A 72,089-nucleotide genomic window follows, 5' to 3' on the forward strand; every position below is an offset into this window, starting at 1 on the left:
AGGGAGTATGATCGCTATGATCCTTTTATAATTGCAGAAAATATTAGGCAAGTGTATGATGCTCCATATTCATTGCGGAGGGACAAGTCTGATTGGTTGGTTGTGATCAAAACTAAGCATGTTGGTAGGGTGAAAGTTGAGAATGTGCTAGATATTGCTTACCAAAATAATACCTTAAGTGTTAACCAAATGGTGGATGATCAGTTAGAAAATGACTTGGAGTATCCTCAACGCATATTAGAAGAAGTTGATATGGAGGAAATATCAACCATAGAAAATGAGGATGAAGAATCAGCTGATAAAAATGAAATAAGTGAAGAGGAAGAATTCACGGACGAGGAAGGATATTTCGAAGACGACTAACATGTTAGTTTTTTCAAGTGCTCTCAGCTTATATAGATTTATATTCTCAATTCTAATATTTTCTTTAATTTATGCAGATGACCAGTAGGGGTCGAGGTAGGTCTAGGAAGGATAAGTGGTGTATTGATCATGAGGATAATGCTACACCATCGCTTCCTTTCACTCCACACTTGCATCCCTCCACTGCAGATGGCCGACAGCAATCTTCTTGGCACACATCTTTTCCACCACATCCATATACTCATCAGACTATCTATAATTCGCCCTCTTTGTAGTATTCTTATCATTCTCCACCATATGGCTATACCTTGATTCCTCCACATAATCATGCATATTGTTACATCGCTACACCAGGTCAGCAGTCACAGGGCCATATGGTGATACGCCCATCATCTGCTCTATTTGCTTCACCACTAGCTGGATCGCATACATCTAAATTACAGCCATCCGGATTGAAACAGAGGTCTGGATCGCAATAGGGTTCTAGATCGCACCTATCTTCATCAGCGACTCTGTCTCCCTCTCCACAGAGTGCGTCTCCTAGCATTTCAGAACTTCGCCTTCGGGATTAGTAGCGTTGAGCCAGATGCCTCTCTTTCTACGCACACTTCAGATACACATGAGAATGATGATCCAGATGCAGTGCGGTATGATCGTTATCATAGGATGATCACTAGGCCTGAGGGAAATGGGTAAGATTTATTTATTACTTCTTTTTTCTGAATTATAATAGCAATTCTTATTTATTTAATATAATTGCTATATTGCAGGTTCATACCTAGTCATCAAACTATAAAAATAATCACTGAAGCCATTGGCTGGTTGTATGATGCACCACCCTATGTGACTTGGAGTGATTTTCCACCGGAGCCCGTACAATAAAATTTTAACCAATTTAAGGTTTTAATACAATTCTTATCTATTTAAGCGCTATATTAACAATATTTTCATCTAACACTTTATTTGCAGACTAAGTGTGCTTGGGAGGACCGACATAACAGTGCAATTCTTACAAATTTTGAGTTCAAATATCTTAAGAGACTAGCCGATGCCTTCTGTTCTGTTCGGAACAAAAAACAAGAATCCTTCATTGGGTTCTACCCATTTATGGGAGGATCTATTGAGGCAGTGGACCACTGAGGATTTTGAGAAGAAGAGTGAATAGGGTAAGAAGACCCCGAGCATCTTAGAAGGGTGGCTCCTTGCACTGTGTGGGTGCAAGGAGCGTGGGGACTGCGAGGAGACTACTGGTAATTCTTTAAAGCATTTAAATCTGTTTTTATCGAACTATATTTATTTCAATTTAGTTAACAAGTTCTATTATATTTTTAGGAAAAAAATATGGGAGGAAGCTGACTCACGATAAGTTCTTCATGGAGACTCATATTCGGAAGAAGAAGGTACCGACGAATCCAAGTAGATGGGTTGAGGAACGGGGAGACTACCTATGTAAGTTTCATAACTATTATAAATTAAAATTTAAGTTTATAATATTATAGAGTTAATAATTTTCTATCTTCTAAAGAAAGGGTCGTTATAAGACTACTCTGGAAGAGTACAGTCAGAGTCAGCCACTGAATGAGTAGGGCGACCCAGCTTCTATTTCAGACGAAGAAGCGCAGAAGCTTTGGTTGGATGTTATCGGTGGTCCTAAAAAGGGGATAGCATACGGCCTTCCAGAGAGATCATTTCGACGCTACAAGGCTGAATTGCAAGTATACTGACTTTCGTGCAGGGCGAGGTACTTAATAGGTCGACTCTCTCGGTTATGGAGAAGAAGATCACAAAGTTGTCATTGAAGAGGTAAAGGCTAGAGAAGAAAAGATAGATCAACAATTTAATACCCTTCAAGGTTAGGTGGCCAATCTTTTTGTTAGTGGAGCTTTCCCGATTCTCCGATCTCGTGAGTCTTCCCAGATGCTACTCCTTCTCATCCTGATCGTTCGAACCGTGCCGATGATGAAGCTTCTAGTAGTGGAGATGATGCAGTACAAAACACTCCTTGAATGGTGTTTGTAGTATATGTGAAGTCTTTAGCTTGTGAATAGTTTATTTGTTGGAAGTTTTGCAACTCTATAAATGTTGTTGATATAGTTTTGATATTGAATTGTTTTGTTATAGTTATTGTTGTTATTACTGTTATTGTTGTTATTGGTTGAATGGCAGCAATGCCATTATAGGTTGTTATTAGTTGTTGGCAGATGGTTCAGCTGTAAAACAGTAATATACTGCCAAATTTTTACCCAAAAAATCGACCGCATACCGATCGAAGTCGGTCGAAAATGTGAATATTAAATTTCCAAAAATTTAAATTTACCGACCGATTTCGGTAGGTATCTGCAATGAATAATCTCTAGGATTTAAAATTATCGATCGGAATTTGTGTTTATAAATTTATTATATTTTAATAATACCGACCGATTTCGTCGGAAAGATATAAAAAAATTATATCTAAATAAATAAATAATTAAAAATTATGTTCCAAAATACCGACCGATTTCGATCGGTATTTTTACTTTTTCAAGAACTTGTGTATGTTAATTTGGTCAACTTTTGGTTAAATTTACCAACCATCATCGGTCGCTACACGTTAGCGACCAACCTTTTTTCGACAAATTGAAGTCCGTCGAAAATCGGTCGATTTTCTTTTGTTTCCGACCGATTTCGGTCGGTATTCTTGGACGCTTTTGGCAGTTTTCTAGTAGTGTGAGGCATATCTTTTTCTTTTGTAAAAGATACCAAGAATACAAAATAATACTCTACTTCCTTCTGCTGAATTTTCTATCAAGAATAATTTTTTATTAGTTTTTGCTCCTAGTTTTACACTAGAAGAGCTTGTTGAATATTGGGGAATATATTTTATTATTGAAATATCTTTAAGGACAATGCCTTTTACACGCATCAAGCTTTGAAGTCCATAATTTTTTGTGACTTTTTCCAACAAATCCAAAGTAATCAGACATGTAATCGTTGAATCAGGGTTTGATTTCATGATTTTTTGTTTCCAGTTGTCAACAGCATTTCGTCAAAGAAATCAAATCTTACGACATTAGGAAAAATGCCATGATACCAGGCTGATGCCAATTTTGGGTACTGATCACAGAGCTAACGTTTTGGCTGCAGGTTCGGGCTATGTTCGAAATTGAAATTCTCTTAGGACACATTAATATTCATTTTACAGTCATTGTCATTTGCCACTAAGGAACTGTGAAATATTGATACTCATATCTAATTAAAAAAACTCGAATTTGCCTATGTTCTCACGCTTCTTGCAACTAATATCGATAAATGAGTTCGTACACCTAACCACTTTGGTCCACACCAATGCAAGTTAATGTACCATGTACATAGTTCCTACAAACCTAAACCCGCAATTATATTGCAAGAATTAACAAAAAATGGTAGAATTGACCTAATCATTTTCACTAAGGAACTGTAAAAATATTATTGCAAAACATGATCAGACAAACGGAGTTTTATTAGTCATTGGCATATCAAGATTGAGAGAAATTCCTCCAGAATTTATTAATTTCTGAACAACTTTGAAATTGTCTTTCTAAGACCAAAGACCAAATTTCAGAAACAGAAAAGCTGATCTTACCTTGAGAACTAGCTCAAATTTGAGCTTGTCAAATGTCATGGTCTGAAAATTCACCTAAGCAAACGTCACAATCAAATGGCTCCTTCAAACCCATAATTATATCCTTATAGAAAAAGCTAGACAGGGAAAGAATAAATGATTTAGAGCAGAATCATGTAGAAGAGAGAGCTATTGAAACTGCCTTTATAGGGCATGGGAACATACCAAATGTTTCTAAAAAGGGTTAACTCTCTAAATAGAGTAATAATATACTCAACGGTAAAGTAATAGGTTCCTGGTTCTCTCTCTTTCCTTTGTTTTATTAAAGAAACAGATTCCTAATTCTGATTCAATATTCCTCCTAGCTTTTTGCACACTTATAATATAAAATTTATGTTGGAGGGTAGAATTCCAGGTCTCAATCCCTTCCCTGATCCGACATGTTATAAACTATTTTAAAGCTGCAGTTAATACAACAATTTTTGTGTGGTACGTGTAGTGTCATTGGCGCAACAATAATAGTAATAGGTTAGTACTGTGGGCACAATCCAAAGAGGTAGACGAGAATGCAGTCAATCAAGATGATAGTGCAGCAAGCTCAGCCACTGTTGGACACCCCCACTTTTGCGCAGTTGTGAGAGTGCATTACAATCTTTGGACCATTTTTTATTGACTCCTAGCGCAGCGGTTATGCTAATCTTTTTTTATAGTTTCAGATGTACCCCAAAGGACTAACATCTGATATCTTTGCCAAGGTAATACAAGATGAAAGAAACCATTCAGCCTCCATTGCATGGAAGTTCATTTACAATGCCAAGGGCGAAATTTGAGAAAATTAATATATATTCTTCAACTTAGTAAAACCCAATTCTGGTGTAGGAACTATATGGGCTTGTGATCTGTAAGCAAAGCAATATAGATGGAGTACATTTTCCTTTTTAACGTATATATGTTCTCAATTTTAGAATGGAGAACATTTTGTTGAATACTCTTTTCTTTTCCGGTCAAATCAGCTGTGGGTATTAAACCCTTAAACATGATAAGTGAAATTTGTTACCCTAGATTTAATTTGTTGAATGGCTAACTCATAGCAAGAGTTTTTTATTGTGAACTTGGTAGTTCATTATATTTGGCTTCTAATAAATAGTGTCTCACGTTTTTCTTAACTTTTTAAACAAAGAACGAGACTTTGTATTAGAATTGAAATATCATTTTTAAGACCGAACTGAAAATACCAAACTGAAATCTTTCAAAACCGTTTCAAATAGAAACAACCCTAGCAGCAGCCACACGATGGCAGAAAACACAACAGTATTGTAGACCACTATATCCAACATTTGCTCCAAACTCTACACCCTTTGGATCCTCAACATAAACCAAAGTATTCTTTTCCTAGCTCTCAAGAATAATTTGGTTCACAAATAATGGCTAGAAGGTAAAACACGGTTCTCGCAACACTATTGATAATATAACCTTGAACTAGTCTTATCTGTGAATCAGACTAAAGCTAAAGTTAGGAACCAAGTGAATTTAAGGTACAATGCAACTGCATCAAATAAAAGCATGGCAGATGGACGCTCTAGAACCAAAATTTGGTGTCAGCCTCTTTATATTTATGTAATTGCACAAAAAAAGAGGGCAGAACTGCCAAGAAAGATGATTGGCAACAAAGAACATAAAAGGCCTTCCATTTCTCGGTCCAGAAACCCAACCTCCACTGGTTATATGTTTTGGTCCAGGATAAGACAATTTATCTGCAGTTGCTGGGTATTGCAGATTTCAAGCCTTCCTACAGTTAAAATATTTACAGAGAGGAAACTCATCTGCGTCCACCCAGACAAAATCGCTGACCAAAGTGCTCATAAACCCATCGAAGTTCTCCTTCCATTCATACACCAAAAGAAATGGTGGTTAGAGTAAACGTAATCGGACACATCACATAGCCTCGAGAGCACACTAGAAGCTGACACTTTGAGGAGCCCAACAGAGTCCATCCTCCAATAACTGCAACGAGCAAAGAAAAAAGACAGTCATACCAAAGACGAACAAATATACTTCACCATGCTTAAACCACCAACCAACATCAACACCAAAATATGGTACTAAGAGGTATGCATGTATTCTAAGCAGAGGAACAGCTCAATCAACACTTCAAAACATTTCTTTCCACTTATAAAATCAACCCTTCCTCTCTTATGTATGAGGCGTATAGTAACAGCATACTGAGTTTGGATATTCAGGAGGGACAAACACCAGTAGTGTAACTTGATAATACGACAAAGATCCCAAATGTTATCAAATTTTTGGGATTCTTCATTTTCTTGCAATCAATGCAAACTACAATGAAAAGAAAAAGTGCTGCTGAAAACCTACATATACTTTGCATGTATACGTGCCCGGCGGAAGGGACACGATTTTTAAAAAAGAGCAAGAATTACAAGGCAAAGGAATTTACAAAAACAAACAAGCAGCTCAACCACAGCTTGTGACGTGCAATTTAAGCACAGGCCTAGAAACTAATCACATTCAGCCTTTATACAACATGAGAAACAAAGGAGCTTACAGTCTAAATCATAAAGAAGACAATCATAAACACAAGAAATGAAACTCGCATCACCTTGAAAGTCGCCAAGGTCGCAGTTATTTTGTGTTTCTACTGCCATGATGATTGCTTGAACCTGAAGCTCTCGCTGTCCCATCCTCCCTCAGGTTCCTTCCTCTTCAGTAGACCCCCAGCCACAGGATACATCATCCCATGCTCGTCTGCATGTGCCTGTGAGCCAGCAACAGAAAGTTGCCTTGATGCCAATGGAACTGACTCTTCTTTCCCGTCCAAGTCCATAGCTCCAGGACCTGCATTCAGATCCAGACCTTGCCGGCTCCGTTTTCTGTTGTGGTCTACGGCTCCATTGCTGTTAACGTCAGGAACTGCAACCACATAAGGCCTTGGATATTGAGATGACACAGCACCTACATGTCCCAGTAACTGTGAATTCACAGGCGGAGTAAAAAGCCTTCCACCAGAGGACGAATCAATATAAGAGGCTGATCCAACTGCATATGTTGCAGAAGGAAGTGGGAAAGTGGTTCCAAAAGGGAACACAGGATACTGGAAAGGCGAAGGTGAAAATTGCACAGCAGGTGATGATGACAATACTGAACCCCTGAAAACATCTGGAGTGAAGGGGGGACCAGCAGCAGCTGGACCTAACATTCGCGGGGCACCAGATGGGGTTATTGGAAACGGCGGCTGCTCCCCACGATCAGACAAAATTGATGGAATTGTCATAGTTGAGTAACTATTCCCAGGAGCAAACCAAGACGATAAGTTTCCCATTTCTGGATTGTTCATTCTGAGGCTAGAAGCATTAAATTGGGAACGCAAGATTCCCTGATGACTCTGGTAGAATAGAGGCTGTTCCACACTTGAATCATCAACACCAGGCCCGTTATTTAAATCAAAGTCCCTCCTGACTTCTACAGTTGGTAAGCCGCCGGATGAAATCGATTTTGAGGGTAACACTACACCCTCTAATCTATGACTGCTACTCAAGGAGCATTGCCCTACATCATTAGGTTCATCAACTCTATTCAAATCAAGATCGAGTCCCCCAGAACTATGAACAGCAGGAGAATCTGGGTGTTTACTTTTTGATGCAACAAGATCAGTTATATGGTCCACCGCAGATACTATCGCTAGAACAGAATCCCGAGAATTTATGTCATCAAAGGTTCTTTCATCTGCTACATTCAGATCAATATCTAATGGAGGCCGACCATGCTTGCTAGTAGAAGCTTCAGAAAGAGAGATGGCCGTGGAACATGAATGCATGTCAAGTGCTTTTCTGGGTTCAGCTGGACGAAAAGCACTTGTGGCTGCTGATCCTTTCCATCCAAACTCCCCTTTGACTCTCAATAGATCTTCTGGTGGGACAAAAGGTCCTTTGGCAGCAGCAGCCACCGTAACAGAAGCAGGAAGACTACTGGAAACAGAAGAGACAGCAAATGGCAATGGGCTCATTATATGGACATTTGACAAACACCCAAGGCCTCTCGAGTTGATTGGCTCCCCATATTTCCCCTCATCAGAAATGAAACCTTCATTTAAGTCAAACTTCATCTTTGAAGCTGAATCTGGAGCGGCAGCAGCAGAGCTGGAAGAAGTTTCCCCCTTGGTGGATGCACAGTCCTTTGTTCTATCTGCCTCTACACCAGAGTATTTAAATTCTCTTGATTCCACAAGTTTCTCCACTTCCGCATTAGAAAATCCAGGTGCCTCTTTAGTAAATAATCCGCCGCCGGGATCATGTGCAGGAATATCGTTATTTTCGACACTAGGTTCATCCTTTATCAGATTTCTTCTAGCTAAATTAGATTCAAATATGGCTTTATCCTCAATAACAGAAGCATCAACCGCTTCTTGATCAGAATTTAGCTTTTCTACCTGCTTAGTATTTTTTGCATCTATTTTATCAGGCTGTCCACCTTGGCGTGCAACAGAATCTCGACTAAAACCAGTTGGTTGCAGCTCTTCCTTGTCACTTCCCTCTGTAGGTTCAGATTTTGCCACAATCGAAGCTGGTTTCAGCTCTGTACTAGCAACACCTAACACCCTACTCACCTCATTTTTGTGGTCGCCTTCAAATTTAGAAGTGGAAACTTCAACTGGTCGTTTTAAGTCTTCCATGCTTAAAAGGGCATTAGTGACTTGGTCTTCTACTATTGAACTACCATGTCCATCTAATTCAGCATCTAGAACACCGTCAAAAGTCTTAGTGGAAACCACTTTTTCCTCCTGGAATTGTTTGCTCTGTTCACCATCACTGGTCCTTTCTGATACACTGCAAGGAGAAGCAGCAGACTTTTCCATCTCACCCAACTTCCCATTAACATCTGATTTTAAATCTCCAGCTGTCTGCGAACCAATGCAGGAAGAGTTGAAGCACTCTCCCGTAGTTTTTTCTTCAGAAGGAGATGAAGTGGGTCTTCTATCTCCGGTAAACTCCGTCACTGCACTTCTGTAAGCATGTAGTTTGCCCTCAGACCACGAAGTACTAGCAGCAATTAACTGTTTCTCTTTACCACCATTACCATCACCGTCATTTTGCCCAATAAGGTCACCAGAAGAACTATCTACAGGAGATGACTTTGACTTAAGCTCATCACCTGTGCCAGTCTCTTCACCTGAAGGACTTTCTCCTTGTGGAGAAATAGAAGGTGAAACCCTCTCTGACTTGGACATTTCTTCAGTAGCCACACTGGCAAGCAGATTCATTCCAACAGCATCACTTAGTGACATGGACGTGTTTGCTTCAGAATATTTTACACAACTCTCAATCAATGCATTCATGGAGCTGAAAGAAGCTTCGTGCAGTTTCGCTGACTTCAGTTCCGTTCCTGATGATGAAGAAGCAGCTTTTGCAACTTCAGCTGATTTCCTGCCCTCACCAACAGTTTTACTTCGCTCTTCCTCCGGAATAGCAACAGGTGATCCATCACCTTCGTCAGATCCAGTGAGAACATCTTTCAAGACATTGCTCTGCCATGATTCTCCATTCACGTCAAAAGTAACATTTGATCGATATGCGTCAGTCTTCTCCTTAGAATTACGATCAGGCTGATCATTCTTTTCGGAAAACGCAGGAGAAGAAGCTCGGCTGCTCATGATGGTAGGGTCTTCATATGATCCTCCACTAGCACTCCGGGCAGGACTGCGACCCTTGTTAGAAATCTTAACTATCAATTTGTGACTACTCCCCTCAACAGCAGGCACATGAACTGTTTTTTCACCACTCAATGCAGACTGCAGCAACTTATCAGTGCTAGGGTTTCTGTGCAATGAAGAATTTCTGTTTGTAGAACTTTCTTTTTGACCTCCAGATACTGATGATCCATGACCACCATTTATTGATTTGCGGTGCCGAGAACCACCATTAGAGATCTTGATGCTGCTCATTGACACTGCAGTTGAACTCCTTGCGTCCTCTTTCCCTGAGAAGGATTGACTGTGATTGTGAGACTGGCTAGAACTGCTGCTTTTATCTTCCTTTGCTAGATGAACATCACAGTAACCAACAGCTGAAACTCTTGGCTGACCCACTTTTCCAGATGAAGGAGATGATGCTTGTTTTATGGAGCTTGGGGATAAGGACTCAGACTTTATGCTAGTTTCCATTGGTGTAGGCTTAATTGAGGTCGTTTTAGATGCAGAAAACTGTGTAACTAAGCTCTTTGTTGCATCACTAGAACCACCAGGATTTTTGTTGCCGCTATGAGAAGCCTCGGGCAACCGTGATCTTGAGGGCCATGTGACAGCTTGATTTGAACCAGACTTAGCATCAATGACGTTCATTTCAGCTTCTACACGTTTCTTCCATGTGTCAACTAAGCTCCGTGCCTTTCTCTGGATCTCAATGTTTTTATGTTGGCGCAAGTGATTAACAGATCTACCAATATTGCACATCTGTAGTGCTTGAAGATTCACAGGAAGCTTATCAAGTGCACGCAGCAAAACCAAGAGAAATTCCTCAACTGGTTTATCACCCTCCTTAATATTACTAAATTCAACAATCCTTCCTTTACGAACATCTTGAAGCCACCCATCTAACACAGGCAAACCCTTTAGCTGCACAAACCTGTCAAGGCAGTCAAACTTGTCAGTCGCAGCTACAACACTTGCAAGCATTGAACGACTAATCAAATCCATTTTCCTGTCCAATCTATCTGGTTGCATGAGCTGAACAAGTTTTGCAGCCCCTTCATTGTCCACAAGCCCTCCTTCTTCCGTTATTTTAGAAATTTCAGATTTCAAGATGCTTTCACTATCATCAGATTTAACTGAACGTTCACGCTTAATAGATTCAGAACCCTGTTCTCCCCGCTCCCTTTTCTTTCCCTTGACTTGTGGAGGAAAAGAAGTTACACTACTTTGTACATTATCAGAACCAGGTTTCAATTGTGATGATGATATAGGGCCATTCATTGGTTTAGGAGAACGACCACCAGGCTGCACTGTTGCATGCATCTCTGCTCGTGTCTTGTATAACAGCTGATCTACCTCTTCTTGTAGCTCCTATAGAGGAAAAATAATATTCAATAAGTGAAACATTATGCGTAAAGTACAAAGTTAAGGCCTGAAAGATTTGCAATTCTCTTGTTCTCACCATTTCAAACACCTGCCCCGCAAAGAGTCCCAAAATCCTTCTTTGACAAAAAAAAAAAGATCCAAGAACAAGACAGACTCTCTTTCCCTTTTTCTTTCAACATTTCAACCCCCATTTATCTATTTTATCAATAATACAATTTACCTTTTGGTAGTTTAGCAGAGGAATACTGAGCTGTGAAGGAATGATATGATAACTTACGTTAATAAAATCTTGATCAGTTAACCACCATAAACACTTGTTTTGAATGTCATAAACCCGCCTGCAGACAAATGAGGATGTTCCTGTTGGAAGTTCAGCCCCTTTAGGAAGGAATGCAACTTTACATGGATGGAGTAATGATGCAGCTGGAATCTCATCCCTATGGAAGGAATAAAAGATTTCGTTGGGTGTGGTGTCCAGCAGGATGCCTTTGCCAAGCTTCAGCTCAGCAGGACGATAGAGCCAATTAAGACCTAATTGCAAATTATTATCTTGACTCAATGTTAGTCTACGGATTATTCCAATGAAAGGTGGTGAATCATGTGGTGGTTTAAACAAAGCGCAATCTCCAACACTAATTTTGCGACCGTCCTGCATAGAAAGATAACATTCACTTCACCAAGAAAACCCGAGAAACAGTAGACATGCCACAATCAATTGACGGAAATATAAGCAAACTACAAAAAGCATAGAAACAAAAGCGAACTACACAGAGATGAGTAAATAAAAGAACTAGAAAGAAATAGGGAAAGATGTTGATAGGGCTGGAGGCATGGTAAAGCGGAAAACCCTTTATCCTCATCGTTCTGACTTTGTGCAAACATTTATGGTAACACACGCTTCCATGATTTTCTAGGTACGCTCTGATATTGACTACTTCATCAGGTATAACCAACACTATCAACACATATACGCAGAATTTGGAGAACACTGGTTTGAAATGCACTTGCAATTTAACTGCTTACGTTATTAAAGCATCTCTTCACCCAACAAGCAAATTAACAGAGCAGCCAACAGCCATACATAACCTCCAATCAAGCTTACAAGATGAATAAGTGCGGATGTGAACCTAGTGATACATTTGGGACTGAAATGTAATTGTTGTTACTGTGTTGTTTGTTGCTGAACCTAGTCAGAGGAGACTATTTAGCGTGGTTCCAAGGGCAGTCAATTAGTAACATGAGGGCATTTAATTAGTAAAACTGCTACCTGTATTGCTTCCTAAGGATTTATATGCTAAAATCTTAAATTTCACCAAGTATTATATTTAGTCAAAGCTCATTTTGATCCCATTTGTTCTGTAACCATGCCCATATACATGGAGTATGTGGAGGGCAATGTGACCATGCACATCTTTTCTTGATGAAGAACCATGCACATCTTTTCTCATGATCAACTAGAACAGAAAAAAGAAATCACATCAAAGTTGGTGCCAATGTCTTCAGGAACATATTGATAAATATTCGTAGAAGAGACACAAATGAGTTCCAGAAAAGAAAGTTAACATTTCTTAAATTTTTCCCCACAGTTGAAACCAACACCATCGGCCTCTCCTTGCCGGAAAGATCAAAAGAAACCGAAGTTGGAAGCACCCAACATCATCATTTGGAATAAAGTACTAAAACAAAATGTGTTCCCATAATTATTCCACTTACGAAGTACCCCATTGTGCACCTATCCGGGAAATATAACCAAAAAAAAGCTACTCGTGAATATGGAATGCAATTGAATGATCATATTTATTAGTATTTAACACTGCGACAAGCCTCTAAAGCTCAACTGATACTACCGCCAAAAAAAGGGGGAAAACTCCAACTGGAACAAAAATCACATACAACCCCACCCCCAGCCCCCAAAAAAAATCTGCTTTGCGCAGCTAAAAACAGTGTAGGAACAGGTACTGTGATGCAAAACACTTTATCAATACTACTGGACATTTTAAATCACCTATCACTATTACAGAACTCTCGTCAAAAGAGAGAAAATAAGGCAAAATCGAAAAGACCCACCAAGGTAATACCTTGCAAAAGGAATCAGCAGTAACAGTAGAAACAAGAGGAGAATCACCGGCGGCTACAGTCCTCCTTGTAATCGTCGCCGGCATGTGCTGACCACCACCACCACCACTCCTCCTTTTACAATCCCTCTGTATCCTCCCAATCCCATGCATAATAAAATTCCCCTTGCATTTTCCCCTATTCCTTCCCCCTCAACCATCAATTATACCATCCAATTCCTCTAACCCTAGTTAAAAATCCCCAATTTCCTCAACCCTAAAAAAACCGTCGATCGCTCACAAAATATACAAAAACCCTAGCTTCGTTAACTCAATTTCAACAGCAAAACATCAATTCACCGATCTGCAACCATCAATAGTAGATCCAATTAATTCAATTCATAAGCAACATAACAGTAGTTGCGTGTAGACATATACCGGATATATACAGCTAGAATACAATAAAAATACAAACCTTTTATAAATTTACAACAGAGGGTAGTGAAGTATTCAATTTAACAAACGAGAGAGAGAGAGAGAGATGTCGCGAGAGAGTAAAGGGAAAGTTGGGGTTGTAGAGATAGAGGAATTTCGGGAGAGCGGGCAGGGATGGGCAGAGAGGGCAGGGCATTGATAACGCTGCCCCACAGACGAGTTAAAAAGACTGAAATGTTTGTGACTGGTCTGCTACTGGTGAAGATGTGACTCGACTGACTAAAAACTCCAAAACTAAAATTAAACTGAAAAGGTCCACTCCCCTGTACTATAAAACTACCCTGCCACCTCCTCCTCTTTTTCCGAGTCCCCAGATTGGAGTTTTCTCTGCAGTGAGAAATTGTGAAAACTTATATAGTATATAGTTTGATTCCGAAATTATTCTAATCGACCCCTTAGAGTTATGAAGCACATGTTATATTTTCCGGCTCAATTATTATTAACGAAAAGTTGTTATAGTAATAACCACATAAAAAAAAAGAATTAATATTTCTTTTGTCCACTTCTTTACTCGCAATATTCTATTTGTAATGTAATAGTTTCACATTAAATAAAGTCTAGGAAATTAAGTACTTTCCAAATTCAATGCCTCTTTGAGGGTAAATTCTATATAATCATGTGTGCATGTGGAACAACGCTTCAAAAGTAGTTAAGTGACCATTTTTAGCATTAACGGATTGACTAATAGTATTAAGTTAGTATCTATTGACACATGATAAAAAGAACCATAGTAGTATAATAGATAGGAGTAATACTTAACGTTTACTGAATTAAAATTGTGTATTGTCTCTTTTGCTAAGTGGTGCTGGTTCGGAGAGATGAGTTGACAGATGTGGGGATGTGTTGACTTTTATTTTCCAAAGAAAGCAACTCTATTTCTTTCTTATTATTCGAATTCGATTGGCATCAGATTCATCCAATTGTCTCTTCTGCTTCTGTACGCAGAAGAGCAAAAAGGACAATTTACCATCATCATAGGGGGGCAGATATGTAATTTGGCGGCCAGGTTCATGATTAAAGGGTAAAACATTTGCCTATGTCGAAGTTGCCATTTATTTATGATAATAAAATAATAATAATACGATGGGGAAGAATAAGTTGGTAGTAGGAGAACATTCAACAAAATGTTGTCCTTACTTGTCCTTCCAATGACTTTCCAAATCTTGTTTAATTGTTGCTTTCTCTCCCTCTATTTATTTAAACAATCCTTACCGAAACTTGAAAAAAGAGTTTTTGAAATTGTGTTGAAAAATAATTTTTGAAAGTTGAAGTTGGGTTTGGGTATGCATTTTATTTGAAGAAAAATTGAAGTTTTGTGAATGGAAGAAAAAATTTCACCCAAAAAATGTCCTAAATCAGTTTTTGGGAACTTGAAAATTTTTAAAGTTTTTTTTCCCAAAACATGATCATATTTCATAAACAAAAAATATTTTCAATTTTATTTTGAAAATCTATAGTCAAACAGGGATTTATGAAGATGAAGTTACAATGGGGAGTAGGAAACTTAATAAATTAGGAAGAAATAAATAGCTTTATGGAATAAAAATTAACATTAACAGTTAGAATAGACGAGTTAATTAACATTAACCTCCCACCACTAATTCACCTTCTCTTGTTAGTTGCTGCAATTCACCCACAAAAGAAGAATCATGTTCATCCATGTCCATAGTGAAAGCATCAGAATTATGACTTCCACCACGCTTTTTTTTTTTTTTTTGATAACCGTGGTGTCCGGGACAGCTTGCGCGCACCTCGACTAATTCCACGGGATACCTGCCACCTCCCACCAGCAACAGGTACCAGGTAACTCTATCTACCAAGGCTTGGATAGACAGGAAGAAATCACCTAGTATTTGCCTCCGCTGGGATTTGAACTTGAGACCTCATGGTTCTCACCCACTTCATTGACCACTAGGCCACACCCTTGGGTGCGACTTCCACCACATAGAACTTATAGATGCATTTCTCCTTGCTTCTTTTTGTAACATGAATATTGTTATTAAGCATGGGGTTTGAATAGCTCAAATCCATTTGCAAATACATAACAGACTAAATAATTAAATATGCAGCTGTGGAAGTTGCAGCTATTTGTTCGACAAGATCACTGGCACTATAGATGTTGCAGCCTTCCTAAATAGAAATCAGTTGCAGCATTGGAGTCAATCCACCAGAGTGTTCCAAACTGATTCAGCTTATAAATACCCATATTAACAACTTCTCTGATTTCATTTAGCTTGTCACAGCTACAGCATCAACATAAACCTTTTAGGCAAAAAAATGAAACCACATGTCTTTAGTATATCATGTATCAGTTGAATTTCCGTTCAGATGTAGGCATAAAAGTACATGTCAAAAAAATGTAGGCATTAAAGATGCAAAAGAAGGGAAGAATAGTCCTAAAGAAACTACTCTGACAATCAATACACCAGCTTTACAAAATGCATTTAGAAGTACTGAGTATGCAACAACATAAAGAGATACCACTCCAGCGTTTCCACAAATAAGGGTAAAACTTTTCCAAGTGACCTCATCGTCCACTTCCCTTCTGTTAACATTTTATATGCAATGTAATTAAAAGATCAAGTTCGTTTCTGTTAAAAGGACATAGGAAGAAGTCTCTTACTCTTCCTGTTCAGTAGTCAGTTGTACCCTGGAAGAAGTCTGTTGCAGCACATATTACATTTCTAAAAAGAAGTCTCTTGCAGCATAAAGTGCATCTAACTTCAGTATACTTTTATTGTCAATTACTTTCTCATCTTCTGAATGTATGTTGGTCACTCCAGTACTTTCACAATATAAAGCTACACTATGATTATTCACATTTCTTGAATCGTCCAGATCTTCCAACTTCTCATTTTTCATGCTTCCAACTACCAGATTAACCCAGAAAGGAGAAATATAATGCATAGAAAGCTTTCAAATGAGTAGATGGTGATGCATTGAAAGTAGAACACACCCTTAAAACCACCAGGAAATGTGGAATGAAATTTCTGCAGCTTCCCTTTCATCCTCTGCAACTACCTCTTAGATCCCACCAGACCATGTGAATTGAAACTTCTGCAGCTTTCCTTTCATCCTATGCACGTACCTCTTTAGTCAAAAGTGCTGTTGATTTCTCACCTCCAAAATGGGTGTGAAATTTGAAAGCTAAGTAGCATTTAGGTCCTTCAGTAATAGCTATAATCAATAAGCAAATGGAAACGAAAAATTCAGAACCTGAAAGCAAACACTAGGGAAATAAATATTGAAATCCTGAAACCAAACAGAGTTATACATTCATGATGTTTCATCGATTTTCTTTTTGTATCTGACATAAAATCGATGCTTTTTAAGCTTTTAAACCTTTGTTTGTCACAATGAAGTTTCTAACAGAACAATCATATCGTGAGTTTTCTAAAGCTCACAACCATTTACACAATCTCTTATGATTGGAGCTTCTTCCTTTAAATAACAACAACAACAACATACCCAGTATTATCCCCACACCCCGGGGTCTGGGGAGGGGTAGTGTGTACGCAGACCTTATCTCTATCTTGCTGTTTCCAGTAGTCTTCCTTTAAATAACACCCTAAAGAAAACACACATAAAAAGAACACGGACGAACAGCAAATGGATTCATGATTCATACTAAGCAAAGATAAATCCAGGAAAACTGAATGGCAATCTGAATACGGAGATAGTAAAGTAAAGGATTTCATATTATTTCCTATGGAAGCATGAAAGAACGTGGTCATAGATTGTTAAGTATGACATTGAAAAAAGCTAACAGCAGTCAAATATCATGTCAGGCCATGATACCAGCATTACAAAAACCTGCCCATGTTCCTTAACAGGTTAAACTATGGGACCAAAACTGAAATCCTTTCTTGGAACTTGCGGTTAGCAGTTTGGATAAAACTAAATGACTCCCTCATTCAATGGCCACGAGCAACATATGCAAGAGAAATTGCAGCAAAAAGTGTTGTTGCAGAAGATAACATGGTCCAAAAATTCTTCTTCTTTTGTGCTTGTGCTACCGAAAGCTGTAGGAACTCAACCTGTCTCTTCATCTCATCTACTTTGTTCTCTTTACTCTTGATTGCATTCGTGATGGCCTCCAACTCTGCTTCATAAGGCTTGACATCTTCCTCATTCATTTGTTTTTCACCAAGCACATTGCCATTTGCTCCTTGATCATTCAAGCAGATTGAACCTGCAACAGTCCTCAAAGCATTCAAGATTTCCTCGGAACTACTGTTTGCCAATACAACCTTGCACTGCATATCACTGATTTCCTTCTGTGCTTCGCCAAGTGAAGTTTGCACATAAGCAATTTCCTTGTTCAACACTTGGCATCGAGTTTCCATCTCTTTCTTTTCTCCAACCACATTGAGGTAATCAGCCTTGGTTCGTTCAACCTCCTTAACGATTTCTTGAATGTGTTTCTCCATTTCTTCAATCTGTTTCTTCAAGTTCATGACATCCTGTTTCTCATCATCAAAACACTTTTGTATCTCATCCTTCTCAAGTGCAACTCGCTCGAATGCAGCCCTATACTTCCCAACTTCAGATTCCAAATTCTTCACTTTCTCTTCTTGACCATTGCAGGACATCTCTAATTCAGAAATAACATCCTTGAATTCAACTAATTGTTTCTGCAATTCAACAATTTCAGCATCCCTCCCAACTTTTGCCTCTTCCATCTCATTCTTCTCTGTTACAGTTTGCTCGATCTTCTTCTTCTCTTCATCTAACTGCTTCAATGCCTTGTCCAATTCCTTCTCAACAAAGCCCTTTTCTTCAATCAAACTCTCAACTCTGCTCTCTTTCTCATTGTTTCCCTTCACAAGTTCATTAATCTTCTTCTCCATCTCCTCTTCCTTCCTCGATCCTTCCACACACTTGTTCTCTAACTCAGCCAAATTTTCACGCAATTTTGCCTGCTCCTTTTGCAAACTCAGCACAGTCTCATTGAGACCAGTGACTATGTTCTGCAACTCCCTGCTCTTCTTCGCTTCGCCCTTTCTCTCCCCTTCAATCCCTTCTTTTTCCCTAACAATCACGTCAATCTGTCCTCTCAGCTCATCAATCTCCTTATTCGAATCAAACAACATTTTCTCAACTAATTCCTTCTCTGTCAGCATCGACTTAATCTTGCTTTCTCTGTCCTTGATTTCCTCCAAAAGGGCTTTGCATTCAACACTTAATTTCCCAGCTGCTAGTTCAATTCCCTTCTCTCTTTTCTCAGTTTCAACCAACTTCACACTCAACCCATTTGCTTCCTCTATTTGAGCATCAAGTTTCGTTTTCATTTCATCCTTTTCCTTACGAATCTCCTCCGAAACATTTCTCTCACGGGCAACCTCATATGCAATAGCATTCAGTTTCTTCTTAAGGCTTTCAATCTCATTCTCCTTTTCAATCCTCGCCTTCTCAATCTCACCCTTCTCCTTCATAAGATCACTCATTTCTAACTCTAAACTCTCAAGTTTCTTCATAACCGCATCATTCTGTTTGTGAAACCCCTCCCTCTCCTTCTCAGCCACCTCAGCATGGTAACCAACCTGCACAGCGACAAACACGGACACCAGATTCTTGTCAATCTCCAACTGAACAACATCTTCATTCAGCCGAGTCAACTGGGCCTTCAACTCGTCCTTCTCCGAGTAAGACCTTTTGAGTTCCGATTCCAGAGAGCTTTTAGCGTGCGCGAGTGAGTCCACCTGTTGCCGTTTCTCAATGGTCTCCTTGAGAAGCATGTTATTGAGGCTCTTTAGGCTTTCAAGTTTCTCAGAAGCCTCTTCCATGGCTGCGGAGTGATTGTGTTCTTTCACCTCCTGCTGCTGCTTTTCCTTTCCCTCTTCAGTCTGGTGGGTGTGGGGGGCTGCCTTCTTTTTGGCCATTGTGAGTGTATTTTTTTGGGTTTTGGCTAAAGAGTTTTTGTGGTGGGTTTTGGTTTTTGGAAAATGAGATAAGAAGATTGATTGAGAGGTGAAGAGTTTTTCTAGGGTTTTGTTTCCTACGGCTCAGAGAAAATGCGTACAAATTTCAAAAAGTCGTGAATTTGCTAGGGTTTTTCTGAGGTTTTGAAATGGACTTTGGGCTAATACCCCCCAACGCCAAACCAGGGACGTGGCACTCATTTATTGGTAGAAATCTTTATTTGAATTCAAATTTAGGAGGGCTCGGGAATCGAGGAGATAGGTTGGTGGAGATTGAATGAATTAATTAGTAAGAAATAAATGAACAAAATTTTAATTTATCTGAACCAATTTACTTTTTAGTCTGTGCTAAGAAAAATGAATCATTTCCTTATTTAAAAATAATTTACCTTTATGTAATGATTTATGATCACACAAAATATATGTGACTCATTTTACACCACAAGTTCAAAAGTTTTCTCTTTTTTTTTTAAACTCCGTATGCAGACAAATGGGTTCACATAAATTGAAATGGAGGAAGTATAAGTTTTTTTCCCATAATAAAATTCTTATAAGTTGGGTATCCAACATTAACTGAATAACAAATCGGACTGAAAAATTAAATTAATTTCTAAAACATCAATATGTGCCTTGATTTGATATAATTTGGTATTTAAGTTAAAAGTTAGTAACGTGTAGAGTGTGTTTGGCATGAAGGAAAATATTTTCCATGGAAAATATTTTCATGTTTTCTTGGAAAATGAGTGATTTTATCACTTATTTTTCATTGTTTGGTTGGTGAGTAAAAAGGGTTTTCCAGAAAATATTTTCTAGTGTTTGCTTAGTGAGTAGAAAATATCTTTTAGGACAATAAATTTTTATGCTACTTTCCTTATTCCCACCCTAGCCCCAAATACACAATGTTTTCAGTACTCTATTTTTTTTTAATAATTTAATCATTCTTTTAAAAAATTCACATAAACTCAAAGGGACTAATGTAATATTTTACTTTTTCACGCAAAAACAACGTTGAAATTTGTGTTACATAACTAAAAAGAAAATACTCTTTTTTGGTTGAAAAAAAAAGTACTCTTTCTACAACATGGAGAAAAAAAAAGTACTCATTTTGTTAAAATGAAAGAAAATACTTTTTTCACATCATGAAAAGAAAATACTCATTTTGTTGAAATGAAAGAAACTACTTTTTACTACATCATTTTGTTGAAATGAAAGAAAATACTTTTTCTACATCATAAAAAGTAAGTACTTTTTTGTTGAATTGAAAGAAATTTTTTTTTTACATCATAAAAAGAAAGTACTTTTTCGTTAAAATGAAAGAAAATACTTTTTACTACATCATTTTGTTGAAATGAAAGGAAATATTTTTTTTATATCATGAAAAGAAAATATATTTTTTTTGTTGAAATGAAAGAAATATTTATTTTACATCATGAAAAAAAATATTCATTTTGTTGAAATGAAAAAAAAAAGTATTCTATCTACAACATGAAAAAAAAGTACTTTTAATAATATTTTTATTTAAGGCAGGGGTGGGTGTGGTGAGGATGGGGTAGGGATGGGGTGAGGTGTGGAGGGTTGGCGGGAATGCGGAATAGGGTGGGGAAAATTAAGAAGAGTTGTGGAAAATATTTTTCTTCTTTTGATAGGAAAAATATTTAAGCCAACTAACTATGGAAAAATTAAAAAATATTTTTCTTCAAACCAAACATACCCTTAATTTGGTTTGGTATTACTTAATTAATAAGAAGTTACCGAAACTCAACTAAAACTTCTTTATTTATGAAGATGTTTGTTTGAGTTTCCGGAAATTGAAAGGAAAATCAGTTATCCATGTCGATAGTAGATGAAATTCAGAATACCTTAAATATGAATAAGCTCCACCACCAAAAACAAAATAGGCGCACATGTTCGTGTTAACTCTTCATCGATGAGGATTACTGGGGAAATACCATCAGTTACCAGGCGTTACCTACAAAATTTCGTTGGTACAAGATATATAGAAAAATCGTTCCTCCATAAAACCTAACCAATGGAGACTCTCAAGTAGCTATCTATGCCGTTTGGCCACAATTTTTTTTTTTTACTTTTTTGGAAAAAAAAATTATTTTTTTCGGAATCAGTGTTTGACCATGAAAATTTTAAAATTCACTTGAAGTTGAATTTTCGAATTTTTCGAAAATTTAAAAAACTCCATAAAACTATTTTTCAAAGTTTTCACTTCAAACCACTCACAAAAATTCAAAAACAACTCCAAATTATATTCATGTCCAAACACAACTCTAATTTTCAAATATCATTTTTACTTAAAAAAAAGTTCGCTTTTTTCCAAAATTTTTATGTCCAAATGCCCGCTAAGTATACTGATGAGGTCTCTGGATATATATAAAAATCATATAATATTAATAATATAATTATTGAGAGATGTATGTCGGTTATGTAAAATATATTACAAAATAATAATTTAAGAAAACTAATGGAGTCTCTCGGTGGCTTTCTGAAATGTGTGTTGTACACAGGATATAAAAATTTTGCTTGCAATTTTCGATCGAAGAAATGACAATCCAAATCCAATCCAAAATAAGCTTGGATTGGATCGGATTTTTTAAGTTTGGTTTCGGATTAATCAGTTTGAATATTTCGGATTTTCAGTTTTGATCTTATAAGTTGAGATGATGATGATGCTTCTTCTTTACAAAAAAGAACATCCAAATAAAGTAGTATTCATGTTAAATTGCCTTAATAGTTCATCATTCTCACCGCAATCATCCAAATAAAGTATGCATGCAAGTACTGAAACCATTATCCAGGAAATGCAATTGAGATACTAATAATGCAATGGACTAATGTCTAATGGATAGTACCATAAAAGCATAGGCGGGATCAGGATTTGAAGGTTATTGGTTCGGGTTCTAATCATTTTAAGTTATTGGGTTCTAAATTAATAATTTGCACATATTCAATAAATTTTTAAGACAAATACATGGATTGGATGAAAGCGGTTGGGTTCTGCCGAATCCGTAATCGATGGGCTAGCTCCGCGCCTGCATATAAGGTATAAAATTTTTTGATTTCCGAAGTACCAAATCTAACATCCAATCCCAAATCCAAAAATCCAAAAAAATCGGATTTTTACCGAAGTAAATGAGATTCTCTGAGAGTGTAGTAGCACTAAAAAGCTAAGTTACTCGGACTCGGGTGCAGGTGTCCAACACGGGTGCGGATCCAAAGGTCGAATCCTTCATGATCTAAATTTTAGGATTCGAGGATACGGATCTAGGTACGGGTACGGGTGCGAAAATTCGGCAAAAATAAATTAAAAATCTAGAAATATAGTTATAGAGATATGCATAATTATGAGAGATTATATGGAAAACTTACGTGTAACTTGTGCCTTGTAAAGTGTAGTAATTGAGTCATTTAGTTTTCAAGTTGTAGGCAGACACGTAGACACTCTCCAAAATGGCATGATTCATTAATTTTCCTACAACTCGCACAACAAAGTATTAAAATAAATTATTATAAACTTGTTAAAATATAACAAATAAAAGTTATAAAGAGATTTAGAGATACAAAAGAAATGAAACATACCTTTGGAAGTTAGAACTTAGAACTAAATAGACTAACATATATTCAAGAGTCACTATTCAAAAGTTTTAAATAATTAGCTATTCAAATTAAGTTACTCAAATGACCACCAAAAAATCTTACAGAAATTGTAAGTTCACAAGTTCATAGACAAAAAATAAGTACATAGCATACACATTTAAACTACGCTAGACTTGTCACTTGAAACATTGTGCATGAGTACATTCTATTCAAAGGTCATCTTCCTCAATCTCTTCAATGTCAACTTCTTGCAAATCTTGAACTTCCTCTTCAAAGAAGACTCCTTCTAGTTGAGGTTCGTCTATTGACAATTCAACTAGATCATTGATACTTTCATCAATATTAAAATAATCCCCACCTAAAACAACACCAAAATAAATTTAGAAGATTGTGAAAGGAACTTATCATGCTAAAGAAATTACTCAAGAAATATCAAATCATGGATATGTATGTATACGGATATACCTAAATCCCAATATTTGCTTGGACCACTTGTATACTTTTCCTTTCTTCGAGAGAGCAAGCAAAGATTATAATGGATAAAAACTAAATCTTCGGCTCTAGAAGTAGCTAGCTTGTTTCTCTTGATGTTATGAATCAATGAAAAAGTACTCCAATTTCTCTCGCAACAAGATAAAGAAGCTGTATGGGAAAGCAATTTGTAAGCAAGATTTTGTAAAAGTGGAGCATTTACACCATGGTTAGCCCACCAAGATAAAGGCTCCTCATACCCCATAGCATCAATTACATGAGGCTCACCAAAGTAACCATTCCCACAACAAAATTCCCCATACTCCAAAGAAGCTTTCTTTAAATCATTTGAATCCTTGAAATATCTTTGAAAGCATTTGAGCCTATTTTGTGAAATCTCTATATCTTCATTAGGAGCAAGTCTTCTTAATCCGTTGCTTTCACCTTTAAGCTATGACTCATGATAATATTTTGGAACCAATGAATGTGACATGCAATGCAATGGAGTATTACTCTTATTCCACCTTGCCACAAGAATTCCTTGAATTGTAGCAAAAAAATTCGATTGGCCGGTAATAAGATCTTTTCCCTCATGCTCAAATACAATCACCTTCACCTTTTCAATCATTGTATCCCACATGTCGTAAATAAGGTGCAATTTTGGACAATCAAGGTCGGCACTTCTAAGCATGGATACAATTGGCTCCGTACACCTCAACAAGTATTCAATAGTATCCCACCATTCATCATCCATCACAAGAGATTTTATTTCGCGCGCTTTAGCTTTAATTACTTTATCTCCTTTATAATTCTTCCATTCGTCATCCATCACCATTTTTTCCAATGACGATTTAACTCTATGAATACGAGAAGTCATAATAATATGGGAAGCAAATCTTGTTTCCGCAACTTTCAACAAAGATAACTCTGAATACTTTTGGAAAATGGCAAGCGCCATGTCGTAATTCACCACAAAATTCTTTAAGCTACTCACTTGACCAATCAACTTTAATATCCATTCGCAATTTTTAAAGTGAGTTGATTTTTCTGAAGGTTGACACATACTTTTTAAAGCAAGATTCAAACAATGAATAACACATGGTGTCCAAAATATGTGCGAAAAAGTTTGCTCAACAATAGAACCGGCAAGCTTCATATTACCTGCATTATCAGTGATAACTTGGACAACATTCTCTGCATCGACATCATCTATGGCTTTAATAAATAACTTAGCAATATATTCACCATCCTTAATAATCCCACTTGAATTGATTGATTTTAAGAATATTGGTCTGCCACTAGATGCTCCCATTATATTTATCAATGGTCGCCTTTTAATATCTGACCATCCATCCGAACAAATCGACAATCCTTTTCTTTTCCATGTATCTTTAATAGGTTGTAGTTTTCTATTAATATGAGCCTTTTCTTGGGCCAAAAGAGTTGTTCTTAATCTATTAAAAGTTGGCGGAACATAACCAGGCAAAGAATTTACTGCCAAAAACTCCGAATATTTTTTATAGTAAGGAGAAGTTGCAAGGTTAAATAATAAACCTGATGCGTATAACATACGAGCCGCCAACTTGTCGGCAATGTTTCTGTTACAAATGTTAAAAGATTTCTCTAGTGCTCCACCATTTGAACTTTTTCTTTTTTTCAGTTGTGATAAGTCTAAGCCTTCCGGTAGAGATACATAATCTGCCTTTTTTCTTGCATTCAGTTGTGCGTCAGTTTTTTTCTTTTCAGCTTCTTCGTTCTCGATCTTCATTGTTGCACATACTTCATGAGTAATCTCTTTGCATATAGCAACGCCATGACCAGAGATCTTTAGAAGATGTGCTTTAACTTTAGAATATGAACCACTAACTTGTTTATTGCAAAAATTACAAGACCACACTCTGTTTCCACCTCCATTAGGAGGAACTGAAGAACTTTAACATGATTCCATAAGGGTTTGTCATCAAAATCTGATGCAATACTTTTTGTTGGTCTTGAAATGCCTTTTCCTTTTTGTTTCACAGCTGTTGATGAAGCCATTTTAAGGGATATTGGGTGAAGAAAAATTCTAAAATTTTTCGGCTATGGATTCAAAGAAAGTCGAGATGAAGCAGAGAGAGTAAGAATGGCTTGTTTGTCTATGTTCTTGGACAAGAAAATTCATTCAATGAGAAAAAAGATATTCTGATGGGGAGATGGGTAGTTTACGATGACAATAGACTTATTGGACAAATAATTCATTAAATAAACAAAAAGGTATTATGATGGGTGGAGTTTATGATGATAATTCACTTTTTGGACAAGATAATTCACGTCACTTTTCATGGGATAGTAAAATATTGCATTAAATGATGTTTGTACCATTTAGTTTTATCATTTTAATTTGGAAATATTTTTTAATTTTAATAGAAATATAATTATTAATCAAACTCCAAACCCTAAACTCCAAAACTAAAACCTCAAACCCCAAAATCATATAACCTTAAACATTATTTAATTACATATGATATTGTGTATATTTTATTATTGATTAAATTAGTCGATTAATGTGATTTGTCTGAAAGCTATATAACCTTAATCATGAATAATTAATTATATTTCAAGTATTTCAATAGATCAATATTAATTAGCTTGATATTCTAGAACTTGTATTGATAGAAAGAATCAAACAATCTAACAAGACGGGATCCCTAATATGATAGTGGATATATCTTGTTATCGGTCAAATTAGTCAAACAAAGTCAATCGTTATTTTCAATTAAACATATATTTAGATTTCAAGTATTTCGATAGTTCATAACTTGTATTGATAGGAAGACTCAAATGATCTAACAAGAAGAGTTTCCTACTCTAGTCGATTAATGTGATTTGTCTGAAAGCTATATAACCTTAATCATGAATAATTAATTATATTTCAAGTATTTCAATTGCTCAATATTAATTAGCTCGATATTCTAGAACTTGTATTGATAGAAAGAATCAAACAATCAAACAAGACGGGATCCCTAAAATGATAGTGGATATATCTTGTTATCGGTCAAATTAGTCAGACAAAGTCAATCGTTATTTCCAATCAAACATATATTTAGATTTCAAGTATTTCGATAGTTCATAACTTGTATTGATAGGAAGACTCAAATGATCTAACAAGAAGAGTTTTCTATTCTAGTCGATTAATGTGATTTGTCTGAAAGCTATATAACCTTAATCATGAATAATTAATTATATTTCAAGCATTTCAATAGCTCAATATTAATTGTATAAATTAAGTGTTATTAAGTTCTCTCATTCTTTGTTTATTTTCTAAAATTCGCTAATATTCTTCTTTGTCATATTTCTAAAGTATTTCAATATTCTAAAACTTGTATTGATAGAAAGAATCAAACAATCTAACAAGAGGGATCCCTAATACGATAGTGGATATATCTTGTTATCGGTCAAATTAGTGAGATAAAGTCAATTGTTATTTCCAATCAAACATCTATTTAGATTTCAAGTATTTTGATAGTTCATAACTTGTATTTGATAGGAAGAATCAAATGATCTAACAAGAAGAGTTCTCTAGTCAATTAATGTGATTTGTTTGAAAGCTATATAACATTAACCATGAATAATTAATTATATTTCAAGTATTTCGATAACTCAATATTAATTGGTGGTGCTAATCAAATATAATATAAGAATATTCTTCTTTATCATTTTTTAAAATTATTTTAGCTCATTCTTAAATCATGTAATTTATAATTAGTCTTAAAATATGTGTCACAACATAGCATATAGTGGAGAACTAAAGGGTCAATTCTATTATGTACAATTTATAAATTTTCATGATCTTCGCGAGAACGTAATTTGTCAAAAAATTTACATGCTAATAATTAATTTAGAAATTATCCCCCGTTTCTTTGAGAAAGAAAATATTTATAAATAGTATAATTAGGTAAATTAATAAAATTTGTTTATTTAGAGCATATACTTATTTAATATATATGAAGTTTACTCAGATAAAAATATGTGTCTTTAAAGCATATACAATTATATTTAGTTTACAATTAAATAATTATTTATTATTTTGATTAAAACTATAACTATTTTTGGTACAATTAAAACTGTAATTTTTATAAACAAAAAACTATTGAAGACATATTATATGTAATGTCTATCTCGGCAGAATATTAGCAAACATATACATATCAACTAGTAATAAAGTAGTCAATTCCTAATTAGTCTAAAGTCTTCTTTTTCCTTATTCTCTTCATTCCTGTCTTTTTCTTTGTCTGGTCTAAGTCTTCTTCTTCCTTATTCTCTGCATCACTGTCTTCTTCTTTTTTCCCAACAAAATTTTTTCCATGTTTCTGCTTTTTTCCAGTAGAACAAGACCCGGGCCTTCCAAATAAGCTCAGTCCAGTAGTCCACCACCCATCTTCAACTTCTCTGCCCTAAAAAAATATTATAACTCTTAATTTCAGAAATCTGCAGCATGAACAAGAAGATTGATCAAGACAAAAAGCTTCAAAAGGACTAGTATAAATTACTACATAGCAGTGTAATGGAAGGTATTTCGTTTTCCATCTCTTCAAATCTTTACTTAGGAAAATCAATTCTCAAAAAAAATTCCAAAAGTTTGGTTAACACACCCGATCTCGTTTGACCGGATCCGACCCAGATCCCACACCCTTACCCGTGTCAGTGTCGTGTCGACACGGATATGGCACCCAAATTGCCAAGTCCGAGTAACTTAGCTAAAAAGAATTTACGCGCCCACATAGAGAAAGATAGAAAGGGATGTGAGTAGCAAAATGAGGCGTTTATTTCCGAACTCCAAATAATTATAAAACAGAATTGCCATGTCCATTGTACCCTAGTTACATAGTTCATCAGTTCCACATCAGAACTTTCTCTATTCAATAAGTGAATGGCAAACTAGTGACCATCCTGCACCTGTGCTAATGCCTAACAGAAACGAAAAGCTATCCTATTAACAAAAAAAAGTTTAAAAAGGTTGCATCGCCACTGATGTCAAGAGAGTTTAAGAAGATCATTGAGCATTTATCATCCTCTTCATCTCAGCAGACCTCCTTGGATCTTGTTCATCGATTGCTCTCTCAGTAAGCACGTGCTTGATTCGGCACATTGACTTCCTAACCTGAATGTCATTCTCACAAAGATGATAATGAGAAAGTGTGCTCTGAGTTGAGGGAGTTGTTCAAAGAACCTACACAATTGCCACCATCTAGAGGAGTGTTTGATCATAGGATTATTCTTCAAGCTGGAACTGAACCTATAAACAAAAAGACCATATAAATATCCCTCAGTCAAGAAGGATGTTATTAAAACCTTAGTAAAACAGATGCTAGATCAAGGTATTATCCAGCCAAGTAGCAGCCCTTTTGTTGCACATGTAGTTTGGTTGGAAAGAAAGATGGTACTTGGAGGCTGTGTGTCGATTATAGGGATTTGAACAAGCAGACAGTTAAAAATCAAATTTCCTATTCCTATTGTGGAAGATCTACCGGATGAACTAGGAGAATCTAAAATCTTCTCAAAGATAGACTTAAGGTCTGGTTATCATCAACTAAGGATGGCAGTTGAGGATATACCAAAGACTGTTTTTAGAACTTATGCTGGTCATTATGAGTATTTAATAATGCCCTTTAGGTTGTCAAATGCCCCAACAACTTTTCAAGGATTAATTAACTCAGTTTTCCAGAAGTTCCTTAGGAAGGATGACTTACTAATATATAGCAGCAATATGGATGACCATCTGTTACATTTGAAGTCTGTTTTTGGAGAAACGAAGAAGCATCAACTATTTGCTAAGCATAGCAAATGTTTCTTTGGGGTTCAAAAGATAGACTATTTGGGCATTTTATTACTGCTGAAGGGGTTTCAACAGATCCTCAAAAGGTAGAAGTTGTGAAGGAGTGGCCCTTACCTACTAATGTTAAACAACTTAGAGGATTCTCTGGGCTAGCTAGTTACTACAAGAGTTTTATCAGAGGGTTTGATACCATTAGCAAGCCACTAACTGACCTTCTCAAGAAAGATAATTTCAAATAGTCACTTGCTGCTTCAGAAGCCTTTGAACAGTTGAAGACTGCATTGATTCAGGCTCCAGGTTTGGCATTGCCTGATGCTAACAAGACCTTTATAATTGAAACTGATTCAAGTGGACATGGTATATGGGTTGTTTTAATGCAACAGAGACATCATATTGCTTTTTATCAGCAAAGCACTCTCTCCTAGACATGCTGCCCTCTCAATTTATGATAGAGAACTTTTAGCTATTGTTTATGCTGTCACAAAATGGTCCCAATACCTACTTGGTCAGAAATTTATTATAAGAACTGATTAGAAGGCCTTTAAGTTCCTAATGGAGCAAAAACTACACACAAATTTTCAGCTTATGTGGCTAACAAAGTTGATGCCTTTTGATAATGTTATTGAATACAAGAGGGGTGGAAAATAAAGTAACAGATGCCCTATCTATGATACCTGGAGCTGAGTTATTCTCTTTAGTAATCTCCACGACTAGTTCAGAGCTGCTGCAGGCTATCTTTGACAGCTGGAATACAGATGATGATTTGAAGACCCTCATTGGACAATTGCAGACCAATCCAGCTAGTCACAATCAATTTTCATGGACTCACAATCAGTTGAGAAAGAAGGGGAAGCTAGTAATTGGAAAGAACCCTCGGCTTAGACGGAATATTATATCATTATGACATTCTACCCCTCAAGGTGGTCACTGTGGCATAGAAGCAACACTTAAGAGGATTCTGTCATTATTCTACTGGAAGGGGATCAAAGAAGATGTCAAGCTCTTTGTTCAAGGGTGTGATATTTGCCAGAGAAATAAAGCTGATTTGGCAGCCTACCCTGGCCTTTTGCAACCACTCCCTATTCCTGAGGTAGTTTGGTCTCAAATCAGTATGGATTTCATATATGGCCTTCATAAATCCCATGGATATGAAGTCATCTTAGTCATAGTGGATAGATTGAGTAAATATGGTCATTTTAGCCCTTTGAAACATCCCTATACTGCTCAGTCTGTGGCTAAGGTATTCATGGAGGTCATATACAAACTACATGGACTACCACATTCCATAGTGAGTGACAGAGATGTAGTATTTTTAAGCACATTTTTGCAGGAGTTATTTGCAATTCAGGGAGTTCAATTAAACAATCCAACAACTTATCATCCTCAATCAGATGGCCAAACTGAGGTCCTAAATAGGTGCTTAGAGACATATCTAAGATGTTTCTGCTCTGAAGAAGCCACAGATTGGTATTCCTATTTTCACATGGCTGAGTATTGGCATAACACTTCCTTCCACACTGCCATAAGAACTACACCTTATGAGGCACTTTATGGCAGGCCACCACCACTTCACTTGCCCTATTTACCAGGAGAATCAGCTTCCACTGAGGTTGATAACACCTTCCTTAATAGGGAGATGAAGCTCCAATTATTGCAGCATCACCTATTGAGAGCTCAACTCAGGATGAAACAACAAGCTGACAATCATAGAAGTGACAGGAATTTTGAAGTGGGAGATTGGGTATACTTCAAGGCTCAACCTTACACAAAAGTGACCATTACATCACAACCTTTCCACAAATTGGCTTCCAAATATTATGGACCCTTCTAGATTGCTAAGAAAGTAGGCCATGTGGCATACACCCTCTTATTCCCACAATCAGTTAAAATACACCCTACTGTGCATGTTTCTCTCCTAAAAAAATGCTATGAGTTACCTACACAAGTTACTTACCCCCTACCAATGACATTGCTAGTCCTCATTGCTCTGAGCCATAAGAGAAGGATGATAAAGAAGGGAAATAAGGTTGTTGCTCATGTTTTGGTTAAATGGGCAAGGCTGCCAGTTGATAGTGCTACGTGGGAGTTCTTTAATGCCTTGAAGATTAGGTTCCCTCACTTTGATCCTTGTGGTCAAGGATCTTCTGCAAGAGGGAGTATTGATATACAAAATACACAATAAGCTCAATAACAATCCAGTTCAACGTCACGTCAGCTTGGTAGTTAAAAGTTAGTTAGGGGTTAGCTGAAGTTAGTTAGGTAGTTAGAGAAAGCAGTTAGAGAAAGATTCCTTCAGTTGTAATAAACAGTACTCAACTCTCAATTCTTATATAGCATTGTAATTCATAGTTACAAATCATAATCAGAATTATTACATTTCTCTCTAACTCTCTCTCTCTCTCTCTCTTTACACTTCTTTACAATTCCATAACTGGACTTCTCGAGTTCTCTATAACTCCTGAACATCTGTTCGATCTTCGAATACCTTGTTGAATTCCTGCAATCGAGTTAACAACAAACAACCATCAGTAAGCCTAATCGGTTGACCAAGTATCGGATTTTGATATAATAAGATATAAAACCTCTGGAACGCAACTAAATTGCTCCTTTAAAAAATAACCCTAATCCCCATAATGATTATAACTGCCATTAAAGCATGATACCTTGTTTCAGAAGTTAAGATGCTAAGCTTGCTTACCAATAGATTGACTTACAGTATAATGCCAAAAATGCATATAACAAGAAATTAGTAATCAAAAGCTGAAATTTACTTGAGTGCATACATACTGTGGATGATTAATAAAGAGGATAAACCCATTTTGATTGAAAAGTTTGAGAATTCCAAACTTTCCATTTTAATATTTAATATTGAGTGGTTTAAAGCATGTAGTGAAATAAGTCATTTGGTTTCGTTCTGTCAACTATCCTCTTCATTTAGTCATGCAAAGTATAGATGCATTTATGAACTTCTAATCATCCATTTCTGCAGTTGTAGCATTCGTATTCCGAGATATTTTTTATTTTGTCAAAGCAAGAACAAGCCTCAAATCATCCCAACTACATTTTTTTTTTTAAAAAGCAACCATAGTTTGCGCCAGGGACTCATTTTGTTGTTTCACCCACAAGTAATATATAGTCAACCATTCCTTAGTGCAGAAAATGTATACTCATGTATTTTCACCTAAACCAGTATCTTCGGTTTTATTGCTAACCATAACTTGCATTTTTTCCTTATCCCTCTAGGAAAAATGGGATAGAGAGAGAGGCTTCTTCGTCCCTAATACTTAGTACTTGTTCTGAGGTCATTCTTTACTCTCCTAATCTGTGAAGATTCAAGCCGCCAATGTATTTAACAGACAATATTGGAAAAGGTCTATTCCCTAAAATAACAGTAGAGCGCAGCAGAGAATATGTGCATACGCAGTTTCAAGAACACCAGGTTGTCACTAGATTTTGGCATTTTCGGCAAGTACTTCTCCTAAATGCTTACAGTGGATACAATCTGCAGCTAGAAGACTTTTCGTGATGGTGTAGACAGTGGAGCTAAGAGAACTGCCAAGTAGTTGTGCCCAGAGTGGAAGACATACCATCTCTAGCACATAGTATATTCTGGAATCAAGAAAGACAACCATCCTCATACTAAGTTCTACTTGACTATTCAAGCAATGCCAACCCACATGTGAAGACAGAGAAGGCGAGACCAAAAAAAGAAGTCATGTGTTTACAACTACAACCAAATTAAGGGACACTAAACAGTAGGTTAGCTTGGAGGCCAGCTATTTTCTACTTTGTGGACAGCACTAAAAGAGATTTGTTTATGTACATGGCTCATTCAGTTTCCTAGATGTACACTCATAGAATGAGTATGGCACGGGTATATCTACTTTGTGCATATTCTTCCAAATAAAAAAGTAAATAGAATAACAAATACCATAACAGAGTCCATGTACACATCCTCAAACGGGGGGGGGGGGGGGGACAGAAAATTGATTCATCCAACTTCAGAGAAACTATTCATGATAAACAAACAATTGAAAGTGGAGAGGTAAAATTATCAAAATATTGTGGAAAGAGCTAATTAAAGAAACTAACTTTTACCTTGGAAATACGCTCAGGATTTGGAAACCTCAAGTTCTGAGCATGAAGCATCTGGCGTTGAGTCATTAACATGTTCTTCTTTACCATAACTTTTGAAGATCATCCCAAGACTTCAGACGCAGTTCAGAAGCCTTCCAACTTCGACCTGATTATGTTTTAAGCTTTAGCCTGTCAGATATAGGACACATGCAAAAACCTTGCCTTCTAAAATAGATCTATAACTTAAGCACTAACTTATTCAAACAGTCTATCAGCAATAAGAACCTCAATATCAAATCATGTGTTTACCTACAAGACCCTAACCCATGAGGCACTTTCATCCCCTAGACCATACCCCAGTATGAGATTCAACCCCCACTTCTAAAAAGAGGAAATTACTAGATTATGTTCTGATATGGAATGCTAACAACATCATTCACAGGAACATAATATCATTTATACCCGATTACTCCAATGTTGAGACAACCGTCACCATTAAATTTCAACAATATAAGCATTCAATTAAGATTAAAGACAGCCAAAGATTCCCAATCTCCAAAAAGGAAATTCTTTTCTTTCGAACTTCCATGAGGAAAATTGCACAACAGTAAAAAGGAAAAAAAAAAGAAAAAAAAAGAAGAAAAAGGTCCTGGGATACAATGCAGAAAATGTAGAACAGGATTCATCAAAAATGAATGTTTATACACTATTTTCTTCATGCATTTATCACCAATTTAGCCTTTTAGTGACCTCTAACCCTAAGCTGGAGAAAATATATCATTGACAGCATTGTGCACACTCCCTTCAGTTGAAACAGTCGTCATTTCTCCAACAACACACGAATATATTGATCCTACACGACTTATGCCAGGAAGCATATCAAAACATTCCACTTAGAGTTGAAACCAAAGCCTATTTTCACAGCTGCAATGCTATGATCTTAAATTTAGCAATCAAATCATACTTATACCATATTAATACTTCCAGCACCATAAGTAACCGTTTTTATCAAGAAAATCAATGTACTTTAACCTTGCACAGTCTCAACTAGGGGTGATCATGGTTCGGTTTGGGTCGGTTTTTCCCTAAAAAGAAATCAAACCAAGTAAGTCGGTTTTTCAAATATTGGAACCAAACCAAACCAATTGAGTCGGTTTTTTATCGATTCGGTTTTTGTCGGTTTTTCGGTTTTTTCGGTTATTTATCGGTTTGTTTCTTAAATATGAGACATACACTACCAAACGCATATTTCGGCGACTACATTTTCAATGTAACACTATTAAATCAAATGCTCTTTGAGAAATCTATCATTTTCAAGATATATTGATGATAATTGAATCAAGTGGTGATTAATAATTTAAGTACTCAATTAAAAATCGATTATTTTTAACATGAAATAAATTCTTGTACTAGGTAAAAGAAAACTGTCAATCAAACTAGAATGTAAAGGCAAAGAATTAGATTATTATAATAGCAAAGAACTAGACTAAAAATACAAATGACTAATATGTACCATAAAATTTTAGAAATTTTATATAAAAATATACATATATATAGGTATAATAATAAATTTAAATAGTTGCTTTTATAGTCGGTTTGGTTCGGTTTTTTCAGTTATTTTTTTATTAAAACCAAAACCAAACCAAATTTGATCGATTTTTAAAATTCAAAACCAAAACCAAACCAAACCAAACCTAAAAAGTATCGGTTTTTTTGGTCGGTTTGGTTCGGTTTTTCGGATTTTTATGAACAACCCTAGTCTCAGCGATACAAGCAATAAAAATGGTATAAAAAAAAAAGATAAAGCAAATCCAATCAGGCTAACAGGGAAGCAATTCCACAGTGAAAGGTAAAGGATTTTACCGTAAACAACAGGTTTATCGTCATGAGTCATTCTATCAACTTCAAAGAACTGCTCAAGTGGATTAGTAACCTTAGTTGTAGCAGCAGAAGAAGCAGCAGCAGCTGAACTCTCTGATTTTGCCGCAGCCAACAATGTTCTCCCAAAAAGTCTAGCAGCAAGCATGACTGAGTCTACACTGCTTAAAGATATATACTGTAAATGATCTATGATTAGACCCCAAAAACAAGAACACAAGAATAAAGAAAAGAAAAGAAAAGGGAGAAACTCCAATAACTCGGTGGAAATGATTTCCTAAGAGGAATTTTGTCGAACACAATTCAGTTTTTAAGGAAACTAGAAGCGATCCATGTGTAATTGCAAAGCATATTAGTAATGTAAGAAATGCAGAGAATTACATGGAGTAGTGAGAGGGAGTGCAAGGTACCTGTTGAAATGTAGGCGATTCGAATTCACTGATAAAAGGGCTTTTGTTGAGAAGTCATATAGGGTGTTCTAATGGAGCAAATACAAAACAAATGAAAGTTTGAGCCCGCTGTCTTATATTTTCTCTTCTAACTTGAATATACAAAATTAGAAAGCTTATTGCACCAACAAGTCAAATAATAACTTTTTAACCAATAAATAATAGGTTTGTTATAAAATAAAAGCAATTTAGTAAAACATGAACAAGACATGTTGTTATGAAATAAAAGTAATTTAGTAAAACATGAACAAGAAATTGAGATAGAGAAGGAAGATATTTTCTTCTTCAATTGTGTGTATTTTCTTATTTATTACAAGACCTCTATATATGCATGAAAAGTGAAGAAAAATATGTCATTGAATATGTCATTAAGCATAAAAATATGTCATTGAATATATCATTAAGCATTTGAGAAGATCATGGAGGAAGAGTAGATATCCACCATAATTTGATTTTTCTTATAACACCCCCCATTAGATGCCCATAGATAATGTGCCTCGTTAAAACCTTATTAGGAAAAAACCTTATGGGAAAAAATTCTAGTGAAGAAAAAAGAGTACACATGTTTAGAAATACGTCTTTTGGTTGCCTCGTTAAAAACCTTGCAAGAAAAATCCAGTGGGACAAAATCTTATAAGGGAAAAAGAGTACAACGCGTATTAACTCCCCCCGATGAAAGCATCAATTCATATCCTTGAGCCTTCGCATCCCAATCTTGTACACTAATTCTTGAAGGTTGACGTCGGTAGAGATTTGGTAAACAGATCAGCCATATTATCACTTGAACGGATCTGTTGTACATTGATATCACCATTCTTTTGAAGATCATGTGTGAAAAATAACTTTGGTAAATTTGTTTTGTCCTATCCCCTTTATGAATCCTCCATTCAATTGGGTTATGCATGCTGCATTGTCTTCATACAAAATTGTGGGTAGTTTATCACACATCAAATCACATTTGTCTCGAATAAGGTGTATTATAGACCTCAACCATACACATTCTCGACTTGCTTCATGAATAACAATTATCTCAGCATGATTAGATGAAGTAGCCACGATTGATTGCTTAGTCAATCGGCAAGATATCGCAGTGCCTCCATATGTAAACACATAGCCTGTTTGAGATCGAGCCTTGTGTGGGTCATATAAATACCCAGCATCGGCATAACCAACAAGATCGGGACTGCAATCTTTGCCATAAAATAATCCCATATCGGCAGTCCCTTTTAGATAGCGCAATATGTGTTTGATTCCATTACAATGTCTCCTTGTAGGAGCAAAGCTATATCTTGTTAAAACATTAACTGAAAAAGTTATGTCACACCTTGTAATGTTAGAAAGATACATTAGTGCACCAATTGCACTAAGATATGGTACTTCGGGACCAAGAAACTGTAATGACCTGGCCGGTCATTTTGAGAATTTAAGTCCCGCCCGGCGGCATAAGGCCCTGAGCAACTTCGTATTATGTGTATTGACTTGCGTGTGTGGTTGAATTCAATTACCACGTGATTCAGAGTGATTTGGGACACTTAGTCCCTAAAACGGAAGCTTAAATCTTAGGATTTTGACCATAGTCGGAACTGTGTGAAGACGAATCCAGAATGGAGTTCTATCGGTTCCGTTAGCTCTGTTGGGTGATTTTGGACTTAGGAGCGTGTCCGGACTGTGAATCTGAGGTCTGTAGCTGATTTAGGCTTGAAATGACGAAAGTCGAATTTTTGGATATTTGGATCGGAAGTGGACTTTTTGATATCTGGATCGGAATGCGATTCTGAGAGTTGGAACAACTTCGATATGTTATTTGGGACTTGCGTGCAAAATTTGACATCATTCCGGTTGATTTGATAGGTTTCGGCACTGGTTTTAGAAGTTGGAACATTTGAAAGTTTAAAAGTTCAATTCATGGTGTGATTTGTAGTTTCGACGTTGTTTGATATAACTTGAGACCTTGAGCGAGTCCGTGTTAGGTTATGAAACTTGTTTGTGTGTTTAGATGGGGTCCTGGGCGGCCTCGGGTGTGTTTCGGGTGGGCTACATGCCATTTCCTTCTATTTTTGAACTGTTATTTTCTGTCATCTGGTTTCCTTAATCGCGTTCGCGTCCCTTCCTTCGCGTTCGTAAAGAGTAATTTAAGAGGAGGGAATATTTCTTCTTCGCGTTCGCGAGCTTCTATCCATGATCACATAATTTTTCCCTTCTCTTCTTCGCGTTCGCGTAGTAGAAACTAGGAGCTGGGAGCTGGTGATCATTTTCCTCTTCGCGTTCGCGTGTTTCCCTACGCGTTCTCGTAGGTTTACGTTTCTTCTTCTCCGCGTTCGCGAGCGTGTCTTCGCGTTCATGAAGCACTTCCTGGCAGCCTTAATTTTTTTTCTTCGCGAACGCGTCCCTTTCTCCGCGTTCGCGATGCATAAACACCTGGGCAGAATATAAGTTCTCTGTTCCGAGGGTTAGCTATTTTTAACACTTTTGGAGTTCTAGAGCTCGGTTTTGAGCAATTATTTGTGGGTTTTTCAAGCAAATCGATTGAGTAAGTGTTCCTCGTCTAGAATTTTATATATTCCATGATTTTATCCTTATTTTTATCATTTAATTTGTGTTTTGAGTTGAGGAAAATAGTAGTTTTTGAAGAAAATTTCCAAAATAAAAAATCATGATTTGAGGGACGAAATGGTATCAGAATTTGATAATTTTTGTATGGTTGGACTCATAACGGAATGGGTGTTCGAGTTTTATAAAATTTGTCAGGTTGCGAGGTGCGGGCCCGGGGGTCGACTTTTGGACCGATTTTTAGATTTTGATAAAGATTGAAGCTTTATGATCCGGAATAGTCTCTTATAAGTTTTATTTGTGCTTTGAAGTTATTTTGATTAGATTTGAGCCGTCCGAAGGTTATTTCACCCGAGAAGTTCATTTTTGAGTATCGGTATGTCTTTTTTCAGGTAAGTATCCTGTCTAACTTAGTGTGAGGGAACTACCCCTTAGGATTTGAGTCTTCTATGCTAATTGTAGTCCGTGTAAGCGAGGTGACGAATACGTGTCCGGACTTATTTATGAAAAAATTAGCCTTTAGGGATTCTTAGGTCCTTGTACTCACTGAATATGCAGTTGTTCTCGTTATGATTACGTTTCTAAATTTCCAGTTTCACTTCTACCTGCTTTAATTGAAATTAATTGCTTCCTGATCCACTTTTGTTATTCATTTGATTCATATGTGCCTTAACTGAAATTGTATCTCTTCTATTGTCGTGTTGTCTTTTCTCTAACTGCTTATCTTTATCTGAAATTATAATTATTTATTCTATATTGTTCATCCTTAATTGAGGTTATGATTATCTTCATACTGCTTATCCTTAATTGAAGTTGTTTTGTCTCTTTCATACTTGCCCAACCTTAATTTTTTTTAGATATCCTATATCTTAATTGACTCATCCTTATTGGAATTATTGGCTCGTGATATCTCCCTCGTTGTTGAACTGGACCTTGTGGGACCGTTGTTACATAATATTTCCTTTCTTGTTGATCTATTCTTATTATGACTAGCGTTCTCTATTGTGGATACTCCTTGTGAATTAGTTCTTCCCTTTCCTTGATTTCTGGAATTTCTGAGTTTGACATATTTGTCGTATCCTTATATTATTATCATTATTGCTATTGTATTTATTATTGTGATGCACAAGGTTTCTGCCGTGTGGTTGTGGTTATTGTGATGCACGAGGTTTCTGCCGTGCGGTTGCTGTTATAGGGTTGCACGATGTTTCTGTTGTGCTAATGTTACTACTAATATTTGTACATGCGGCATGACAAGGATATATATATATATGTGTGGGGGGGGGGGGGTTGCGCATGTGGCGAGACAAGGTGAGAACATTATTATGAACGTGTGGCGAAACAAGGCAGGCATTTATATTATTATTGCACACGTGGCGAGACAAGGTGGGTTGTGTCAGGGATTGATTTGTGATGGCATGGGGGCATTATTGTTGTTGATATTGTGTAGTGGTACACCTACCTGTGTGAACTTTATCTTGTGAAAACTGTAAGAAAATATTCTACGTGCTGTCCGTTCTTTTTCCTTATGCTTATTTCCTGGTATGGTCTATGTTAGGACACTTGCACAAGCATACACGTAGTTAAGCACTCTTATCGGATAAGAGGTGTTCTTGATATTGTTGAGCATAAATGCTCACCCTTGTTCATTTGCCTTCTATGTGAGAATAGCTCTATTAGCACGTGAGTCGTCAGTGCGGTTGTGAGGTGTTATGAGGGCACATGATGCCAAGTGTTAGGGTTCAAATATTGAGACCCGTGAGTAATGATTTATCCGAGGTTCGGTACCTCGTGGAGTTTGATGACTAAAACCTGATGTAAAAGCGGTTGTAGTTGCTGAGTTATTACTTGTCCTTGCCGTATTTGTGATTCCGGATTTAGGTTGTGTTCCATTCACTTTTCTGTGTCACTTTTTTTATGGTATTCCGCTGATACTTGTTGTTTCCTTTCTTATTGCCATTACTGTATTGTGAGCCATATTGCGTAGTCTTTATGTAGATATCATATTTTTGTTGTTCTCATACTCATACTTGTTCAGTTTATTAGACCAATGGGTGTCTTGACTGTTCCTCGTCACTACTCCACCGAGGTTAGTCTTGATACTTACTGGGCACCGTTGTGGTGTGCTCATTCTATACTTATGCACATTTTTGTGTAGATCCAGATATTTGTTCGTTAGTAGCTGTGCGGGTCGTTGCTGTGGAGGCTCAAGGTAAACCTGCTGCTGCGTTCGCAGGCTTCGGAGTTACCTTCAAGTTTTCATATTGCACTGTTTATTCTTATTTCTAGACAGTTGTATTTAGAAGTTTTCTAGCAAACACTATGTAGAGCTTATGACTTATACTACCGATTTTGAAAATTGTAAATTTTTAAGAGATTTCTATTTCAAATTGTTAGATGTTATTTAAATAATGTTGTTGTTTCAATTAATGTTAGGCTTACCTAGTCCCTAAGACTAGGTGCCATCACGATACCCAAACGGAGGGGAATTTGGGTCGTGATAGAAGCTCTTCATTATTTTTATGAGGTCATAATGGATGTGTTTTATCCATATAGAATGGCTTTAAAATCATTTTAGTGTATGCTGATTGATGGACAAAAATTTCATCTTTCATATACTCAATTTGTAGACCAAGACAAAATTTTGTCTTTACAAGATCTTTTATTTCAAATTCTTTCTTTAAATAGTTTACTGCTTTAGGAAGCTCTACTGCTTTAGGAAACTCCCTAGGAGTTCCAATGATATTTAAATCATCAACATACACGGTGATTATAACAAATTTAGATCCAGATCTTTTTATAAAGACACAAGGACAAATTGAATCATTCTTGTACCCTTCTTTCAACAGGTACTCACCCAGGCTATTATACCACATGCGCCCTGATTGTTTCAATCCGTATAAGGATTTTTGAAGCTTTATTTAATAAATTTCTTGGAAACCTTATTGTGCTTCAGAACAATTTAAATCCTTCAATGATTTCCATTATACGCATATCATGTTTTTCTTGTATTGCTAGATTAAAACCTGAAATGGCGACATCTACCACAAGAGAACATGTCTCTATATAATCAATGCCAGGATATTTACAAATCTTCTTGTCACACAAGTCGTCTTTATGTCTATCGACTTGATCTTTTTTTTTTCTCGCACAAGAACACATTTATACCTCCACTGGCTTTGTACTTTCAGATGTTGGGACTATCCGTCCAACTTCATATTTTTCAGGTGAAATCAGATTTCATTGTGTATTTTTCATTTGGCCAATCATTTATCTGTCCAAATTTCATGACAGATTTGAGCTTAAGATCCTCGTCAATATTAATAATATTGAGCGCTACATTATATTAATAATATCGTCGACAATCATTTTATATCAGTTCTACTATTATCCAATAAAGACATAACTTATTGAGATCTCTTTATCTTATTATTTTTAGGTACCTGAGCCTCTCCCATGAGGTCTTATGAAGTGTTATGTCGTGGTGCTCTTCTAGAGCACTTACCTCCCTATTATAACCATCTTGAACATTTGCTCATCTCCTTCTTCAAGGAGTTTTATCGTTGGAACCGATTTGTCACGCCCCAAAACCGTGGAGTGCGACCGGCGCTCAACCGAGTGAACCCGACCGAGCAAACCTGTTAGATTTTTTCTACCCACACTCATTCATGAATAAAGAGAATATATGTTTTCCTTAATTAAACAATAAAGTGGTCATGTATGCAATTACCAATTTCTTACCATAAGTTTCACCATTTTTAAAGTCTCAAATGGAAAAGTAATATAACCACAACATAGCATAGTTTGTCTTTTTCAGCATCAATACACAACCCACACTATGTCTACGGAGCCTCTATAGATAAAGAAGAGTACAATGATAATACCGGCAACAAAGCTCCGACTATACCTCAAACAAAATATACAAAGTACAAAAGATTCTTGACCCCGGAATAGAGTAGGGCTCACCAAGTTAGCTGGGAAGAAGGTGTGCTGATATCACTGATCAATATCTCCTATTGTGGAACCACCTGCATCCATTTAAAGATGCAGCGCCCCCGACAAATGGATGTTAGTATCGTCGAATAGTACTAGTATGAAAACTAAACACCAATTTAAGAATTTAGAAATACAAGATAATTATAATGAACCAGTGCGACAATAGAATAATATAGATAACCGTCTCAACCATAGCAAGCTTATTAAAAGTTATCAACAACATTTATAGGATTTAAGATGAGATCCTCTATAACCATCTTCACACAAAGCAGCCCCGCCGCCTCACTCGATATATGCAGGTGGAGGTGTACGTACAATACTACAACTCTAATCAAGCGACACTGCCGCCTCACCTCAATATATGCGGGTGGATGTATAACCACAGTACCAAGAACCTACACAAAGTGGCTATGCCGCCTCACCCCAATGTATGCGGGTGAAAATGCATCAACGATACCAATACCAACACAAAGCGGCTATGCCGCCTCACCCCAATGTATGCGGGTGATAGTGCCACAACAATACCAAAACCATACACAAAGCGATTGTACCGCCTCACCCCAATGTAAGCGGGTGGAGGTGCAGTCCCACAATATTATAATCCTTACACAAAGCGGTCATGCCGCCTCACCCCAATATATATGTAGGTGGAGATGTATTACAATCTCTTACCATAATCCCACATAAAGCGGTCATGCTGCCTCACCCCAATGTATGCGGGTGGAGGTGTATCACAATCATAATCTCTACACAACTTGGCATAATACCTTTCACATAAATCACGACTAGAAATTATAACATATGGATATGTAATCCATAGTTCGGGACACATCCTCAATTTATAATGCAATATGATAAGATCATTTGAAATACGAATTGAACATATATCTTCATCACAAAGCTTATCGGAATACTCGATTTATAATCAACATCTCGGAACTTACAAGGATAATGAGAATTCCAACTCTTAAAGAAGAGTTTAGCCAACATACCTCAATTGAGCTTCCTTAAACTCTAAAACGTTCCGGAATTCTTAGCAACTTCAATCTATTTTAGAAATATAACAAATTGAACCACAATTAGAAAGATGATTATGGTTCTAGCTCATTTGAGCATTTTATCAAACACTAGGTGTGCATTAAGGTTTCAAGGCCCTTTTTATGGAGGATTCCATCATCCCACAATCCAATCTTTATCATTTTAGCTCAACAATCTTCCTACATCATTTGATAACACATGCATGCAATATAACCAATCCTCTTGCCCAGAAATTATCTTGCTTATTATCCATTTCTACACAAAATTCGAAATTGAGGATTAGGTTGTAGAATCTTACCTCTAGGATGAAGACCTAGTGAGTTTCTCTTCTTAATCTTCCAAAACTTGGGCAAGAGTTGAAGGACAAATATTGGAGAACACCTTATCACTCTAGGGTACCCTCTCTCACTCTAAAATGTCACATAATAGCTCAAAAATGACCCAAATAGTGTATTTAACGAACTAGGGTCGGGTTTTAAAAATCAAAAATGGAGCTCCGAAACAAGGTATGCGATCGCATAACCGATATGCGGACCGTATATCGGTCGCATAGTTGGTTACAAAATAGCCAAAAGAACTGTCTGTGCATGCGGTCACTATGCGGTCCGCATAACAGTTATACGGTCGCATAGTCGACCGCATAATTTCTTTCAATTAGCCCAATTAACTGCCTCACTCTGCGGCCATTATGCGGTCCGCATAGTGAGGTCGCATAATGGACCGTAGAAATGCACTTTTTCGCCAAAAAATTTTCTTTACTTTCCGGTGCATTGTTCAACCCAAAAGGTCCGAGCCGCGGCTCGCAAGCTCGTCGTGAAGAATTTCTACAATCCTCAAACACGTAAGTCTAGTCTGACACCATGAAACATTATTTTCTTTGCAAAATTTACCGGGCTTACCACTTAAGTACTTCGAAATTTTTCGGGATATTACACCGCAGGAAAACATGTCTCTATATAAATCAATGCTAGGATATTTATAAATCTTCTTGTGACACAAGTCGTCTTTATGTCTATCGACTTGACCTTTATTTTCTCGCACAAGAACACATTTATACCTCCACTGTCTTTATACTTTCAGGTGTTGAGACTATCCGTCCAACTTCATATTTTTCAGGTGAAATCAATTTTCATTGCGTATTTTTCATTTGGCCAATCATTTATCTGTCCAAATTTCATGACAGATTTGAGCTTAAAGTTAAGATCCTCATCAATATTAATAATATTGAGCGCTACATTATATTAATAATATTGTTGACGATCACTTTATATCGATTCTACTATTATCCAATAAAGACATAACTTATTGAGATCTCTTTATCTTATTATTTTCAGGTACCTGAGCCTCTCCCATGAGATCTTATGAAGTGTTATGTCGTGGTGCTCTTCTAGAGCACTTGCCTCCTTTTATGACCATCTTGAACATTTGCTCCTCTCCTTCTTCAAGGAGTTTTATCTTCGGAACCGATTAGTCTATTATCCTTCATGCGTGCCATAGACTCTATTCATTATGAACTTTATTTTATTTGAAGCATTAGCAGATGAATATGACATTTAGCTTTGGGTCAGCAAATACGCCTGGCAATATTTTGCAAATGAATTATCACTTGAACTTCAAGTTCACATTTTCTCGTATGAGGATCTAGATGTACTCATAATAATTCATTACATGCATTACTTTTTCAGCTGCCCATTCTTTCCCACTATTGTTGGGATCACCAACACATATCCCTAGCCTTATTTGGGGATCCATCTTTGTGCATTATGGTGGAATAATTAAATTATATAGCACATTCATATTTCTAATAAAAATTATTTGGTTCCTGACCCTGAACCGATTGTGATAGGGAGAACTTATCATAACTTGGATAGATGCGTACAAGTACTGTTGTATATTAAATAATACATCACATACCAAATTTTATTTTGGCAATTTTTTTTTCATAACCAATGGTTTAGATATAATTGGAGGCATACAATTTCTGCTAAACCAACTTGGATTTAAACCAGTATTATCAAGATAAATCATCATAATTTATATTTTGAAACTGTATTCTAATAATTTGAGCAATCAATCTTGCAAAAGTCAAACTGCAAGTTGATAACAAATGCATATGTGACAATAGAATAGATGCATCTATTAAAATCATATAATAGTAAACGGTCTACATGGAAGGTGACTGGGCCCATATATTTATCACATTTTATTCGTTCCATAAATTAAGGGATTCAATCCCAACCTTAACTGGTATATCATGAGAAAAAGCAGCAGAAGAGAATTCTTGAAAAATCTTATATTTCTTCAATATATGCCAATGTAATTCTCAATTAATTTTTCGCATCATAATTGAACCGAGATGGTCAACCGGTCATGCCAACTAATATTTATTTCAGTAAATCTCTAGTTTACTTGTGGCTTGTGATTGCATCATCATGCTTATACTTATGTAGTACAAATATAGGAAAAGTGAGGTAACCTTTCATATTTACCCAGTATGATTATAGTAATATAAAGATATTCAATCTTCTTTTCATTTATAGTCTCAATATGCCAACCACTTTGGCCAATATATTTGTAAATCAAAATATTTCTTTTGAGACTTACTACAATATTAATGTCATGAACAATTTCATTCATCCGGGTAGTAACAAATTAGTTCTTTCAGAGCTCTTAACTGCTTTTGTACTACAAGATCTTTTGTCACACCATCCATATAATGAATGTCTCCTTCACAAAGAGAATCATATTATAATAATTGTCATGTTTAAAATCATCATAAGCAAAATAATTTATTGCTTTAATTTTGCTTTTAATAACTTTCATAAGGCTTGACAAAATATTTTTGGCGTATCATATATATGCGACCAATGATATATTCATGTAACTACACAATAATATTCATTATCTTTCTTTGTCTCAAACCTCCCTTATATGTGAGTTGTAGTATTTATCCAACCATGCACAAGTACATTATTATTCATAATCTTTATCACATATATATTTCCACATTCACTTTCAGGAATGAGTATGCATTCTCAATGTTTATCACAAGTCACATTCTCTTCAAAGAATGGAGTATAATCATAAAATATGTTTTTTTTTCCAGACCAATTTGATGGTAAACATTGTCTTGTTCTCCCTTTTTATAATTACCATAGTGATAACTATTATTATTTTGGTCTTTCGCATGCCCACATTCATTGGTCAACCACTTATCTTTATTTAGACTTATCATGCACTGCTGTTACATTCACTTCAATAATGGAGCAAATAAAATGGGACAAGCTTCATGCTTTTTCATGAAAAATATATTATTTTATCTTTAGTTATTATTATTATCAATATGGTGCATTAGGACTTAAACCCAATGCCTTACCCATATAAAGGCATGCTAGGCCATAATGCGTTGGAACTTGAATCCAACGTCTTTTCATCAACATAGTGTGTTGGGACTTGAACTCATCGTCTTACCCTCAATCTTTGGCATAATAGGCCAAAATTCACTAGGACTCGCACTCGAACCTTTAAAATATTATTACTTCATAATTATAGGCATAAGTAAATTAACTTTCAAGAAGACATATATAACTATTTCAATCTTTGAAACAGTTCCTCTACAACAAAAATGCTAGTTAGGATATATGCCAACTTTTTTTTTTGTTTGTTATTAAATGATGCAATCACTTTTACATTTTAATAAATTAATTAGGGGAAAGGTGCAGATAACCTATAACCACTTATATTTCAAAAATTATAAGAACTTCATCAAATATATCCAATACGAAGGAATGAGCCTTATGTTTCCATCAAAAATATTTAAGGCTTAATGCATAACCGTGACTATTATAAATTATAACTATAATGAGTTTTATATTGATTGTAGATTCAAATGCCAAATTTGGAAGGTACTATAAAATCGCCTACATATTTGATAATTTTGCTTTCAATAAAATACATCATGTGATGGTAAAAATATTATTACTAAATTACCTTAATAATTATCTATCATAGTATGTAAAAGATCAGAATATATATATACGTTGGAATATTATCTTTGTCCTATAAGAGATGTAGCAAATAAAGACATACATTTTCAGTTCTTTATTTTAGTGGATACAATTGAAAAGAATATTTTAACTAAATACTGCACATAAAGTTAATGCAAAGATATGAAAGTATGAATGTGTTTAGATGGATGTAAAACTTATCTTTGTATTATCATCCAAGATATTTTTCATTGTACTTGATCTCATTGTCTCCTTATAATTTACATAGTCTTGACGTAGAAGATTATAAAATGAGCAATTCGTGCTGATAACGTGTTATAAAATAAAAGCAATTTAGAATAACATGAACAAGACATGTTGTTATAAAATAAAAGCAATTTAGTAAAACATGAACAAGAAATGGAGATAGAGAGAAGCAAGAGATTTTCTTCTTCAATTGTGTGTATTTTCTTATCTATTACAAGACCTTTATATATGCATGAAAAGTGAAGAAAAATATGTCATTGAATATGTCATTAAGCATATAAATATGTCATTGAATATGCCATTAAGCATTTGAGAAGATCATGGAGGAAGAGTAGACATCCATCATAATTTGATTTTTCTTATAAAAAGGTTTGTTTATTAATGAATTTTTGTTATAATACTTTGAAGTAACATGAATATAAATAATTTATACTACTTAATTATTTATACATTCATTTATAAAGAATTACAAATAATGAATCTTTTCAAATTTCAAGCCATGAAATGAAATGCACCTTAGATTTGACTCTTTTTAATCACTTGTTCCGTGTAGATCGCACATGGTGACTTTTAACTACTATACTTTTTTTTCTTCATAAAAAAAAGGAAAAGGTTCAATCGTGGTCTTCGAAATGGCTTGTTTGTACCCTCTGTTTGGAAATGAGGTCATGTATAATTTTGCCGTTAAATTTAAACAAGTGGTCCATTAGTACCCTTTCAATTAGCGGCTTCATTTTGGACCATTTTTTTCCTCGAAAAATTCACAGCAAGACAAGTGTTCTCTTAAACCACCCTTCTTAATTTCTTTAGGGGTGGGGAAAGTAGGTAAAATAAGTTAGGGACATGTAAAAAAATTAAAGAGGGTGGTATAGGAGGACATGTGTCGTGCTGTGAATTTTTCGAGAAAAAAAGGTTCAAAACAGATTCGTTAGTCGGAAAGGGTACCACTTGTTTAATGGTAAGGTTACACATGACCTCATTTTCAAAAGGAGGGTCTAATAAGCCATTTCGAAGACCACGAGGGCAACTTTGAGCATTTTCCCTTAAAAAAAATACTTCTATACCTTTTTAACTTTATAAACTAAAACCCTTCATCAATCTTATGCCGTAATCCTAGAAAAGAAGAATATGATGCGTGTACGTCCGTGTTACTTTTAGGTCACATTTTATTCGCTGAAGATTTTAGTCAGTTAAAACACCTTGTTGATAAATAATTGTTAGAATGTTGGATTGCATGTGAAATTATTAATGGTATCTATTTAGGGAAAATTACAAGTTATGCAAGCTCAGAAGTAAGTTAGTATAAAAATTAGTCAATTCATAAAATATTATCAATATTAGTCAATTAGCTATTTCTAGTCAAAAAAATCAATTTTTTGCTTTCTTTTGAGTGTGTGTTATTGGAATAGATTGGATACATCTTAAGGAGTTTAAATCTCAGTTTTGGGATGATTTGGTAGAGTTTTGAGGTGGTTTGAATTAAAAATTTGAAGTAAAAGAACACACACACACACACACACATACACACACACATATATATATATATATATATATATATATATATATATGTGTGTGATACACATTTGATACAGATATGATACATATGTGATAAACAAATAATACACATTGTGATACGCATATCATCTTTTTTTATGTATACATGTGTGTGAGATACATGCATGATACATATTTGATATACGTGTCGCAGAAGAGTTTTTTGAATTCGATTTTACCTGCAAATTTTGATATCAAATCAGTCCAAATCACTTCCAATCTTTCTCAAATTTTGTGTATTGACTCATCTGTATATTTTAAATGAATTTTAATTATACCCATTGAAAAAGGTCATTTTCGCTTACATTTTTGGAATCTTGTATGTGTGTGTGTGTCTATATATATATATATATATATATATATATATATATATATATATATATATATGTATATATATTTGTATTTCATCACGTTGTTTGCTATCTCATCCATGAAATTTCTTTTTTGTTTTGCATCTATTGTTGCTGTTCACGCTTAAAAACACGCAAGGAGATCTTTGCATGTGATTCTTGGAGAAAAAGAATCTTTATTTAGTTGAGTTTTTAATTTTTATATGTGATTGGCTAGTTTTGGTAAGTCTATGATTAATGGCTAAAGGTTGGTAAGTTAGAATTTATTTGGGATATTTCCGTAAATTTTTCATCTATTTATTCTGTAAAGTATTGTTAGAGGCCTAGTAACTTTTAAACAAGAAGCAATTAATTTGTATTAAGCAATTTTTGCTATTCCTTTTTGCCTTGTCTTCGAGGGAAAAGTCTTGTTATCAACACACTTTATATTTTTAACATTAACTTTTTTTGGGCAAGTTACACACCGGTAGGTCGGCCAAACATAACAAAAGTAATTACATTCGCTAGTCAAATATACAAAATCTAATTCAAGATTACTTGGACAAAGGTTTATATAAATTATGTATATTATACATTAATATATAAAATTATATATTTTGTCGACTATTATTTTGTGAGTGGCTATACGATGTAATTTGTCCCCTTTTATTCAGAAGACAGAACCTGCATCATGTGCGCTATACTCCAGTGAAAATAGCACGGGCTAGCCAGTTTTCGGACTGATAATTAAAAAATAGCCAGCATTTGCAAAGCCATTGAAAAATAGCCATTATTTTGCTGCAACACGGAAAGTTCCAGCATAATATACTGGAGATTGGTGCACATGCATATGAGCTTCCAGCATATTATGCTGGAACTCCAACACATTATACTGGAACTCCAGCACATTATGCTGGAACTCCAGCACACGAAAAGTTCCAACATAATATACTGGAGATTGGAGCACTTGTGTATGAACTTCCAGTATATTATGCTAGAATTTCAGTATATTATGCTGGAACTCCAGTATATTATGCTGAAAGTTCACATGTAAAAAATTCGAACTCCAGTATATTATGCTGGAATATTTTCCGGATTTTGAACAGTGTTTTCTTTCAGATTTATTTTTACATAAAAAGTGGATGAATTTCGATTACTTTTAAAACTGTGGTTATTTTTCAATTACCACTTATAAATCTGGCTATTTTTGAATTTCAGTCTATACTCCATTGAAGAGGGCTGGCACTATTTTAATGGAGCAGAGGCTATTTCAAAAATAAATAAAATTTGTGAAAAGTGTAGAGTTCTTTGCTTTTGAAAAATATGGTAAGTGAAAGATTAAAAATATTCAGTTTCCAAAAATGTTAGCCATAGAACACTAATAACAAGAAAATATTGAGATCAAATCATAAAACTAGGAAGAACCCGCTAATATTTGCTATCTAAACCATGTCTGAAGTATCATGAGTAAATATATGTGACTTCTCAAGTATATTATACTTCACATAACTTCTTTCATTTTTTTTGGTTAAATTGATTTATATTTATATATACATATAAACACCTAAGGTGTTACCAGAACTACAGCATCAGATGGGGCATTGTTGCACCCAGGGGCGGAGCTAGAGCGCGGGGAACGGGTTCGGCCGAACCCAGTAGCTTTGGTTTGAACCATGTATTTGTCTTAGAAAATCCAGTGAATATGTATGAAATATTAATTTAGAACTCAATAACTTAAAACGATTAGGATGCCGAAGTATCAAAGAGTTGCACCCGCCTCTGGTTCCGCACCTGGCTCCGCCTCTGGTTGCACCCGAGTATCAAAGAGTTTTCACCTAAGTTGCTATTACAGACATTAAAGACAAAGCTTGTTCTTTGCACCCTCCTTAGCAAGTGCATCAACCACTTTATTTTGTTCCCTGAATGTGTGCCTTATCAATGGATTTCTTAATTGTTGCATCAACTGCCTGCATTCATAAATAATAGGTTCATAAGCTAGTAGGCCATTATGCAACATGTCGATTACCTCAGTTGAGTCAGTTGCAATTTTCAGTGGAGTGAGATTCTGGTCCATAGTTATCTTTAAACCTTGCATGAGTGATAATAGTTCTGCTTGATTTTTAGAAGCATTTGGTAATCCTCCCATGAAACCAATAATCAAGTCACTTTGACTATTCCTAATGACACCACCAATACCTCCCACACATGGCTTCCCAATTGATGAACCATCAGTGTTGAGCTTATAGAACCTTATAAAAGGAGGATCCCATCTGACAGTGCTAGTTACATTAATGTTCTAAATTCTTTCATTGTTGAGGATGAGTTGTGCTTTGGAAGACTTGACAATTGTATTGTAAGTTGAAGTAGTTTTCTTCTTATTATTGAATACATCCCACATGTGCCAAAAGCAAAAAGGAATAAGAATTTTCCAGGTAAGCATTTGATTGAAATTCCCATTCTTGATTCTATTCCATGTTGTGTTCCAGTATGTGGTATTGAACTGGAGAGTGTTACCAAGAATGTTATCAGTACAGAAGCGGCTAATGTGCTGCCAAAAAATGATAACATCAGGGCATAATAAAAAGATGTGAGGGATTGGTTTAGAGTTGTGGAGCAAAAAGATGGGACATTCAGACCTATACTATTTAGGTAATGTCTAGTGGGGAGTCTTTCATGATGGAGCAAGCAAAAAAAGGGTTTTATTTTATTGAAAAATTTCAGGCTCCATATCCAATTAAAGTTCCTAGCATTGTGAGGGTTGCTATGATGAGTATTTCAACCTGGTTAGAGGAGAGGAAATGATAGGATGAACTGGTAAAGAACCTTCCAGTATTAGTGAGACCACAAATGAGTTTGTCCTGATTGGGGGTAGTGGTTGGAATAAAAGTTTTGTGAAGAATATTGATGGTGCTTTATGGTAGGACATGGTTATAATTTAATTTCGACTTATATATTTGTTATATTGGCTTTGTTTATTGCTAACTATTTGTCAAAATTCTTTGAAGGACATGGTTATAATTTAATTTCGACTTACAAAATAAATAGGTATATTTTAGTGAAATTATAAAAGAATTATGAATAAATCTTTTCAAATCTCAAGGCATGAAATAAACTTTAAAACTTTAATTTAAATATTTTTAAAATACAACTTCCTGAAGATTGCAAATGTAGCCTTCACTTCTCCTTTAGTATTGGTTGTCTAAGAATTTAGCATGTGTTTGTGAAGTTTGTAATCTTAACATTGTCCATTAAGATTTGAAGTTGGTTTAGCCATTTAAACACCAGCAGGAGAGTACTTGGCCTCGCCAGGGATACCTTTATAATTTTGGAAAAGAAAAAGGAATTTTGACCATAATATATAGTGGAGTAGTGTGTATAATTTTAATATTTTTCATTTGGTGGAACTAGGGGTGTCAGTATGTCATCTCAATTGGCATAAGAGAAAACCCCATTGTCAGCAACTCCATAGTCTGCGTCGCTCTCTCTTTCTCAAGTAGCCTAAGAGAACATCCTCAGTAACTCCATAATCGTCTCTCAAAATACTTTAATGGACTGCGATTTGACTCAGTTTCAGAATGCGAATTGCCAAGATGGAGGCGATTCCCGACTTGGAGCCATTTGATATATTCATCTCCGATCTAAGTGTGTCGACTCAATCCAGCATCAAATGTGTACTCCTTAATCGATCTCGCTTGCAGAATTCAAATCCATACGCTGCCTGCCTTACTTCTTCGAGGTAGCAATTGGCCTGAACTATTGCCTCTGTATTAATGCTGTCACTATTAATTCAAATAAGTTAAAAGACTCTAATTTCTTATTATTTCCATAACTAGCCAAGGACTTGCTTAAAATATTTGCATGTGATAAGTGTGCATCAAGTTCAAATGAAAAGGAGCGGTTGCAGGAGCTATTATGAGGACTTTGACTGATGCATTATGCAACAGTGAGAGATTTGCAGCCCAATGCTGGCTGACACTTTTTTGTAGATCTGCAAATCTCTCATTGTTGTATAATGCATCAGTCAACGTCCTCATCATACCGGCCAATAGATCTTGAAACCGCTCCTTTTCATTTGGACTCGATGCATACTGAACGAAGCTGATCAAAACACGCATGTCCATGACATTCACATCGAGATCTAAGGTGTCATCATCCAGTGTATTTATGAATAGCGAGTGCAAATTTTTTAAGCAAGGGACTATTGTTTATGTCCTTAGCTAATTGCCGAAATAATGAAAAAGTTGACTCTTTTAACTTGTTTGAACTGGAACTGACGCATTGATATAAGAATAGCAATAATTCAGGCCAGTTGTTATCTGGAAGAAGGTCAAGGAGAAAACAACTAATGAGAGATATACATCTTTTCATATCTTTGATTCTCTTGTGGAGGAGTGTTCTGAAGCAGCTCTAAAGTATGTCTATATCTTTTTGGGCTTTTCTTAAATGGCTTCCTGTATTTGACAGTTACTCTGCGAAAATTAGGACTATAATGTTTGTCTTCCTTTAAATTTGGATGCAAGCAATGACGAAGACCTAGGTGTTAGACATGTTCCTACATCTTAGTGGCTGCAACAGTTTCTTTAAAGTTGCATTTGCTATATGATTTATTGAAAAACTCTTGATGTCATTTTCAGCATGCTCTTTATGGGCTTGGTCTTGGGCTGGAATATGGTGGTTCTGATTTCAACCGTTTGTTGGAAGTATGATATTGTTGAATGAGATATTGAGACCCTTTCGTCATGGAGAGGGGACAAAAAGTGATATGTTTTTTTGTGTTTAGTTAATCTTATGACCTGAACCAGAGGCTCTGTCAAGGATCAATGTAGTGGCTATGCATTTAAAAGCTCTTGAACCTTAGAATGTAGATGCATATGATAATGTTGTTTCTGGACTTGGTAAGATATCTCAGCTTCATGGTGAAAGTATCAACTTAGCCCAAGTATGTTCTTTTATTTGTTCGTGCATTTTTATACCTTCAGCTCATATATGCTTGAGTTGGCATTCCAAAATTTCAGTTATAGATGGGTACTCAAGTGCATGCATCAAATAGTTTGAGACATGTCATAGTGTTGGATCACATAATTTCTTCCGATATTAATCTAATAGATTTTAAATTCTAATGGTCAATTGAATCATTCCCGGAAACAATTGCCAAAGACTACAAATATAGTCATGTGATGCTTGTATTGACCATGCATATAGAGATTTGCCGGAGTTTCTTATAATTCCTTTCTTGTTTATTTAGTTGTTTTACCCGTTTAGCTGAAAGGAGTTTTAGTTAAGCCAATGAGGACTTTCCTATTAGTGACGTAATTTGAGTAGTAATATAGTAGTCGCCTATGCTTGTAATGGCTACACTTTGTTAAAACTAGTTCTTAGTTGCATATATGTTTCAAATTTCCTAATTTTTCTTTTTCTTTTTATAAATCACCTTGGATTTTGGGGGGTAGGCATTGACCCTTACCTCGTATATTAGCACCCAAAAATAAATACATGTATGAGGGGCACATGAAGTCTGACCCCTCAAAACTTAGATGAGAATTGGATATACCAATTCTTTACAAAAGAGATGTTAGTGATGAGGTTGTGTGCACAATAAAATGTGTATCTAGGTTAGTGATGAGAGGACTCCTCTCCTTCACAACATTGAGATTCTTTGAAGTAAAATTGCAAAGAAAATTTAGTATGGTCAATCTACTTTAAGTTGTACAAAATTATGTTTAAAAAAAAAGGCATTCTTGACGTGCTTGATGCTAAAACTGCGACATTGGTGCCCAGCCATGATCAGATGTTGTTCTTGCCTCTCTATGCATATTATCCAGTGTGTAAAACCATACTCTCTCTTTCTTTTGTAAGCTCGAATTAGCCATGGCATCAACAACCTTGTTGGCTTCTCTAAAAAAATGCTGAATTTTAAATTCTTCAATCTTCTTTAATTGTTTCCTTATGTCTTCAATGATTGATATTGGATTCGACGGTGGACAATAAGCAATTATCCATTTGACCACCATCATTGAATTCAGCTCAACAACTAGCTTCTTGAAATTATTTCTGAACACCAAAAGGAATTGCAAAAGCTGCTAGCATGCTCCCATTACTTGTTCTGATTACTCTCCACCTCCACTTACTCGGGGATTCCCTTTTGCTCCACCATCTATGTTGAATGTTAGGAATTCAATTTCTGGAAACATCAGTTGCACTATGATGACCTTAAGCTTGGGCCTGATTGAGTTGTTCCATTTTACCTAGTTATTTAGCCCTATTATTTTTCTCTCTTGTTTCAATGTTGTTCCGCTAACTATTAGATACACCATATAGATACCCCCCAACCAATTCCTTTCTTTTCTTATTTTCCCAATCAAATATGGAAAAGGAAAACATACACGCATTTATGCAAGAAAGAAGTAGGTCTCTAGATGCACTTATGTAAAGCCTCCATCAGCTTCTTCTCTTGTTCATAGGCGTTTGGGGAGATGCAATGGTAAGGTCATCTTTTGGATCTTGAATGCCCTAGGAAGAAACATTTGGGACAACATTTTTATATTGTCAAAACGTGGATCATTAGGGAGCATAGATTTAATCAAACGAGTGGGGCAATGTTTATCAAACACAAAAGGCACAAGACGGCTTGACACAAGGTTCAAGTGATGTTTGCAGTACTTCACTAAGATGAAGAAGTTCTAGGATGAGCTTGGACAGTCTAATATAACTCCTTGTTTTGTACCTGTGAATGCATGTGTGGAATAAAGTAAGTACTACACAAAGCTGAACAGGATCAGAAACTCAATTATTCATCTCCAAATGGATTTTGAATAAGACTTACATCTCTGTAAGAGGAGATATATTAATGATGAGCCCCGTTCCTTACAAATTACACGGTTTCCCTTGTAACTTTAAGTACCACAGTGGAAAGAATACTGCAGCAAATATACAAGGAGGAAGAATAAATCAAACTGGTGAAGCCTCAGCTGCAGCCTGCACAGCCAAATTATGGAGGAAAGCATAAAAAAATTTAACAATTTGATCAACTCATGGTACTAAAACATGTTCCAGTATGTTGGTAGATTTTCCAGCTTGGTTGAATTGCCTGCCCACAAAAGCTGACCTGGACGAAGCCAAATGTGTTAATGAACAGTTGAGTTCGATGGTCGAAAGATACTGGATTCGTCTGCTCTAGGCTTTATCCTCGTTCACTCTTACTTTATTGTTTTAACTATTGGTTTTGTTACCTTAGCATTGGTCACTAAGGCTGGTTACAGGGGTAACAATAAAATGACAACATGTGATTATAAATGTTTGGTTTAGCCAATCCATTGGTTGGCCCACTTGCTTTTGGCAATTTGTTCTTCATTACCAACATATTTTTTAATCAATATGATTTGTCCATCGTCAGTACATTTTTTTATAACCAAAAAATAAAACATCACATGCAAATGGGAACATATGACTAGAATGTTTTTCCTAGATAGAATCATAATTGTTCTTAAAGGAAGCATGTGTCTGTTCTACATGAATTTTGTAATTTCAGATCTAAGGATAACTAAGCAAAAAATCTGCTAACTATAAGTTTGAAGTAATATGTAATACTGTAGTAACTAGTTTACAGTTATGATAGTGCAGATGGAAGTCTGGAACAGTTTTGATATATTCGGTATAACAAAATTTCATTAGGCAGATGAAGTTGACTTCTATGATGTTTCAATCTGACTTGACAAAACCATCTTGTTGGTGGTTGTTACTGGGATTTATCTAGGTTGTAATTAGCCAAATCAAACATTAACATGAAGTTTGCAATCTCTAATGGGTGATCTTATATAAAAATGCATTTTTGGTCTTTTTAATGTTCACCTGATTTTCTCACTTGCAGGTCAAACAGAGAAGTTTTAGGGTCCAGCTTTCATTACCTTCCAAAAGTTGTTTCAGTTTTTGCAGAGGTGAGTTTGAAATCAAAACTATTATATGCTATATTGAGTTGTTCTTTTGTGATATAAGGATTTTGCAACTGTATTTTTTTCATTCTTGCAATAAAAGCATTAAACCTTAAGAAATTATAAAATTACATTTGTCTGTATTTGTTCTTTGTGTTCTGCTTTTCAAGTATCAATTTGATTATCAGGTTCCTAGATGAAATATCCGATTAAAAGGTAAGGTAAAAGTTCATAAAGTAGAGTAAGAAAGTCTAACTATATAGCAATACTGTTCAAGAATCTAACATTTAATAACGTTTCCATGTTTCTTTTCCTTTTGCTTTAAACTTAACGGAGATAGTTGATTGATCTGCCAAATGTGACTGTCTCATTATATCGTGGAATGTGGCCTTTGATCAAACTAAACTTTATGTATACGTAAACATTCAGTAATTGGTTATTACTTCTTCTGTAGGTTCTATGTTGTTAATGTGGGGTCCATCTCATGATTTAAGGCCTTTGATAAAGACTTGTGGGGTCCATCCCATGATTTAAGGCCTTTGATAAAGACTTCTAAGTCTTTTTCTTTTAATTGGCAGCCACCGTTTATGAATTGTCAACAATTGAAGGAAAATGTCAAATATATTAAGCGTGAGAGAGTAAGGCTCCGCCTATAAAAGGAGGGCTTCGGCTCTCATCTCTACACACGAATCTCAGAGGAAAAATATATCTGAGGGTTAGAAAGAAAGAGTGAGGTTTCACAGACATGGTATAAGAAAATAGTCTGTGAGAAAAATAAAGAATGAACGATATTGTAGTGAGGTGAGAATATAAAAAGAGGGTTATTTCTTTTGAGTGTTGTAGTGGTCTTTGGAGTATTTTACTCGGACCTACAAAGTGTAAAATTCCTTGCTATAGTGATATCAGTTGCTCCTCTCGGGACCGTGGTTTTTTTCCTTATTCAAAAGGGTTTTTCACGTAAAAATCTTGGTGTCGTTATTACTCTTTTATTCTTGTTAATTACCGTATCTCGGTGCTACATTATTATTCCGCTTTTATTACCGTGAATATTATTTCTGTAGGGGATTTGTTCCCAACAACTGGTATCAGAGTACAAGTTCTGCTCGTTCACAGAAATACTATTCACTGTCAGTAGTACTATACTTGGTGAAAAACAAAAATGTCCGGAGTAAAGTACGAGGTAGCAAAATTCAACGGAGATAATAATTTCTCAACATAGCAAAGAAGGATGGGCAATCTGCTCATCCAATAAGGATTACACAAGGTACTAGATATTGATGCCAAAAAACCTGATACCATGAAAGCTGAGGATTGGAGTGACTTGGATGAAAGGGCTGCTAGTGCAATCAGGTTGCACTTATCAGATGATGTGGTAAATAACATCATTGATGAAGACACCACACATGGCATTTGGACAAGGTTGGAAAGCCTATACATGTCCAAAACGATGACAAATAAATTGTACCTGAAGAAGTAGCTATACGCCCTACACATGGGTGAAGGTACGATTTTTTTGTCACATTTAAATGTGTTTAACGGACTAATCACACAACTCGCCAACCTCAGAGTGAAAATCGAGGAAGAAGATAAAGCCATCTTGCTATTGAACTCGTTGCCATCTTCGTACGATAATTTGGAAACAACCATCCTACATGGTAAGACTACCATTGAGTTGAAAGACGTCACATCGACTCTTCTACTCAATGAGAAGATGGGAAAGAAGCCTGAAAATCAAGGACATGCTCTCATCACAGAAGGTAGAGACAGGAGTTATCAAAGGAGTTCGAGCAACTATGGTAGATCTGGAGCTCGTGGGAAGTCTAAGAATCGATCCAAATCAAAAGCCAGAAATTGCTACAATTGTGATCAACCAGGTCACTTCAAAAGAGATTGCCCAAATCCAAGGAAGGGCAAAGGTGAAACTAGTGGCCAGAAAAATGACAACACAACCGCCATGGTACAAAACAATGATAATGTTGTCCTATTTATAAATGAGGAAGAGGAATGCATGCACTCATCAGGACCAGAGTCGGAATGAGTGGTTGATATAGCAACATCTTACCATGCATCACCGGTAAGAGATCATTTTTGCAGATATGTGGCAGGTGATTTCGGCACTATGAGAATGGGTAGCATAAGTTACTCAAAGATTGCGGGGATTAGTGATATTTGTATCAAGACAAATGTCGGATGCACATTAGTTATAAAGGACGTGCGACATGTACCTGATTTGTGAATGAACTTGATTTTGGGAATTGCTTTAGACCGAGATAGATACGAGAACTATTTTGCAAATCAAAAGTAGAGACTCACTAAAGGATCATTGGTAATTGCAAAGGGAGTTGCTCGTGGCACGTTATACATGACAAATGCAGAAATATGCCAAGGTGAATTGAACGCGGCACAAGGTAAGATTTCTACAGATTTGTGGCACAAAAGGATGGGCCATATGAGCGAGAAGGGATTGTAGATTCTTGCCAGGAAATCACTCATTTCTTATGCCAAAGGTACAACGGTAAAATCTTGTGACTACTGTTTATTTGGTAAGCAGCATAGAGTCTCATTTCAGACATTGTCCGAAAAAAAATTGAATATACTTGATTTGGTATATTCTGATATTTATGGTCAAATGGAAATTGAATCGATGGGCAGTAACAAATATTTTGTTACTTTTATTGATGATGCTTCACGAAAATTATGAGTTTATATTTTGAAAATCAACGATCAGGTGTTTCAAGTTTTTCAGAAGTTTCATGCTATGGTAGAAATGGGGACAGGCCAAAAGCTAAAGCGTCTCCGAAGTGACAATGGAGGTGAGTACACTTCAAGGAAATTTGAAGAGTATTGTTCGAGCCATGGGACCAGACATGAATAGACAGTTCCTGGAACCCCACAACACAATGGCGTAGCCGAAAGGATGAACCGCACCATTGTGGAGTAGGTGAGAGGCATGCTCAGAATGGCTAAACTGCCTAAGTCATTCTGGGGTGAAGCAGTTCAGACAGCCCGTTACCTGATCAATAGGAGTCTATCAGTTCCATTGGCATTTGACATCCCATAGAGAGTTTGGACCAACAAGGAGGTATCCTACTCACATCTGAAGGTGTTTGGTTGCAGAGCTTTTGCACATGTACCAAAGGAGAAGAGAACAAAACTGGATGATAAATATATTCCCTGCATATTCATCGGATATGGAGATGAAGAGTTTGGATACAGATTGTGGGATCCTGTAAAGAAGAAGGTCATTAGAAACAGAGATGTAGTCTTCCGAGAAAGTGAAGTTGGAACTGCTGATGATATGCTAGAGAAGGCCAAGAATGGTATAATTCCTAACCTTGTTACTATTCCTTCTACTTCTAACAATCCCACAAGTGCAGAAAGTAGGACCGATGAGGTTGCCGAGCAGGGGGAGCAACCTGGTGAGGTTATTGATCAGGGGGAGTAACTTGATGATGATGTCGAGCAAGTGGAGCATCCCACTCAGGGAGAAGAACAGCCTCAACCTCTGAGGAGATCAGAAAGGCCAAGGGTAGAGCCATGCAGGTACCCTGCCATAGAGTATGTCCTCATCAGTGATGAGGGGGAGCCAGAAAGTCTTAAGGAGGTGATGTCCCATCCAGAAAAGAACCAGTGGATGAAAGCCATGCAAGAAGAGATGGAATCTCTGCAGAAAAATGGCACGTACAAGCTGGTTGAACTTCCAAAGGGTAAAAGATCACTCAAATACAAATGAGTCTTTAAACTCAAGAAAGATGGAAATGGCAAGCTGGCCATATATAAAGCTCGATTGGTGGTAAAAGGCTTCGAGCAGAAGAAAGGTATTGATTTTGACGAAATTTTCTCACATGTTGTCAAAATGACTTCTATTCGAACAATCTTGAGCTTAGTAGATAGCCTAGATCTTGAAGTGGAGCAGTTGGACGTGAAAACTGCATTTCTTCACGGAGATTTGGAAGAGGAGATCTGTATGGAGCAGCTAGAAGGATTTGAAGTAGCTAAAAGAAAACACATATTGTGCAAACTGAATAACAGTCTTTATGGGTTGAAGCAAGCACCAAGGCAGTGGTACAAGAAGTTTGACTCATTCATGAAAAGTCAAATTTACATAAAGACATATTCTGATCCATGTGTATACTTCAAAAGATTTTCTGAGAATAACTTTATTATATTGTTATTGTATGTGGATGACATGTTAATTGTAGGAAAAGACAAGGGGCTGATCGCAAAGTTGAAGGGAGATTTGTCCAAGTCATTTGATATGAAGGACTTGGGCCCAACACAACAAATTCTGGGTATGAAGATAGTTTGAGAGCGAACAAGCAGAAAGTTGTGGCTGTCTCAGGAGAAGTACATTGAACGTGTATTGGAACGCTTCAACATGAAAAATGCTAAGCAGTCAGCACACCTCTTGCTAGTCATCTAAAGTTGAGCAAGAAGATGTGTCCTACAACAGTAGAGGAGAAAGAGAACATGGCTAGAGTTCCTTATTCTTCAGCAGTCGGAAGCTTGATGTATGCAATGGTATGTACCAGACCTGATATTGCTCATGCAGTTGGTGTTGTTAGTAGATTCCTTAAAAATCCTGAAAAGGAATATTGGGAAACAATCAAGTGGATACTCAGGTACCTAAGAGGTACTGTAGGAGATTGCTTGTGTTTTGGAGGATCTGATCCAATCTTGAAGGGCTATACATATGCTGATATGGCAGGTGACATTGATAACAGAAAATTCACTACTGGATATTTGTTCACATTTTCAGGGGGAGCTATATCATGGCAGTCGAAGTTGCAGAAGTGTGTCACACTCTCTACAACTGAAGCGGAGTATATTGTTGCTACTGAAGCTGGCAAGGAGATGGTATGGCTCAAGCGGTTTCTTCAAGAACTGAAATTGCATCAAAAGGAGTATGTCGTCTATTGTGACAGTCAATGCAATAGACCTGAAGCTTATCGACGTGAGATATCACTGGATTCGAGAAAGGAGAGGATGGATTTATACAGGTCACGAAGATCCATACAAGTGAGAATCCTTCGGATATGCTAACCAAGGTAGTACCAAGAGATAAGTTTGAGCTATGCAAAAAACTTGTCGGCATGTACTCAAACTAGAATCTCCGGTGTTACCTCCTTCAGGTGAATGAGACTAGAGGGAGAGATTTGTGGGGGTCCATCCCATGATTTAAGGCCTTTGATAAAGACTTGTGGGGTCCATCCCTTGATTTAAGGCCTTTGATAAAGACTAAAATCTTTTTCTTTGAATTGACAGCCACAGTTTCTGAATTGTCAACAATTGAAGGAAAATGTCAAATATAATAGGCGTGAGAGAGTGAGGCTCCGCCTATAAAAGGAGAGCTTCAGCTCTCATCTCTACACATGAATCTCAGAGGAAAAATATATCTGAGAGTTAGAAAGAAAGAGTGAGGTTTCACAGACATGGTATAAGAAAATAGTATGTGAGAAAAATAGAGAATGAGCGATATTGTAGTGAGGTGAGAATATCAAAAGAGGGTTATTTCTTTTGAGTGTTGTAGTGGTCTTTGGAGTATTTTACTCGGACCTACAAAGTGTAAAATTTCTTGTTATAGTGATATCAGTTGCTCCTCTCGGGGCCGTGGTTTTTTTCCTTATTCAAAAGGGTTTTTCACGTAAAAATCTTGGTGTCGTTGTTACTCTTTTATTCTTGTTAATTACCGTATCTCGGTGCTACGTTATTATTCTGCTTTATTACCGTGAATATTATATCTGTAAGAAATTTATTCCAAACAGTTAAACAGATCTTGCTACAAAAAAAAACTACAAATCGCATGATTAATGTATTGAGGCATCTTCAGCAAACGCTACTAAGCCACCTTGGAATCAGCATGGTTATATTTTGCCTCAGTATATCTTTTGCGTCAGCTCGAGTTGGAATTGAAATCCATTCTATCACCCGAAGAAGATGCTAACTTTTAACGAATTCAGTGAAACTACTGCTCCTGTAATTTTGGTTGTATCAAACATTTCGATGGTCAAGTTAATCCTTGCTCCAGAAATAGGGTTTCAGGGTTTATATGCGTGTGTGCAAAGCTAGTAATTTTTGAGTGGTAAACATGCTTGAATATACCTTTGAATGCAAATTAAAGAACATGTTTTAGACTTTTCGAAAATAGTTTAGTTGAGTTTGACTTCTGAATTAGTATTTTGGAACAAGAAGAGTTGGAGAATAAGGTATATGGCTAGAGATTCTTTCTACTACATGACTCTTAACCTCACAAAAATATTAACTCAAAAACAAGTGGCCATTTGATTGTGATTTCTGAAGGAGAATTGTAGCCCTTGAAGTACAGTTCCAATGGTTTGCAAATTTGACGTTCCGATACAAACCTTTGGGAATTTAACTGAATACGCGCAACGCTAGAGTTGTGTGATCATGCCAAAGCTCCAGAATCCAACCTAAAACACTTCAAATTGCTATGAGCAGGTTATGCTGAAGTGAGAGTAGAGAAGGAAGGCCGCTGTGGCGAAATTTTCAGTGGTTTTCATGAAGATGTGTTCATTTTCTTTGCTGATTTTGAGTTATATTTTTGTATTAGCTATGAAGCTAATAAATCAGGAGTTCATGACTTGAGTTATACTTTTCCCTATATGGTTCTCGTATATTATAGTTTTTGCAGTTCATCAATGGGCTGCCATTTGAAAGGGGGGAAGAATATAGATGAGACGTCATATATATGACTAATAGAATAAAATTTTCTTTGTCTTTTTTCTTTTCTTGAAAAGTGATTGTAGACCGAAAGATGATCATGACATATCATGAAAAGGTGTAAAAGTTCCAGAAAGGAAATCTTGAGGACAAACATGAGTAGCCCCTTTTCCACCAAAAAACCTTCTACTATAACTTTTGGCTTGTAGATTACTGCTCATTACCAAAAAGGCAAAAACCAACAATTTATAACAATATATGTTACGACAATTGTGCACCTAAAATTTACCACAATTAGATGATCTCTGAGTTTAAAAAAGGTGCAATTAAATGCTGGTATTATTAATAAATAATAATGCAAAGTCAAAGATTCCTTTATGATTCTTTTTTCTTTCTTTATCTTTTACGAAAGACACAGTATCCATTATCTGCTATAGAAAATTTCTTTCTTCTTGTTATATTAAACTGCTCTTTGTTGGGTTTATAAAGAGCTAGTAAAAGGGTGTGGCCTTGCGCACATGAGAAATTGGTCAAAATCCAAATTTAATTTTGCTAAAAAATTATTTCTTTATTTTTTTAGCTTACCAGAAAAGTGTCCAAATACATGCTTACCAGAGTATGTCCAAATTCATTCTCTTTCATGAATTATGAAACACAACCAGAAAATTGATGCTAGCTAGTCAAAGATAGTATAGTTTAAATATCGACTCCACATGGATTGGATTTAAATAATATTCAAGTAATTTCTGACTTAAATGCTATTCAGAATGTTCAACACTTTGATTTAGTATGATTAATACTAAAACTAACAAACTAAAATTAAAGCAAGTAATACTTGATCACAGAGAACTAGAGAGTAGCAAACTCGGGTTGTTATCAGTGCGAGAAATAAGGGTCAAGACATAATAGGTGCAAGATTGTTATCCTGGAATGGACACTGTTAAATTTCACTCTTAATGTATTATTGATTCTCACTAATTCAACAAGTTATTATCCTATTATTCTAATTCAAGTTCCTCGCTCGATTAAACCTAAATTGTTCAAATAGGCTAATATGAAGTGTGGTGAAACTTGTAAGAATCTATTGGTAAGAATGGTCTAAGTAGGCGTTTGGACATAAGAATTGTAAAATTCGAAAAAAATGGTGAAAAAAAAATTCAAGTGAAAATGGTATTTGAAATTTAGAGTTGTGTTTGGACATAAATTTCAGTTTGGGTTGTTTTTGAAGTTTTGTATGTGATTTGAGTGAATTTTGAAAAACAGCTTTTTGCAGTTTTTCAAATTTTCGAAAATTTTCAAAATGCATCTTCAAGTGAAAATTGAAAATTTTATGAACAAACTCTGATTTCGAAAAAAAGTGAAATATTTTTGGAAAAATCTTCCATCAAATTTATGTCCAAACGGGCCCTAAGAGAAACTCCTCACGAATATTTCTCAATCTTAATTCAAAAGGTTGATCACTAAGCTCTTTTGATTACTTTAAAGAAGTACCAAAATAAGTTAAGAGTCATGCGTCGCAAAAATATTCAAAATTGTGCTCCTCTTGCGATTAAACACGATAATGAATAAATTCACAATACCAAATCATGTCAAACCTTAAGGTAAACTACTCTATAATCATGGAGGAAGGCATCGCAACTAGAGTTAAATAATAAGAAAACATCAATCTAACGTTACAATCCAAACTCCCGTATTGAATTGATGGAAAGATGAATTCTTGTGTTTTGAAGCCTCCAATGCTCTCCAATAGTTGTCTAGGTCCAAAGTCCTCTAAAAATCGTGTTTTATGTGTATTTATATCATGAAAGAACGGGCTCGGATTAAACTACCCTTTCCAAGCTGAAGTGAAAAAATTGGACAACGATAATACACTGGTGCGACGCTCCCCGCGTCGCGCTAGTGGGACTTTTCAGAGAGCAGATTTTTGTCAGACATGCCACTTTGCACTGCCGAGCGCCCCATGCGGCGCAATAGTGCAAAAATCTCATAGTAATTTTTTTCTCACTTTTTGACATCCAGACTTGGTCCTCGACCCCCGAACGCGATCCAGTTTAATTCCTTGGGCTTTTACTCATACTTTAAAGCTCCAAATCACTCAATTTAGCTCAAGAATATCTTCCTAACTCGAAATCATCTCTTACAAGGCATAAACCATGTAATAAGTGCAAATCATCTTCTTTTAAGCTCAAACACGAATAAGGTGTAGTAAATTAGATGGCAAAATACGACTAAAACACAGATTTCTAGCCTATCATCAACACCACACACTTAAATCATTGCTCGTTCTCGAGCAATCAAACTACACTTCACATACAAACAAAATCGGGAAGGAATTAGTCGTGTGTCAATAGGATCTCCTGATCAAGTGATCATCTAATCCCAGAAACTTTATCTGCCGGAAAGATTCAAGTGAACCTCCTAGCTAGTCATAACAATTAAACATTTATTGGCAGATGATAAGCAGGTATCGACTAAATAGATATTCCGGCATTCTCATGAAATTTTGTGTAAAAAGGAAACAGATTATATAATGGCTTTGAACTTCCCACAAAGCAAGCAGCTTCATAATCCTTCTATTTTCCCGAATTCTACTATTATCGCTAAATCCCAACTCCATTGTTCTTATATTATATTCCTACGAATTACTAATAAAAAGAGTGTGATATTTAAAGTTGCAAATTGGTCACATTGTAATTATTTTACATTAAGATAAATAAGTAAAAACAATTGTTACAAACAAAATTAAAACAAGAAAAGTAAGTAAAATATCACAAACCAAAATGGAGGTAATTAGTGCTATGAAACCAAATTTGAAGGGAGATCTTTGAAATTAACCTTGTAAAAAGAAACGACACAAATATATCTATTGTAAAGGGGTCCAACGTGGATAATAGTAGTTTAATGAAAAAGATTAATGGTATTTGAAACTTATAAAATAAATAAATGCAAGTCATATTTCTTGCATATAAAACTTTTGATGACTCATAGTTTAATGATATGTATTTTCATTTTCATTTGTGATTTCTTATGTAATTACTCGGCAGATAGTAACAAGTAACAACAAGATTCTCATTAAGAAACGTTACTGAAGATGTTTTAAAGATTACGTGTCATGTGGTTAGAACTTTCGAATTTGCAGCAAGCGATCAATTTCCCCCTCAGTGTACAATGGCAAAGGCAAATACAATTTAATATGTCTTCTAGCACCTTTTTCTGAGGTCTAAAAGACGAGGGTAGTTTGGTTGGGTTTATAAAAATAATACTGAATATGGTATATTAGTAATGTTGATATTAGTTATGCTGATATATTTTTTATTCATTGTTTGGTTTGATTTATTAAATCATTGTATAATTTCTAAAAAAATTATTTGTTTACAAAAATACCCTCATAACCGGTCCATCACTTTATCTTTTTAAAAGAAACATATATTGAGGAATATTTTAATATGAAAATGGTTTAAAAAAAATTATTTTGATTTGTCTACCTATATTATAGTATAGAACTGGATATTTATTTATAAAAAAAAAAATGCTAAACAAATAACATCCAATACCCATTATATTTCAGTATCAAACTTTACATCAAACTTCCATTAATATTGTAGCATATTTTAATCAAGCATAAATTTTGAAGGGCAATTTTGTCTTTAACTAAGTTAATGCGTGCATTAAAACTCATTGTATTGTTAATACCATGGTTTTCTATGTATTAGTCCAAATAATGTGTATAACTAATGCACAAGTTCAAAAAGTGTATCAAATAATGTATTATTAATACACAAAGTTAATGCATGCATTATTCCAAACGACCCCTTTTGGGGTATTATTATATCTTTTTACTTGTCGTTTTATTTTATTTTCTCACTATTCAAAGAATAACAAGAGATAACTACTGCAGTGAAGATGCCCCAAATATAAATACCAAGTAGTGTTAATTTAATTCATTAAACTAACAATTGGGTAGAAAAATCTTGACTTTCAAACTCAAAATGTATGTTTGGGAATCTTACATTAACTTTCTTTGCTCCTGCGTTGGCATTTATTTTAATAAAAACTGAGTTTGTTGTACTTGAAGGCTGAAGCCGTCGCTTTTCCAAGAACAAATTAGCAACGGGAGATAGTATATATATATATATATATATATTTATTTATTTATTTTTCAGAAAAAGGTTACTGTTTCTGACAAAAGATAAACTATTTTAATAGGAGTACAAATTAGCAAATAAACTAATCGGAGGGGGAGGGGGAGGGGGAGGGGGAGAGGTCGAGATTCTCTGATTATTTTCTATTTCTTGCTCTAATTTGCAAGTTCATAATTAGACATAAATTGACATCACAGACAACATATATAGCAACATAAATGAATTGTTAGAACTTATAGTAACAATTTATCAAAGCATAGTATTGGGTGGTTCAAGCTTGTTTGCATCAATGAATTTGCATTAATGAAGGCATTGAGAATTAAGCGAAGCAGATGCAGCTATCAATTTCTTCACCTCTTTATTCAAACCGTGTGTTTTTATGTTAAGCAAATGGACATAAATATAGAAGAAGCAAAAAAGGGTTGAAACTTTGATCTAAAATCCTACAAAAGTTCAAGGGCGGGACCTGGGTGCTTCTCCCTTATTTTGACTCTTGTATTAGGAATCGCAATTGTTTTAAATAAAACACAAATTTAGCTATACACTGTATTTCCAATTATTAATACTACTTGAATCTCATATTTCTGTTTATAATATTTGAATATCATTATAAGTACATTTAATTTGCATTTTTCTATTCCATTCAATCGAATAAAAAATAGTCTAGATATTTCAATTTCTACATAACTAATTCTGTCATAAACATATTCACTTCAGGTTAAAGTTATTAGAACAAGGTAGAGTAATTGTTTTTCTCCTGGTATAAATAGTTTGGTTACGATAATTACTCCTTCAATTCACATTTGATTTTATTTTCTTCAACGTTTTTCCCTTATTTTATTTGGTACAGTTGATACAAGAGTGAGTGGGTACTAGCATGTGGGTTTGTTGCTCCATTCTTTCTGTGTACTAACAAACTTTTGAGCCCCTTTTCTTCAGTCTTTGCTCTCTTGGTACTTATCAGTCTTTTTGGTTTCTTTTTTCCCCCTCAGTTTCTGAGAGATTTGTGATTCTGGGTGTTTGTGCAGATTTGGGGTTTTGCACTGCTCAAGAAGATCAGTTTAGAGCAAAAAATAGAAAGAAAATGGCAGGAGGAGGAGCAGCTCCAGCAGCAAAGGCAAGTGAACCAGTGCCACATCCACCAAAGGATCAACTTCCCAATGTTTCTTACTGCATTACTAGCCCTCCCCCTTGGCGTAAGTCTACACATTATTATTATTATTATTATTATTCATTGTTCCAATTTTGGCTGAGGAGGCGAATGAGTAACAATTAGGTCCAGGTTCCATTCTCACCTACACGACAACACTTAATGTGAGCTCATTTTGCTTAATGTGGCTACAGTAGGCTGGCAACTAGATTAATGGCTAGAGAGTTGACCGTATAAATTATTATTTTGGTGGCCGACATAATATTCTCTGTATTGGGTAAAGTTAAATGTTTCTAAAATTGTTTTGAATTTCTTTCACCATGTGTATAGTAGTGGACTATTCTGATTTTGTGTAATTGTTGGAATGCAGCTGAGGCTATTCTTCTTGGATTTCAACATTATCTTGTTATGCTTGGTACCACCGTCATCATTCCTACAGCTCTGGTTCCCCAAATGGGAGGTGGAAATGTGAGGCTTCTAGACACATTGAACTTCATAACTACTTAAGATATGAATTTCTCGTGACCTCAAGTATTGTTATTGATTTTAACTGAAAGATTACCTGCCCGTTTTGCAGGAGGAAAAAGCCCAAGTTATTCAGACATTGCTATTTGTTGCTGGGCTAAACACCTTGTTGCAATCTATCTTTGGGACCAGACTGCCTGCTGTGGTTGGAGGGTCTTATACCTTTGTTGCACCTACAATCTCGATTATCCTTTCTGGCCGATGGAGTGATGAAGACCCCATATCGGTTGGTGTCTTCAAATACTGAGTCATTTTCTCTTCTATTGTTTAGATCATCTAGTGCTCTTATTGGTCGAATGTCAAAGGCAGATGATATTTGGTTTTTCTATATAGCTTTTCCATGGACTTAGTTGGTGAATACATGGGATTAGCAGTTTAACCTTTTTTATTCTCATTTAGTAAGGATGTTGGAAAAACAATTATGCTAGCGGGCTGCTCAATTTTGAAACCAAAACTCAAATCTAATCCCCATTAGTTTTGGAACCAGAAAAGGGGGTATTTGGTTCTAAAACCAAGCAAACTTAATTGCTTTTGGAAGAGTAATTTCCACTAGAAGACCAGCCCCCAAAACCCATTTTGATATTTTAGAGATTGTATTACAACCTTCCTTGTTTTCCCCTCTTGCATCATGTACGTCCCCCAGTTCTAAACCATTTTCTATACTTGCTGGCTGTTCAGACATCATGCCACAACCCCCTCTGCCTTTTTCTTCTTTCTCCTTTATGTGGTCCGGATGGTCGAACAACCATTTTTTGTTACCTTTTGACTGTTCGTAAATATGTTTAATCGACTTTTCTCATAATTTTAACAATATGAAAGTGTCTACAGTGTTTTTAAGGTTTTAATGATATTTCTTCAAACTTTTGAATGAAAATCATAACTTTAAAAATTTTGAATTACAAATCCAAGTGCCACCAGTATTTTCAAACAACCAAATCCAAACATTAACGGCAAGTTTCCATAAAATCATTTTGAGAAACAAATTTAAATATCATCTAAGTGTCAAAAGAAACTGATGCACAATTAATTCACTTTCCACTTGATGATTCATGTCAGTGCACGTTCCTTTAACTTCCCTAATGGTCAGGAAGATGTTTAGAGACGCAGAAACACAGAGGGAATCATCCATTGCATGTTGGTGATATTGGGTCTTAACTTTTGTTGATATTTTCTATGATTCATCAGAGGTTCAAGAAGATAATGCGGGCCACCCAAGGTGCACTTATTGTTGCTTCGACCCTTCAGATTGTCCTTGGCTTCAGTGGTCTCTGGCGCAATGTTACAAGGTTTGTTATATCACAAGATTTCTCCCTACATTTGAACTGAACTTCTCATATAACACCTGACTTTGTATCATTAATTAAGTGTATACTTGTCTGCTCTTGGATATTGTTATGCTATACTAATGGTCAAGTAATTGCTTTAAGGATTACTTTTTGTGGTTTGAGGTCTTCTCAGTTATGTCGACTCTTTTGTACAATATACTAGCTCTTATTTGCATTATACTAGCTCTGATTTGCATTTTACTACCCGTGGATTCTTAGGTTATTGAGCCCTCTTTCAGCTGTTCCTTTGGTTTCTCTTGTTGGCTTTGGGCTTTATGAGTTTGGTTTTCCTGGGGTAAGTAGAAACTCGCTACACTTTTCTTGCATTACAATATTCATTCAATGATAATTGTTGAATTTACTTCATCTTTGTTTAGGTTGCCAAATGTGTTGAAGTTGGGTTGCCAGAGCTAGTCCTTTTAGTTATTTTCTCTCAGGTGGAATGCTTTGTCTAGAAATCATATATTCTTCTTAAACATTATTTTACGAGCAAGACATCATAGGATATAAGTTGCCATTTTTTGTTTTTGTTTTTGAGATATAAGTTGTGCATTCTTGATAATGCTGGTTATTGCAGTATTTGGCCCATTTGATACGCCCAGGGAAGAATATCTTTGATCGTTTTGCTGTTATTTTCACGGTGGCCATCGTGTGGATTTATGCACACCTACTCACTGTTGGTGGGGCTTACAATGGAAAGCCACCAAAGACACAAGCAAGCTGCAGAACTGATCGTGCTGGACTCATTAATGGTGCTCCATGGCAAGTGCTTTTCTCTCCTTCTCCTTTCCAATTTCCTAATATTACTGGCATGGGTCTCAC

General features: G+C 35.8%; 4 protein-coding genes and 1 pseudogene across 10 annotated transcripts in view; 1 reads left to right on the forward strand and 4 right to left on the reverse strand.

Moving 5' to 3' along the window:
* Window positions 1-5,389: 5,389 nt before the first annotated feature.
* Window positions 5,390-13,699, reverse strand: LOC104102471 (uncharacterized). Of its 2 annotated transcripts, none has more exons than XM_009610184.4 (5): window positions 13,560-13,699; window positions 13,109-13,448; window positions 11,308-11,679; window positions 6,561-11,015; window positions 5,390-5,947 (listed from the first exon to the last, which is right to left on the reverse strand). In XM_009610184.4, the coding sequence occupies exons 2-4, from the start codon at window positions 13,256-13,258 to the stop codon at window positions 6,597-6,599; spliced, it is 4,941 nt and encodes a 1,646-aa protein (XP_009608479.1). In that variant the 5' UTR covers window positions 13,259-13,448; window positions 13,560-13,699; the 3' UTR covers window positions 5,390-5,947; window positions 6,561-6,596. The 2 variants fall into 2 exon arrangements, with proteins under 2 accessions (XP_009608479.1, XP_070033586.1); XM_070177485.1 differs by having other exon boundaries at window positions 13,098-13,448; window positions 13,560-13,698.
* A 3,794-nt stretch (window positions 13,700-17,493) lies between these two features.
* Window positions 17,494-19,461, reverse strand: LOC104102473 (intracellular protein transport protein USO1-like). The gene has a single exon (XM_009610185.4). The coding sequence runs from the start codon at window positions 19,459-19,461 to the stop codon at window positions 17,494-17,496; it is 1,968 nt and encodes a 655-aa protein (XP_009608480.1).
* Window positions 19,462-23,315: 3,854 nt separating this feature from the next.
* On the reverse strand, window positions 23,316-25,614 carry LOC104102476 (uncharacterized). The gene is made up of 4 exons (XM_070178906.1): window positions 25,465-25,614; window positions 24,188-25,402; window positions 23,572-24,028; window positions 23,316-23,464 (listed from the first exon to the last, which is right to left on the reverse strand). Exons 1-4 carry the CDS (start codon window positions 25,612-25,614, stop codon window positions 23,316-23,318), a joined length of 1,971 nt encoding a protein of 656 aa, XP_070035007.1.
* Window positions 25,615-28,359: 2,745 nt separating this feature from the next.
* On the reverse strand, window positions 28,360-35,796 carry LOC104102474 (large ribosomal subunit protein uL29m-like; annotated as a pseudogene).
* A 32,661-nt stretch (window positions 35,797-68,457) lies between these two features.
* Window positions 68,458-72,089, forward strand: part of LOC104102475 (nucleobase-ascorbate transporter 6) — a 7,893-nt gene continuing 4,261 nt past the window's right edge. Inside the window, exons 1-8 of one of the 6 annotated variants that reach the window (XM_009610191.4) lie at window positions 68,458-68,737; window positions 69,296-69,463; window positions 69,788-69,885; window positions 69,995-70,168; window positions 71,128-71,228; window positions 71,487-71,562; window positions 71,645-71,704; window positions 71,845-72,029. In XM_009610191.4, the coding sequence (XP_009608486.1) occupies window positions 69,352-69,463; window positions 69,788-69,885; window positions 69,995-70,168; window positions 71,128-71,228; window positions 71,487-71,562; window positions 71,645-71,704; window positions 71,845-72,029 (806 nt within the window). In that variant the 5' untranslated portion in view covers window positions 68,458-68,737; window positions 69,296-69,351. Of the gene's footprint in view, window positions 68,738-68,982; window positions 69,005-69,026; window positions 69,464-69,611; window positions 69,695-69,787; window positions 69,886-69,994; window positions 70,169-71,127; window positions 71,229-71,486; window positions 71,563-71,644; window positions 71,705-71,844; window positions 72,030-72,089 lie in introns of those variants that run through there. The other 5 variants (XM_070177486.1, XM_009610190.4, XM_009610188.4 and 2 more) reach the window with 5 other exon arrangements.

The sequence above is a fragment of the Nicotiana tomentosiformis genome, chromosome 6, assembly GCF_000390325.3.
Source record: "Nicotiana tomentosiformis chromosome 6, ASM39032v3, whole genome shotgun sequence".
In the NCBI taxonomy this organism is placed as follows: domain Eukaryota; kingdom Viridiplantae; phylum Streptophyta; class Magnoliopsida; order Solanales; family Solanaceae; genus Nicotiana; species Nicotiana tomentosiformis.

Coding starts and splice junctions, on each gene's coding strand:
- LOC104102471 (XM_009610184.4), bottom strand. CDS start 13,258: ATGCATGGGATTGGGAGGATACAGAGGGATTGTAAAAGGAGGAGTGGT. Junction 11,680..13,108: donor CTGCTGATTCCTTTTGCAAG/GTATTACCTTGG, acceptor CTTTCTATGCAG/GACGGTCGCAAAATTAGTGT. Junction 11,016..11,307: donor CTGATCAAGATTTTATTAAC/GTAAGTTATCAT, acceptor TTTCCTCTATAG/GAGCTACAAGAAGAGGTAGA.
- LOC104102473 (XM_009610185.4), bottom strand. CDS start 19,461: ATGGCCAAAAAGAAGGCAGCCCCCCACACCCACCAGACTGAAGAGGGA.
- LOC104102476 (XM_070178906.1), bottom strand. CDS start 25,614: ATGGCTTCATCAACAGCTGTGAAACAAAAAGGAAAAGGCATTTCAAGA. Junction 25,403..25,464: donor TGGAAACAGAGTGTGGTCTT/GTAATTTTTGCA, acceptor CATCTTCTAAAG/ATCTCTGGTCATGGCGTTGC. Junction 24,029..24,187: donor CAATGATTGAAAAGGTGAAG/GTGATTGTATTT, acceptor CATGAGTCATAG/CTTAAAGGTGAAAGCAACGG.